Source organism: Ciona robusta, chromosome 7 (assembly GCF_009617815.1).
Source record: "Ciona robusta chromosome 7, ASM961781v2".
Taxonomy (NCBI): domain Eukaryota; kingdom Metazoa; phylum Chordata; class Ascidiacea; order Phlebobranchia; family Cionidae; genus Ciona; species Ciona robusta.
This window is the reverse complement of record NC_143241.1, coordinates 2,769,402-2,838,499: the sequence shown is the minus strand read 5'-3', so window position 1 is coordinate 2,838,499 and position 69,098 is coordinate 2,769,402. Positions and strand designations below refer to the sequence as shown.

General features: G+C 35.5%; 10 protein-coding genes and 1 long non-coding RNA gene across 13 annotated transcripts in view; 6 read left to right on the top strand and 5 right to left on the bottom strand.

The window, feature by feature from the left end:
• Positions 1–3,625, top strand: part of LOC149733751 (ectonucleotide pyrophosphatase/phosphodiesterase family member 7-like) — a 7,991-nt gene extending 4,366 nt beyond the window's left edge. Inside the window, exons 4-9 of the mRNA XM_089880368.1 lie at positions 810–998; positions 1,257–1,402; positions 2,107–2,273; positions 2,751–2,872; positions 3,128–3,226; positions 3,291–3,625. Of these exons, the coding sequence (XP_089736494.1) occupies positions 810–998; positions 1,257–1,402; positions 2,107–2,273; positions 2,751–2,872; positions 3,128–3,226; positions 3,291–3,569 (1,002 nt within the window). The 3' untranslated portion in view covers positions 3,570–3,625. The remainder of the gene's footprint in view (positions 1–809; positions 999–1,256; positions 1,403–2,106; positions 2,274–2,750; positions 2,873–3,127; positions 3,227–3,290) is intronic.
• Positions 3,626–5,464: 1,839 nt separating this feature from the next.
• LOC149733750 (cullin-1-like) lies at positions 5,465–18,548 on the top strand. The gene is made up of 19 exons (XM_089880367.1): positions 5,465–5,906; positions 6,407–6,506; positions 6,720–6,769; positions 7,102–7,297; positions 7,680–7,847; positions 8,409–8,550; positions 10,046–10,206; positions 10,573–10,735; positions 11,238–11,368; positions 11,822–12,009; positions 12,493–12,565; positions 13,158–13,289; positions 13,697–13,814; positions 14,433–14,509; positions 15,077–15,208; positions 15,839–15,946; positions 16,339–16,445; positions 16,882–16,987; positions 17,611–18,548. The coding sequence occupies exons 1-19, from the start codon at positions 5,899–5,901 to the stop codon at positions 17,803–17,805; spliced, it is 2,355 nt and encodes a 784-aa protein (XP_089736493.1). The 5' UTR covers positions 5,465–5,898; the 3' UTR covers positions 17,806–18,548.
• Positions 18,549–22,957: 4,409 nt separating this feature from the next.
• Positions 22,958–25,303, bottom strand: LOC149733749 (uncharacterized). Its single transcript, XM_089881134.1, has one exon. It carries the CDS (start codon positions 24,692–24,694, stop codon positions 23,276–23,278), a length of 1,419 nt encoding a protein of 472 aa, XP_089737260.1. The 5' UTR covers positions 24,695–25,303; the 3' UTR covers positions 22,958–23,275.
• Positions 25,304–26,656: 1,353 nt separating this feature from the next.
• On the top strand, positions 26,657–30,624 carry LOC149733748 (tetratricopeptide repeat protein 19, mitochondrial-like). Of its 2 annotated transcripts, none has more exons than XM_089881141.1 (8): positions 26,657–26,849; positions 26,906–26,982; positions 27,057–27,172; positions 27,555–27,707; positions 28,284–28,500; positions 28,987–29,135; positions 29,653–29,821; positions 30,410–30,624. In XM_089881141.1, the coding sequence occupies exons 1-8, from the start codon at positions 26,767–26,769 to the stop codon at positions 30,544–30,546; spliced, it is 1,101 nt and encodes a 366-aa protein (XP_089737267.1). In that variant the 5' UTR covers positions 26,657–26,766; the 3' UTR covers positions 30,547–30,624. The 2 variants fall into 2 exon arrangements, with proteins under 2 accessions (XP_089737267.1, XP_089737268.1); XM_089881142.1 differs by having other exon boundaries at positions 26,658–26,849; positions 27,060–27,172.
• On the bottom strand, positions 30,324–40,290 carry LOC149733747 (ATP-dependent DNA helicase DDX11-like). Its single transcript, XM_089881126.1, has 20 exons — positions 39,986–40,290; positions 39,744–39,844; positions 39,269–39,469; positions 39,110–39,197; positions 38,680–38,798; positions 38,195–38,383; positions 37,794–37,860; positions 36,813–36,978; positions 36,247–36,406; positions 35,579–35,753; positions 35,287–35,378; positions 34,689–34,830; positions 34,260–34,456; positions 33,615–33,842; positions 33,096–33,245; positions 32,525–32,618; positions 31,767–31,921; positions 31,072–31,169; positions 30,708–30,843; positions 30,324–30,648 (listed from the first exon to the last, which is right to left on the bottom strand). The coding sequence occupies exons 1-20, from the start codon at positions 40,134–40,136 to the stop codon at positions 30,619–30,621; spliced, it is 2,739 nt and encodes a 912-aa protein (XP_089737252.1). The 5' UTR covers positions 40,137–40,290; the 3' UTR covers positions 30,324–30,618.
• Positions 40,291–40,438: 148 nt separating this feature from the next.
• On the top strand, positions 40,439–42,071 carry LOC149733746 (palmitoyltransferase ZDHHC6-like). Its single transcript, XM_089881139.1, has one exon. The coding sequence runs from the start codon at positions 40,591–40,593 to the stop codon at positions 41,749–41,751; it is 1,161 nt and encodes a 386-aa protein (XP_089737265.1). The 5' UTR covers positions 40,439–40,590; the 3' UTR covers positions 41,752–42,071.
• Positions 42,072–42,518: 447 nt separating this feature from the next.
• On the top strand, positions 42,519–54,984 carry LOC149733745 (chondroitin polymerizing factor 2, non-catalytic subunit-like). Its single transcript, XM_089881127.1, has 18 exons — positions 42,519–42,925; positions 43,114–43,182; positions 43,247–43,463; positions 43,797–43,974; positions 44,156–44,312; positions 44,800–44,967; positions 45,883–46,068; positions 46,658–46,808; positions 47,612–47,712; positions 48,587–48,751; positions 50,592–50,705; positions 51,381–51,506; positions 51,705–51,779; positions 52,223–52,343; positions 52,552–52,610; positions 53,135–53,287; positions 53,445–53,554; positions 54,047–54,984. Exons 1-18 carry the CDS (start codon positions 42,749–42,751, stop codon positions 54,174–54,176), a joined length of 2,457 nt encoding a protein of 818 aa, XP_089737253.1. The 5' UTR covers positions 42,519–42,748; the 3' UTR covers positions 54,177–54,984.
• Positions 54,921–58,698, bottom strand: LOC149733744 (uncharacterized). The gene is made up of 6 exons (XM_089881145.1): positions 58,385–58,698; positions 56,989–57,170; positions 56,748–56,866; positions 56,307–56,408; positions 55,883–55,998; positions 54,921–55,297 (listed from the first exon to the last, which is right to left on the bottom strand). The coding sequence occupies exons 1-6, from the start codon at positions 58,430–58,432 to the stop codon at positions 55,127–55,129; spliced, it is 738 nt and encodes a 245-aa protein (XP_089737271.1). The 5' UTR covers positions 58,433–58,698; the 3' UTR covers positions 54,921–55,126.
• LOC149733741 (uncharacterized) lies at positions 54,921–67,742 on the bottom strand. Of its 2 annotated transcripts, XR_016385318.1 has the most exons (7): positions 67,539–67,742; positions 66,986–67,167; positions 66,747–66,865; positions 66,278–66,379; positions 65,760–65,875; positions 65,073–65,304; positions 54,921–55,066 (listed from the first exon to the last, which is right to left on the bottom strand). XR_016385318.1 is itself a non-coding variant. In XM_089881147.1 (6 exons), exons 1-6 carry the CDS (start codon positions 67,539–67,541, stop codon positions 65,134–65,136), a joined length of 693 nt encoding a protein of 230 aa, XP_089737273.1. In that variant the 5' UTR covers positions 67,542–67,741; the 3' UTR covers positions 64,887–65,133. The 2 variants fall into 2 exon arrangements, 1 of the variants encoding a protein (XP_089737273.1); XM_089881147.1 differs by lacking the exon at positions 54,921–55,066 and having other exon boundaries at positions 64,887–65,304; positions 67,539–67,741.
• Positions 60,171–63,393, bottom strand: LOC149733743 (uncharacterized). Its single transcript, XM_089881146.1, has 6 exons — positions 63,096–63,393; positions 62,279–62,460; positions 62,040–62,158; positions 61,573–61,674; positions 61,054–61,169; positions 60,171–60,589 (listed from the first exon to the last, which is right to left on the bottom strand). The coding sequence occupies exons 1-6, from the start codon at positions 63,141–63,143 to the stop codon at positions 60,419–60,421; spliced, it is 738 nt and encodes a 245-aa protein (XP_089737272.1). The 5' UTR covers positions 63,144–63,393; the 3' UTR covers positions 60,171–60,418.
• LOC149733742 (uncharacterized) lies at positions 63,757–64,950 on the top strand. The gene is made up of 2 exons (XR_016385321.1): positions 63,757–63,967; positions 64,204–64,950. It is a non-coding gene; the product is annotated as an uncharacterized LOC149733742 (long non-coding RNA).
• Positions 67,743–69,098: the final 1,356 nt, after the last annotated feature.

Genomic DNA, 69,098 nt, shown 5'->3' with positions numbered 1-69,098 from the left:
CAACAAAAAGTCCTTGTTACAGCAGTGGTTTTACGTCACTCAAACTATTATACACCTTTCAGTTTTGGGGTTCGACTTCGCAAGTCGTTTTAACGTAAAAGCTTCATACGTTCATAACTTTAGAATTATTGATAATTAGGTGTTTTATTATTATTGGAAAACAAGGCGCAAAAGAACGACTGGCAATAAGCTAAACCATAGATATTCTAATACGTATTATGGAGTATCGATGGTTAAACAGCTAGGAAAGATGAATAGCGGCTGCTCAAAGGTTTACCATTCATGTACAAAAAATATGAAACACTCTTTCGATGCCTGGTTTTTTGATCAAACCAATTCACTCGCGTTCTGCGCTCTGGCGCCAGCTTGCGACGCAAAGTGTTTGCACTAGAAATACAAAGACAATTGCACAATTTCAGCATTAAGTATTGGTTTCATTACCACACTTGCTAAAAAAACAGAACAGTTTATTTATTGATAGTTTCATGTTCCTTAAAGAGGGTTGTTTATAGTTAAACACACAACTATATATTCGATATTTTCTGCTAATGAAGTCCAACTTACCCCACTGCTAAAGATATTAGATATAGATCACTGTATTAATTGGTCCGTTTTTAACGTTTTTCAAAAGGACTTGACATTTCGACGTGTCATTTAATTTATTTCGGTAAAAGGTTCGACACCATTTTCCAGGTGTGTTTTAAATCGTTACATTTAGTGTGTGTTGTTTTGTTTGAGCCTATCTAATACACAGTTAATGCATTGATTAAGACGTGATTTAGCAAACTAATCGAAGTTTTTTTTAACAGGGCCTACGTAGCGGAGGTTACATGTTTCCTGGAAGTTATGCAAGCATTGGCGGTGTAACTGCCACAAAACGTATTTTGGAAACTTCTGATTCACCGTTTGAAGAATCGGACTGGAGAGTGAGAATAGACGAGACAATGAAGTGGTTCAATGATGATGGTCTTGATATGATTGCCTTGTACTTTGAACAAGTAAATATAAATACCCAAAATTCGAAACATTGAACTTACCTAGATAGACTTATTTAGCTTAGCACATAACATCCAAACATCCTAATCGTGTTTTAAAAAATTAACAACGGTCTATGGGTGTCGGGAGAACACGGTTTTATAAATCTTTGAATGTTCTTTGTTTACTACCAAACGGAACGAGGTAATAGAGTGAAAAGATGTCCCATCTTCCCCCACCCTACTATATATACAATAATCCCATAATGTTTGAATTTTTAGCCTGACGTTTACAGCCATAGATACGGACCAGACAGCCCCGGAATTGCTAACAAAATAATGCCGTTGCTAAATCGAACAATTATGTACTTGATTGAAAAAGTTGAAGAAGCTGGCCTAACTGATGATCTGAACATCATTATTACAAGGTGATTTCTAAACTATGTTTCATAGCCCAATAGTGAGTTGTAGAGATATAGTGGGGTGGGAAAAGATGGGACACTTTTAGCAAATAATTTTTAAATATCCTGATCGTGTTTTAAACAATTAAGAACGGTCTACGTGAGCCGTGACCATACGGTTTAATAATTCGTTGAATGTTCTTTGTTTACTACCAAATGAGACGAGAAAAATGGAATGAAAAGGCGCCCCATCTTCCCCCACCCTACTATATCAGTATTGCTTTACGTCTACACTCAGCCTACAGAGCTATATTTTACTGCACAGCATACTTATTTGGTCATGAAAACATAAATATTTCGTTAGGAAATAAAAAAAGTTTTTATTTGGTAGTAAAAAAAGTATATTTACAGAATTTTATAACCTACATATTTAAAATTCTAAAGGAGGATTGTTAAATGTTTAAAACTCGACCAAGAAATATCGAAATGAGATGTATAAGCCAACGGTATCCCACCTTACTCTCTATAGTACAGTATATAACAACCGATACGAAAATATATAAAAAAAAACAATATTACATAGCTGGTCAAAACGACTCTGGAATATCAGGACACTCTTGAGGAATTTTGTATTAACTTTTATTGGTCTAACTCTGTAATGGACACTAAAAAAAACAAAAAAAATTCCACCTTTATATCAAAACTATTTACACGTTTCAATATTTTTGCAGTGACCATGGTTTTACCGAAATTGACAAGACAGTAGGTCGTGAAGATGCGATATCACTTGCCCAGTATGTAAACCAATCTTTTATTGACTTCCAATTCGCCTACTCGGCTATTGCACTAGTGGAACCAAAGCCAGGTTACGAGGAATACGTACGCGACGAACTGCAAAGTAAGATGGTCTTGTTTGTGCCTGATAAATATAAATCCATTTACAGACTGTAGCATACATTAATTCTGGTATTCCTACTTTTGAGTTCTGTAATTAAATTTAAAATCCAACACCGTTTTAGAAGTATAGTAGTGTGGGGTAAAATGGGACAGATTTAAAAAAAACTTCTTGCGGGCTCAATTCCTGCCCTACAGATTACTGTAATTAATTATTAAAAATCGGTTTTAAAATATGAGAGAATATGTACTGAAGTTTTCCAATTTCATCCACCCCACTACATGGGTTGATATTTTTGGGATGCTTAGCCTAGTCTTGGTAGTAAAAAAAGATGTTTACAGAACTATATTATCGCAGCTTTGCAACAGTTAAACATCGTTGCTACCTGTTTAAAACACGACTAGAAAATATGTGATTTATGTGTTAACGCTTTCCAATTTTACCTTACATTACTATAATACTTGCCGTCTTTTAAAACAGAGGGTAACCCACACATGCAAGTCTTTCTAAAACAAGATCTTCCTGAGAGGTTGCATTACACACACAATGATCGTATTCCGTCTATTGTTATTAAAGTTGATCCTGGTTATGCTGCGTATCAGGTTATTTTAATACTATATGGTGTTATAGAGTGGGGCCGGGGAAAGTGGGACACCTTTTCATCATTTTTTTCTCGTTCCACTTGGTGGTAAACAAAGAACCCTCAAAGAATTAAAAAACTACGACTCTCAGACCATTGTCAATTGTTTAAAACACGGTTAGAATTTCTGGATATTATGTGCTAAAGGTGTCCTATCTTTACCCACCCTACCATAACTTATTTTTATTTAAATGCTTGTTTCTGTTACCTAAAATAGATATTCCCTGGTATTCATGTAAACGCTGGCGAGCATGGCTACGACAACAACTTGGAGAGCATGCGGGCATCTTATTACAGCATTGGGCCATCCTTTAAGGTAATCACTACACACCAAATATTCTTTCTGGCCATATTAGTCATGCAACTTTTGGGGCTTTCAGAAAAACTACTCATTTTCCGGGTTCGAAACAGTAAACATGTATCCGCTAATGTGTCACCTGCTGGGTCTTGAGCCAGCTCCAAACAACGGCTCATTATCCGTCCTTATGGAAACCTTGGTATCCGAGAGTGAAACGACAACTTTGAAAGACCGTGAAACAACTGGCAGCAGTACAACTATTCCTTTGTTAGAACAAACGACCACTGGAAGTGCGTCAAAACTGAACGGAGCAAACCTTATGCTTGTATTCATGTGGCTGCTAATCGCAAGTGTTTTGTAAACATATTGTGCATAGCCGTCCGCTGTATTATTTGATCGCACATATAAACATTTAACGGGTGAAACATTTAACGGCCTATAGGGTGCGGGAAGACGGGACACCTTTAGCACACAATATCTAAGTATCCTGATCGTATTTTTTAAAAATTAACCATGGTCTATAAAGGTTGTGAGGATACGGTTTTATAATTCTTTGAATTTTTAGAATAAAAAGGTGTTTCATCTTCCCCACGCAACTATTTACGGTTTTAAGTTTCAATTAACCGCTTTACTTGTTCTGAAAAGACATATTATTGGCGGAAGATATAAGATGTTGTCTATTCTCTATAAAAATATGGTTATAATGTAACTTTACGCTCATATTTGTACTGCAGTCGGACTTTAGCATGCTTTGTATATAATTCTTATCCTGTTATATGCAGATTGTCTGTAGTAAGGTGGGGAAAGATGGGACACCTTTTCATTCTATTTTCTCGTCCCATTTGGTAGTAAACAAAGAATGTTTAGGGAATTATTAAAACGTATCCTTATGATTGATGTAGGTCGTTGTTAATTGTTTAAAATACCATCAAGATACTTAGAAATTAGGTGTTAAAAGTGTCTCGTCTTCCCCACCTTACTGTATATTAATCCAACATCTACTTTCACAACAACAACTAACTTGTACCAGATCGGTTGTTAGTACGAAATTTTGTGATCAAATATATTATACAAATGCGATTTGTCAAACTTATTTTATAATATAAGTATTAAGGAATAAAATGCGAGAAAATTTAAACAGCAATCTGTTACTCGCTGAACTTTTTCTTTTTAATCCAACATACTTTTCGTTGTCCGGAACCCGTCAAGGGATGCGTGATTTACGGGAAACCGTTAATCCCCCTTGTTAGCCCTGCACAAAACAAACTGTTTAGAAAGGTAACAACATTTATATGGGTTCTGTTTTCTGACTGCTCGTAGACAGTTCGTGGAAATTGAATCACTTAATTTTCAGTATGAAGAATTTAAGTCAAGAACTTGTAGTTACAGATGACCGTTAAAACCATTGACGGAGGACTTATTTCTTTAACTAGTTAACAATACCATAGTTTAATAATGTATTATTATTAAACTATGGTAATACCATAGAATACTAATTTACAAATTTTAATCTGAAATTAGTATATTTGTCCACTAAAAAAAAGGCTGTTACATTTACTAATCCAACGTACCAAAGACACGATTCTTTATATTAGTAAACTGTCACTAAATCGTGACAATAACAATGGGGCCAATTCATTGCCCTTTTATCTGTAAGTTAGTATTCTATGATAATACTGAGGCAGGTTTCATTCATTTCATTCATTCAGGTTAGGCTTATTTTTACAAAGGTTCGGGGAGAATGACTATAGCTTACATGTAGTCGCACGGTGTCAGCAAAGAGAACAAAGAATTTCATGACATCTTTTGTGAAAGAATCAGAGGTTCGTTTTTTTATCAACGACTAAAGTGATAATTTTGTTCGTTATTTTTGTATGGTTATGTTATTATAGTTTACATTGTATTATACCAAGTAGTGTAGTCATGGCTTTGATATCTACAGTCTTATAGGACCCTCCGTTATTCATATATTAGGACGTGTCCTTTGTTGCAAATTTAATGAACAGCAGTTAATAAGAAGTTTTAAGTCTTTGAAAGATTCTGCAAAAAGTGATACAATTTGTATATAGCTGCATGAACCTGCTTTACGTTGTAAAATTTCAGATTATTGTTTTGTGTGCTGGTCAATATTTTTACTTTATTTATAGTCTTTATTTTTATTGTTATAGCAGTTTTAATTTAATATTTGAAAAAAAATCGCGGTGCTAGTAAAGAATCTTCCCCCACCTTATTTTCTAACCCCTATAACCACTAACCCCCTAACCATCAACACCTAACCACTAACACTTTGTGACTTTACCAGCCTATTCTGCTATGTACCGGAAAATTCTTCACTAGTGCCAAAATCATTTGCATTGTTGCATATGTATATAAATGATTTATTGTAACTTTGCGTATATTGTAATTTAAACCTTTTTTGCATTATTCAACCAATATGTAACATTCTTTTGGTGTTATTTTAACAGAAGTGTTTAAAAGTTCTCTTTAGTAAAATACTTTTATTGACTAATGTTAAAAACACTTGGTCAAGTGTATTACAAAACGTCAAGATTGCCAAGCGGAAAAGGAAGCCGGACAGCAGTGCCTCGTCCCAATCTAGCAGCTCAAAATTAGCGTCCGCTAGCGCTTCCACCACTGGGGGTCGCAATACAACCACCACATCGGTTAGTTCAGCTGAAAGCAGTTCCAAAATGTCCCGGTGAGACACATGGTTGTATTGTTAGCAAATTTTATAGTATCAGTTCAAAATTCCCCCTGTATCACGGTAAAAATCAAGAAATATATCAATACAGGGAAATCTGGTGTTTATTCGTTGATCTATGGGGTGCTGGGTAGTTTTCACTTTTCACTATCACCCATTTCACAGTGATTCCAGCTTCTATGTAGGGTTTGTGGCAGTACCATGCTTTACCGAAGTTACCCATAGAAACACATCTGATAAAAACTATTGTTGCACAAACAAAGTCACATATTATTAAAACTCAAACTACTATATAAATTGTTTGATGTATCTGTTTCTGATTTTCGGAATGTTCATTACTTCTGTATTTGTATAAATGTACCTTTTTGGCTCGACAGTGACCAACAAGGTGCATTGGTAGCAACTGACCCTTTACTAGTAATACCATGTTAATATGTTCACTTGTACTAATAATTTAACTTATATCATTTTACCTATATCATTACATTCATGTCCAGTCGTTCCTCAATGCAACACAACGGGGGAGGAAACCCACACGCACGTAGATATATTGGACTTGATCAAATATGGGAGGATTTACAAAAAGGCATCAGTCAGGTATGTGAATATCTTATTCTGTCAAACTGAATTTCCAGAAGCACCTGTATATTAATGTTGTGTTTTCCCATACTTTAGTATGGACTTTTTAAAACACAACAAAATTATATATATATATATATATATACATAAAATATATATAGCCTATGTTTTTTTAACATGATGATTTTTGTTCAGCTTGTGCTTGAAGTTCAGCTTGTGCTTGCTTTTCAGGTATATGCAAGACAAAGTATGGAGAAGAAGAGATATATGGAACTCTATACGTATCCTTTTATATTAGTTTCTTTTTTTATGGACACCAGGACTTCTATCAATATAACAACCTGGATTAGCATTTACTATAGTTAGTTTGATAATGAAATAATTAAAGGTCCTAACCATAGGCCTGCTTGTGGTATCTTTTTGTTGGTCACCGGGCACCAATTAAGACACCCTACTTTGTGTGGTGATAAATCAATTAATTCTTAGGAATAATAAAATTGAACAAATTTTATCTAATTCTTAGAAACTTACTTTTTGCCATTTTTACTGATTATAAAATTGGCAGTCAATCAATATCCATGCGTCGTCCATTTCTTTAACATAATAAACCCAGCCATGTTTACAACTACTGTACATCTGTGGATCAGAGTGTGTCAGCAAGACAAGCTCCCAACTCATCCACCCCACCAGGGAGGGTCTCCACAACAAAGAAAGACAGCAAAGCAATGACAGGAGCACAGTTTGTTGGCTTCGAGCTTTATAAAAAGCTCAAGCAGAATCTTCAAATGTACCTCGCCGATAAATTGAAGGTGATAAAATGCAGTATTTTTTAGAAAAAAATGCAGTATACTAATTCAGAAGCCCTGTTTGTATCCTATTTTTAAAATGTAGGTTCATTAAAATCCATTTCAAAATTCAAAACTTGAATTATAACGTTCCAAACCAAATACAAGTGATCCACCAAAATGCATTTTGCGACCGCCGAAAGCAAAAAGAGTTAAACTACAGTCGCTACTCGCTACACTAAGCTATGAATTTGTTGAAAAAAATTACCACATTTTTTTAGGTTTTTGTATTTTTTAATTTTCAGAATTTCTGTAACTATATATTTCATAAAAAGGAACTATATCTATATTTCCTAAAAAGTTAAAAAAGGACCATGTAAAAATATAACAAATTCTGGGTCCTTAGGCTGGAGAAAACCTTTTAAATGAAGATGTTCTACTTTTCTACACAAATCAATGGGAAGATTATCGTTTTAGTAGCCGTGTTTTAAACGGGGTGTTCGGTTATCTAAATCGCCACTGGGTGAAACGTGAATGTGATGAAGGGAGAAAGGAAATTTATGAAATATATTCGGTAAGGATTTCTAATGTGTAAATTAACAGATTCCTAATTTTATTCCTCTGAAAACGATAAAAAACAGATTTATTTAAAATAACAAAATACATGTTATTTGTTGAAGGGCAAGTATTCTCTAATGCTATGCTTTTGTTAAAAACTTAAATGTTGTGACTATGAATGTGCTTTTTATATTTTTAAATCTTGGTTTACATAGCTCTGTGAAGATTTTTTTACATCGTTTGAGGAGTATTCAAATTTTGTAATCTGTTAAATAAGAATTAACATGTTTTTTTATCTCCAATCAATGTCTTTACACTTCACAGTGATTTATTTTGATCTACAGTGGCGCAGCCAGGGGTGAGTTAGGGCATTGCGACCCCCCCTTGTAACTCCCCCCCCCCCAAAAAAAAAAATTAAAAAATAATTTTTTTGGACAATTTTTTGATTAAACCACCCCCCCCCCCTTTTTTTTTATGGCTGCGCCACTGTATATAGATATATATTTATTCAATTGGTGTCACAGATTTGAACTTAAGAAATTACCCACTGACCATTTAAATGTGTTTGTCCATAAAGCTTGCTCTGGTTATTTGGAGAGAGAATTTGTTCAAACCTCTTAACAAGCAAGTCACCTCTGCTGTGCTTAACTTAATTGAGAAGGAAAGAAATGGAGAGACCATAAACACATCCCTTATAAGTGGAGTGCTAAGGTCTTATGGTAAGGAAAACTTTATCATGCTTTGTTTTGTAATATAACTTAACAAGTGCTTTTTTTGTAATGATTATCTTTATGTATATATTATATATGTAAAGTGTATTTGTCATGTGTTTTCTGCATAGCATGACAATCTTAAATTAGAAAGTTTTTCAATGGAAACTTATATGGTAAACTAAACTTGTTTGGTGTCATTCCTGTTTGGAATTTAGGATCAAACCACAACTATTCAGTTAGTCGGTAAATCAGACTCCCGGAATCCTATGCAAACCTTTACTTTAGACTGAGTTCAGAGCGATGATCAAGCAAAGACTCTTTTTTGCCAGGTTATCATAAAGAGTGAGAATCACCAAAGATATCAGAATTATTCACATTTCATTTCGTTAAATAATACAGGACTATATATATTATACAGATGAATTTATGTTTTGCTTTTTGCAATACTACGTTATGTAAACCACATTATTTTTCTACCTACTCAAAGTCTTTATATATAAAGCTTTCATTGAGTAGTCAGATACAGTTAATTAGGACAGTTTCACATAAAAAAGTTTTAGATTTTGTCAAATTTCAGTTGAAATTGGTATCGGGCTGCCCCTTGATATCAGGATCATGAGACCGCGGTCATCAATTGCTAGATCTTCGTCCGATACAGAAGCAAGCAACGCACGTGATGATAATATACTATTAACATCCAGGCAGTCTCAAGGTGATCAATTAAAATCAGTTAGGCAGAGATCATTTATGGTAAACAGTTGTATCTATTGACAGGTTGTTAACACTGGTATATTCAAATATTCTTGCAGATTGTGTGATCATGCTTTAATAATACAGAAGTCAGGTCGCAATTTTATGTCGTTGAATCTGTAAAATAGCATTAAATTTTTTGATTTTAAATGTTATCTAGTTCAGTGGTTCTCAACTGCTGGACCGCTGTCGGTCCCAAAATAGTATTTATAGAATTTTATATCTCAATTGCAAAATGCAAGATGTTAAAGTCTGTACACTGAAGAAATGAAAACATCAAATTTTAAAATTAAAAAACTTTTTTAAACTGATTGAACTGCTAAGCCGCGAAAAACATTAAACTGCTAAGCCGCGAAATTTCTTTTTTTTAAAAATAAAAACTTTTTTAAACTGATTTAGAACTTGGTCAGTTTCTAAATTTCCAGCACTGTGACATAACATGGAGTTCATTGTCTACTTTGGACGTTATCATACGGGATTAGTTACATTTTGGGTTGATTTTTGGAAGTCCACCGCTTCGCAAAATTTGTTTCAAAATTTTCCATACACAAGCTAAAAGGTTGAAAACACAATTCTAGCCTGTTTTTATCTCATTAAAGTACCGATCTGTTTTAACCTTTACAATGCATTTGTTGGTTATAAGTTTGTAGTGAAACTGCAGAATGTAAACTGATTTAAAAGTTGATTTTTAAATGCATCTAACATAACTCTTTACTACAGGAACTTCTAAAATTCATATTTTCCTATCTAGTTGCATTGGGCTTAAGCGAAAATGAACCAAATCGAACGCAGTCACTTTCTGTTTACAAAGAAGCGTTTGAGAGTAATTTCCTCGCTGACACGGAGAGATATTTCACCTCGGAAAGCCAAGAATTTCTTGCTGCAAATCCTGTCACCGAATACATGAAAAAGGTAGCGTGTTTTAAACTGAGATCACAACTTTTAACGCAACATGATTTTAATAAGGCTGTAGGCATGTAGATGTAGGTTATGTAGTTTTAGTGCCCGCTCCCTAAGTAGTCCGGATGTAGTTGTTATTTGTTTTTTTACAATGGCATCTGGCTTTCAGTCTGTTGCAGATATAACTGTAAATACCTTCTAGCTTGATTGTTGACTTTTTCTGTATTTTTTTTATAAAACTAGAATTTATTTTATTACTCTTATTAAAAATATATATATTCTATATATATATACATATATATATAATTATATATATAATATTTATATAACTTTTATGGCAAAAAGATTCCTTCAAAACATAAAACACTGTTCGTGCAGGCTGAGGCGAGGCTCCAAGAAGAGGAGAGAAGGGTCCAACTCTACCTCCACGAATCAACTCATGATCAGCTCGCGAGGAAATGCGAGCAAGTCCTCATCGAGCAACATCTTGAGCAGTTTCACGCCGAGTTTCAAAGTTTGTTAAACGACGATAAAAATGAAGGTAAATGGGATTTTTTGGGGGTAAATATAAGGGAAAGCTCTGAATAGATGGATAAATAAAATTATTAAATAACATCACAAATTTTCACCAGTTTAAGATATAGAAGAGAAATTGTTTTAATATTGCCGATATTTGTAGCAGCATCCTGTGTATTATTTGGAGTGAGGGCAAAAAATGGTAGGGGGGCTGAGATATAGGCGTGTATTACCCATTACCCATTTTGGAATACTCTCGGTTTCCCTACATGCGGTAGTGCAGCACAATTTTTATGCCTTTTGGCTCCAATAGACCCATATTTTTCTTTTTTATGCCTATGTTACTGCATACAAGTATTTAAAAACCATTCTAATCGTTAAACTGTGCATCTAGCACTGTTCAATTTTGAAGAGGGGCAAATATGATCAGCGGACCTGAGATTTAGGGGCGAATCGGCCGTTACTCATCCTGGAATACTATAATCAGCATAAAGTTACCCCTATACACTTTAATCCTGAACCTACAGATCTTGGCCGAATGTTCAAACTGGTTTCTAAGATTAAAGACGGTCTTGGGGAATTAAAAACCTTACTTGAAGCTCATATTCATAATCAGGGTGATGTTGCAATTAAACAATGCGCAGATACAGCGGTTAATGTAAGTAAATTACATGAAGATGAAGTGAACATTTTTTGTATTTAATGTTTTTTTTACTTTCATGTTAAGTTAACAGAATTTGCTTTTGTAGCTTTTTTTTTCAAATTTAAAATGAAATTTCTGTACAAAGCAGTAAAATTTGCCATGTTTAATTTAAACCCTTTAGCCACATAGGAGAGTCAGAAGTTACCAAACTAGATTTAGATTGCAAACATAGCCAATCCTATATTGCTGTATAAAATTTTATTCAGAAACACAAAGGGTTTTGTTCTTTAAAACAGGTATTACATAGTTGAATTTTCATTTAAACTACTGTCCTTTAAAAATATTCCATGTTATTCATTTTTAAAACATTTCCTTTCGTTTAGGCTTAAAATTAGGTATGAATTTGAGCATTTAATTTGAATTTAAAACCATAAACATTGCATTAACCATTGTTCAATCACTTCCCAGGACCCGAAGCTTTATGTGCAAACAATACTTGACGTGCACAAAAAATACAACGCGCTTGTGCAGACGTCGTTCGACAACGACTCTGGCTTTGTGGCCGCTCTTGACATAGCATGCGGTCGATTTATTAACAAGAATGCTGTCACCACATCAGCCAAGTCTTCATCTAAATCTCCAGAGCTATTAGCACGGTGAATTTAAATTCTACTGTTTATTTTCCTATAATTTTTATTATAATTTTGTTGTAGTTCATACTTATTGGCAGAATTTTCAGTTTAAGTGGTAGCACGGTAATTTTTAAATTCTACCGTTTTCTGTCTTATATTTGTAATTTTGATGTAGTCAGTCCTTTTTTTTGGAAAACTTTCAGTTTAAGTGGTAGCTTTGATTTGTGTTGCAAAATTTAGACTGTTTAAAGACAATGATAGAAAAATCCTTTACAATTCCATTAGTATTGAGTATTGACTGCAATATTCCATTTCTTGTTTTAGATCCTTTTATTTTAGTTCAAAAACCATACAATATTAATGCTTATAACCTATATCAGAAAATAATTTAAAACATCTGTAATTAAGTTAATTTTGTCAGGAGAATTGGAATACATTTACATTGTATTTTTTTAGGTAGAGATTTATATGCAGAATCTTTATTATCTCATTTTCATTTTTTTTTAGATATTGCGACACACTTCTAAAAAGTGCAAAGGTTTCAGAAGATGCTGAATTGGAGGCAACGTTAAAGGAAGTGGTGAGCTCCCCGCCTTACTTTATTTATATTTAACTGTTATATATGTCTTAACCCTTTGAACGCGCAATTCGCCCGTTGGCTTGGTCCTACCACAAGTTACTTAATAGTCCGTAGTGCGGTTATTTCTTATCGTACGGCCCCAAATATGCAATAATCTAAGATTTGTTATGACGTCATCAATTTTATGATGACGTCATCAAAAAAATAAAAGTATGAATTTGAAGATAATTTCATACTGCACAAACTTCCTAAAGAAAGTTTTGGTCTGGCTGCTATGCTTTGCTTGCAAAATCCAATTCAGTGAGGCGTTAATCTATACTTTTGTCGCCTGTCATATTTTAATCGAAAGAATGCAAAAATAGTTTTCAACTTGTTTATCATTTTTAGATGACTTTAACATTTTTTTGTTTTATTTTTCATTTTTTTATTCTATATGGTGACATCCTATGATGAGTACGTCAGGGATTCTAAGGATTTATTCCCTATTCGCCCGATTTTACCAACAGCTAGGCATTTTTAGACTAACAACCTCGTAAAATTGGGTATTTTGTCATTCCCACTCTATCTGACCACATTGACTTTTATCTTTCAGTTGACAGTGTTCCGATATATCGAAGACAAAGATGTGTTTCAGACTTTTTATTCAAAGATGTTAGCCCGACGTCTCGTGCAACATACTTCTGCAAGTGACGACGCAGAAGCTCAGATGATATCGAGATTAAAAGTAAAACATAGTTTTGATTTTATTCAACAAACTAAAATAAAGATTTTTTTTCAGTTTACAGTACTAAAATATTTGTGCATTTAAATGCATTGAATCTGCTCAGTGGCCTTACTGTATTGTGTATTTTAATTTTTATGTCAAAGTGAATATAATAGGTTGTGGACTTTTGGGTATGATGGATACTGTTAGCGCACAATATTCTTATTTCCGAATCGTGTTTTAACAACTGTATTGCTTCTTTAGAATCGTGAGAAATCGTTTATGTTCGGTAAATGTTCTGTGTTTTCTACCAAATGGAACGATAAAACAGAATAAAAGCATAAATTGTCTCATCCCTATGTACTAATGTTGTCTCAGCTGTTTTAAATTTATTGACACTAAATCTATAACTTCTGCTATATTTTCAGCAAACGTGTGGTTTTGAATACACGTCCAAGTTGCAACGAATGTTTCAAGACGTGGACGTAAGCAAGAATTTAAACGAGCGTTTCCGAACTCACATAGCTGCCTCTACACCACTGGATTGTAAGTTCAGAAAAGAAAATTGTTAACTTCAAATTACACAAAGCGTTTGTTTTATTGCATACATTCTTTTGGTACCTACTGTACCATTTTGGTCCCAGATTTAAAATGGCATACCAAAAAATCAAAATTTGTGTATTGATGGATATGCACAAATGTGATCTAAAGGTACAAAACAGCCAAATTTGTTTTATTTCAGTGTTTTTAACAAGAAGAAGAATCTATTTCTATCAATACACAAATTTTCATGTTTTACTGTTATCCCCCTTTAAACATTTTTTTGTGAAATGGAAAAACTTTGTATAATGTAAAAATTAAAATTTAAACATTGAAGTTTTAACTATGGAATACAAAGTTTGATTTAGATTTTTATTCTCTACAAAAAGGTTAATATTCTTTTTCACCAAGTAAGAAGTAATTAACCATTTTATGTCCAACTACTTTGCTGCATCGCCTACATGCATAACTTTTATACCCTGTGATGCATTACCCAATAGCAGACAAAAAGTTTTATAAAATATAAGTTTTTACCAAAAGAGCCATTACAAGTATAATATTACATCTGTTAGTAGCAACGGAAGCAGAATACCTTTTATATTTTCCGTTGTATAATTTTTGCAGTGGATTTCTCAATACAAGTTTTGAGTTCGGGTTCTTGGCCATTTCAGCAATCTGTTACTTTCAGGCTCCCTGTTGAGGTACTTAAGTGTTTAAGTGTTTTCTTTTAAACTATATTTCCTACTCTTAGTGTAAAGTTAGTAGAAACACTTAAGAGTTACAACATGTTTGTTTTATCAACATTAATGGTATTTGGATCAGAAATGTACTAACTGTGTTATATATCACAATTTATAATGACCAATATGGTATGGAATATAGTGAAGTAATTGTTATTACATTCATCGGTGTTTGTGTTTCAGCAATGCTCTAACACTGTTATTGCTTTATAAATGACTAAATATCCCAGATAACTTTCATTTCTAAAATCACCCTGTTGAAAACTTGGCAATACACAAGCTGCATAATGTGTACAAATACAAACTTGGTGTTACTTGGAAGAATGGCCAAACTTTGATCTAAATCATAGCCATAGGTCCCATGGCATGCATTGCTGTAAGACCTCAACCATATAGAATAAAACAATCTACAATTGCAAACTTGCCTTACTTGTTTATTAAAACTAGAAAATATACCCGCATGCCACAAAAAAGATGCCATATCTGCAATACCAGCATGTTGTTTTCTTTGATGAATTTTGTTTTTAGTTGGAAAGGAGTTACCAGCGTTTCACCACATTTTACTCGCAAGCTCATAACGGACGTAAACTTTCATGGCTCTACCAGATGTCTAAGGGAGAAATCGTAACCAACTGTTTTAAAAACAGATACACATTCCAGGTAAAATACCAATAAGCAGATATATTAGTTCTGTCATGTTTTGAGCTACCATACAAGCAATGAAATATATAAACTATTAAAGCTCGTCGCTGCTATCATTTTTGGATGTATGTGTTTTTGAGCAAGACACTTAGCGGCAATTACTTTAACCCAGTGGTCACTAATGGGTTGTCCAAACTGTAATCCATTCATAAAATATCACAAGATCTCTCCCAAAAGTAATCGCCCGCATAGTTACTTGGTAACTCAAAGGCGGGCACGAAGTTGAATCAAAGGCTATTGAGTTAGACATGCAATGTGTTAGATGTGCAATGCTGGCACCTTTGTAGCCTTATGTGCTTGGGCAAGAAACTTAGCCGTCATTGTTCCAACATAATGGTCACAAATGGTTTGTCTGAACTATCAGCCATACAGAAAAAATGCAAAAAAAAACTAATCACTCAACTAAATCATAGCCAGAACTAGATCTATAAAATATTAAAATAGAACACCAATGATATAACAACTGTCATTTCCCTGCCACATAAGGATACTGGCCTGGGATAGATGAGTTACATTGGTTTTTGGTTGGCATTCTCCTTGTGTCTGAGCTCATATAAAGCTTAACATTCAACCATATTCTGAATACAGGCATCCACGTTTCAAATGGCGATTCTGTTACAATACAACTCAGCCACATCATACACTGTGCAGCAACTCGCGGAAAATACTCAACTGAAAATGGAAATCTTGTTGCAAGTAAAAAATCATAGTTTAGGCATTTATAAAAACAGTGTTTCTCAATATTTCATGGTTTGTGGCTCATTTTTAAGGGCGTTTGAAGTAACCTGCTTCATTTATAAAATGAGTGTATTTGTTGTCAGCCTAGTAATTGTTTTCAAAATTAACATGGGCAGAGGTCTGCTTATGAGATGACACCCTTGGGGTCTATGGTTAAGAAACGTACCTTAGTTAGTGTCTTCTTGTTTAGCTAACAGATAGGAATTAAGGCATTGAAGCATTTACAAATAACCCATATATTTGTTTCTATTTCTATGTTTATAGCTTATTCTAGGTAAACAAATGCAGCAAATGTGAATTTGAGCTTGTTTTTTTTGTGATTTTATAAAATTATTGTCATTTTTTTCCAGGTTTTAATCCACCTGCTTAAGTGTAAGATCCTGCAGTGCAAAGATGAGCCCGATGCTAACAACCTCAAACCACATAATGAAATAGAGCTTTTCCTTGGTTACAGAAGGTAATACCTATATGACTGAGGTTTTGCATGTGTTCTGTTCTGTTATAAATTGTTTCATTTTATATCATCTCATAAAGCCTGGAGCGTTAGCACAATTGGTTAGCGTGCCTGCCTCGAACCCAATGGTAATGGGTTCAAGGTCCGTCGCTGCTACCATTGTGGACAGATGTGTGCTTGGGCAAGACAGTTAACGGCAGTTGCTGTAACCCAGTGGTCGATAATTGGGTTGTCGGAATTATCAGCCACACGTAAAAAAAATCCAAAAAAATAATCACCCACAAAGTAACATGCTTTATAACTCGTAAGCTGGCACGAGGTGTATGAACCCGTGTGATAACGACTGTCGTTTTCGGCCACGCGAGGATAAAGTAAGTTACATTCATTCATAAGTCAAAAGTTATGTGCCGCACTTATATAATCATTTTACTCCGTACAGTAAGAAACTACGTGTAAACATAAACAAACCTGTGAAAACTGAACAAAAACAAGAGCAAGAAGTAACCCATAAGCATATTGAAGAAGACAGAAAAATGTTAATTCAGGTGAGACTTATTATTCCATTCTATGTTTAATAATATGGTTGTGTTGATCTGATACTGTTGCTAATTTAATTTTGAGAGTTATAAATAGACCTTGAAATTCATTGTGAATTTTTGTAAATGTTAAATTTTGACGTCGCTAGTTGTACTCTGGAATAGTAATGCTACCTGTCATATGTAAATGGTTTGTGGTGATATTTTTATTTGTCATTTATATTCAAAGTATTGAGAAGATGTGTAATACATTATTCATACATCTACGGGTAACGGGTCAATTGTGGCCTAAATCCTAGGGCCCATGGCGTGCCACGCTGCGGGACCTCACCCACATAGAATAGAATACATTATTAGGGTGTTAAAAATCAACTTGTAATAATGAGTTTTCTGGCATAATACAGTGGTTGAAAGGGTACGTTTAGTGCCACCATTGTTGGCCTATGTGTTCATGGGCAAGACACTTGTATAACAGCAATTGATCTAATCTGGTGGCCCCTAATGAGTTGTCCAGATTTTATAAAAATAAAGTAACCTTGCACAATGACAATAAAACAGAACACCTATGTTATAACCACTGTTGTTGTCCCACACTGCAAGGATAAATAAGTTCCATTCATTCCTTTATGCAGGCGGCGATTGTCCGAATCATGAAGATGAGGAAACAACAGAAACATCAACAGTTGCTCTCGGAAGTTCTCTCACAACTATCCTCCCGTTTCAAGCCAAGAGTGCCGATAATTAAGAAGTGTATTGACACTCTAATAGAGAAGGAATACTTAGAACGTGTGGAAGGGGAAAAAGACATGTACCAGTACCTAGCCTGAGTCTCCGGGCCACATTTTTTGCAGAGCTATTTATTTGTTAAGGTTCCTGGGATCTGTAAGCTAGTTAGTTCTATTTGTCTAAAAAGTGACGCACCAAAGGTCTTGGAAAAGTTTTTTTTTTTTGCTGCATGTTTTTAATTCAAAATTTATTACAGCTTCATGACAAGCCTAACGCAAAATGTTTAGAACTTGAATTACTTAATTTAAATGACGCCAGGGTAATTTTGATAAGAAAATGGCTACAGTTGTGTCCTGCGAATGCAGTTTTTGTTTTGGGAACTTGTAGTAGGTGGGTGCTGGGTAACCACAAACACATAATTCTGCACTAAATAAAAATTGCATTAACTTATTTCAGTTTTGTGAAAAACTTTTGGGGGTATCAAAATTTGAAAAGCTGCATTGCCTGCCAGTTTTGGTACAAATATATTATCTGTTTTCATGCTAAGACCGCGATCTAGAGAGTGTAGCGCTTTCTGGAGACACACGCGTACAAGTTATATCATTGCATTTTTGTCTTTGAACGTGTTATTATGTAGCCTGCAAAATATAAACAAAGACATATCCGTACCTATTCAATGTAGGTAAGTTCCTGAACGTTGATTCGTTCGCTCTTACATTGCGTTCTATTCACTTCTGCTACATTCTTCTTTTTGATTTCACTTACTCCCTGTTGTTTTTACGTAAAGGTAATTACCCACACGCCGCCCTTTATACGTTGCTTAAATACAGTTTCGTTTACTGCGTATGCGTTTTTTATGATTCGAATCTCTCGTTTTATAATTGTTAGTAAGTGATGTCCGGCGCCGTGGTAAAGTGGTTAGCGCGCCTGCCTGTAACTCAGAGGTAATGGGTTCAAGGCTCGTCGCTGCTACCATTGTGGGCGTATGTGTTCTTGAGCAAGACACTTAACTACAATTGCTTCAACCCAGTGGTCACTAATGGGTTGTCCAAATTATCAACCATACATAAAAAAATCACCCACAAAGTAACGTACATGGTAACTCGTAAGCTGGCACGTGATGTAAACCCGTGTGGTAACGACTGTCGTTTTCCGGCCACGCGAGGATAAAGTAAGTTACATTCATTTATAAACTTAAAAGTGCTAAACAAAATTTAATTCGAATATTTCAGTAAAGGCGAAATAAAACAAATTCCATTAGTTTGCGAGGTTGGGAAATTGTATACTATGTTTTACGCGCGTGGTGGCAGCAATGGGCATTCAATCTCTGATACAAAGTCAGTGTGCGGATAGGGAAATGCGTTTATTTTGCGACTAGATAAAATAGGTCGTCGAAGTTTTATGAAAAACCCTAAATTCGAAAGGATTTATATTTTATTGCGTGGCTAATTAGCGGCACAAACTTTATAATGTTTAGAATAAAAATTCCAAAGACGCAATGTTTTTAAATCATGGTTTAGCAGCTAAAAGTCACATTCTGCTGCCTGTAGAACTAGCAGAAGTCGGTACTCTTGCGTGGGTCAAGCTGCAGAATTAGACCTACTGGCGTGCGAAAGGCATGCGGGCCGATTGCTCTTTCACAGAGCACTTAATTACCGATAGAGAGGTTGACACCGAAGAAATATTAATCGACGCGAGCAGTCATGCTGCCAGAAATCCAAACCGTTTCACCTCTTGATGTGTATAATCAGATACAACTCCGTGACACACGAGTACTTGGAAAGAGTTTAAAACCCAACAGTAAACGCCACATATTTCCTGACTCAAGAGGTCTATTAATCTTTACTGACAGTTTGTAACAACAATAGCAAAGGTGGCTCCTGAAATTCAATTTCTTTGGCGTTTCAGGATTCCTAACAGATGGTTCAGCATGTGAGCTTGCGTTGGTTACGTCACTAAGTTTAGCACTTTCGGTGCGTCCACAGCAAACAGACTCAAAGCCACTTTCGGTCGAAAGGGCATTTATGGAGCTTAGGTGACGCTTACTTGCGTGCTTAATTACAGCAGGCGGTAGTTAACGAAGTGGCACACTTTGCTTAATGGCTTCTATACTAACACATAGATACGGCCGTGTTTGCTACAAAATAACCTGGCAATTTCTTTGGGGATCGGTGCGGTTTTAAGCCTTATGCGGGTACGTTCAATTCTTTTTAAAGGAAGAATATGAACCTGTCGACGTGGGTGGTCGAACCTGTAAAGGTTACTTAAGGTCATTGCCCTGCCACGCGCGTGAGCGTATGCTAAACCACTGTCGAGAAATTTCTCATACGTACTGTCCCGTGGACACGCAGTGTACGTGTGGTCTCATGCGTCCAGCCAAGCGGAGCGATATATCGATGTAGCAATCTCTATGTTATTGTTAGCAAAGCGCCGAGAACGGTGGTGGTTGCTCGTAAATGGAGTAAGTTCGAGCCGATTCCGTCAGCGATGATTGGAAATAAATAAGCAATAAAAGTGCGCCTCATACCCCTGTCTTTTCCAAATTACGAAAAATAATTATCAAATTACGAAATAACAAACAAAAAAACGAAAACAGTTCCCAATTAGTGGAATGTTAAAACGGTAGCGGTTAACAAGTTAACCCTAGCCCGGGTCGCTTAATTTGCGTGTGCTTGTTGTTATTATCTGTCAGCACTTTGCAAAGCGTGATCGAAACGCTAAACATAAGTTTTCAGAAACAGTTTCTGTCTTTTATACACTTCAATGCGGTACAGGTCAAATACATGTAATGACGTGAAGCGAAATTCTGTACTGTGATGTCCAGAAATTTATTTTTTTATTCCTAAGCAAGTGTGATGTATTTTTAAATGCTATTTGATGTTTAAAATAAACACACTGGCGATTTAAATGCTTGATAAATTGCTATAAACCTCGGGAAAACAAAAAAAACAAAAAAAAGATTTCTGTCGAACAATATGACAGATAAATTGAATTGTTTTTGAACGGTAATTCAACTTGAGAACAAAACGCAAAACATTGGGCGTGTTCAAATGGAAGTACAGGTGTTGAATCTAATTATGCGCATATGTCGATGTTTTGTAAACAGTAAGCCAGCTGCGACGGCACGATTTGGTTTATGTGCAATGCAGTGAGCCGCACCAGAATATCCAACCTTCAACGGAAATCACATTCCAACATTACCACAATGCCATTCGTGCCTGAATTTAGCGAATAATGGGAAATTTACTATTCTAAAGTCGCCAATGTTTAGTTAGACTAGAAATAAATTGAACAGATCGGAAAAGCAGCGTCTGGATCACGTAACTTAAGACTGGAAGGGGTTACATTAGATATTTTATAAAGGGAAATTAAGACGTGATTTATTAAGACCATGTACCAGTGACGCTGGTTGGACACCTTCCTATCACGCGCAGTACTTAATGTAAATGAACCTTGTTACCGAAGGTCGATTGCAAATGAACTTCAATTTCCACTTCTGATATATTAGCTGTTTAGCTCAAGTGGCTGCGGCCTTGAATTAAATATTGCGTCGCAGGTCACTTCAACTGCAGTGTGCTGGGGTCAGCACGGATTTAAGAAGAGACAGAATTCACAGCTAACGGTGCGAACAGCCTTGTGGCTTGTGTTTAAAATTCCACGGATCGTTATGACTTTAACGTCCGTCAATGGAAACGGCTTGTTTGCATTGAAATCCGACCGGCGTTAAGCGTTTGCCGTGAACTTGGCTTGCAGCTGGCTTCAACACGGTGCCAGCTACGCCCAGCAAATCACTTGACCTCATCCAGATCACAATGACCCCTAGATTCTCATCCTCGGCTGGTTAGAGCTACATTCTGCATGCCAAACAAATCAAAGATGTCAGATTAGTTAAGTAGGAGTTGACCTGGGACGTTTTGTACAATCAGTCACGTGATGAAAATTACCCGGCTTACTGGTTTGCGTGACAGAGAGCGGCAAATTTTAGAATTAAAATTAAACCATGGATAAACCTATTTTAGCTGTTTTGTCTCAATTGTAGATTTAATACATCACGTCGGATATACAGATAATATTAAGTTTCCTGGCTCGGAGTTTCTCATAGGTATATAATATCTACAAACAATTCTGTAGAATTAAGCTATAAACAAGGCAATTTACGTGTTTTAGATGCGAGACAAGATCAGAAAGTATAACCATGGTGACATGAGATACTTAATCCGAATTCTTTTTGCAATAAAAGGGAAGGCATATGGGAAGATAAGAGCTCTGTATACATCCAGCCCTGGTTTGTATAGTTAAAGCAACAGAATCGTCAATTACTCAGCAATTCCTGTGCGATAAACATACCGAGGGTCGGGCCCATGTGATTAGAGTAAGTAAAACCGTAGCGGCGCCACCTCACTGTATAGACAGTTGCCCTGGTTTGGAGCGTTGTCGTACAAACTAAGCAAGCTGTCCTGTTTATGTAACCACCAGACTGGTACCACGTTAGCCCAATCTGGCAGTTGTTTTGTGCAGCTTGAAAGATTACAAATGCCTCCACGCTCCGCTTGTCAATCACGGCCCGGGTGGTCCGTACGATTTCGTGACGTCATCTTTCGCGCTACTTCCAGGCAAGGTGACTAATATCGAGTGACGTCAGCAATGCATCTTTACCGAGGGCCGAGCGTTAATGACCGCCGACAGATGTAACGGCAAAAAAAGACGGTTATTCGTTTCAACCGGTGCACAACTACATAACAAACATCATGCTTGAGCATACACGCCGGTGTTCTGCTTGGGGAGGTTTACGTACTTATCTAATGAGATCGGTTCGCGAGAACAAGAATAGAACGCAAGGACAATGAAAACATACCAGGCATATTCACGATTGTTCTTACTGTGCCACCAACCAGGCACCCACCCCTTATGTACGCGTTACAAGAAGGCCGCCGATTCATATCTCATAATTTCAAAAGCCGTATCTTGTCTTTGGGCGTAGCTACAACGACGGGGACGCCCAGAGCATTTCTATTTTAGGTAGTGAAAATGGCGCTCTTAAAATTGCCCGGAATCGTTGCGAAACTGCTCTCCAGTTTAGGGTTACCGGTTGTGGGAGTACTTCGCACAATTTCATAATTTGAGGTTCTTATACGACGTAAAGGCAACGTTTCACCGGCAGCATTCTTCCCGCAAAATACCGGTTGTAAATTTCGATAAAGTTCCCCTGACTTAAACCTATATATCGGCCTGTATATATCTTAGCACAGTCGATTTAAATATATCATATTTTATTACCAAATGTGAAACTTTAAGTAAAGAATGAACGTACGAAAGCACAACTCCTGGTGTCATTTACCATTTTGACGAAATGCACGGTAAAATAAAAAAGTAACCGTTTGACAACAAGCAACAAAAAAAGTTTAAACTGGTGTTTAGAAAATCCTATTTACTGACTTATTTAAATTTTGTAAAGAGGTATTGCTAAATACTGAAGTCGTTCAATAGAACGTTTTAGATTGAAGAAAAGCAACAAATAAGAAATATATTAAAACATAATGAATCTCAATGGCAAAGAAATGGAGCAAAAAGTTAATAAAACACGAAACTTAAAATCATGATTATAATAAAGACGCAATGTTTGTTTAAAGTTAATTTAGTGGCGAATGACGTTGGGTGCACGACCGCTGCTAATTGAGTGGCAGTATGTATGGTCTGTTTGTGCGCTGGGGGGACGCATAGTTCATTTATATTTGAACGAATTTTAAGGCATATAGGTGCTTCTTCCCCGTCGCAAATGCACCCACTGAAGTGTTTCGAGCGTTGCCCTAGCTCTTTAATGGCCGCTAAACACGCCGGCGAGCACGACACACCGTTAATTAAGTGCGAACATCGCAGCAAAAACGTCCTCTGGGCAGCGGAGCAATTTCGATCGGCTTCGCAACGTGCGCGGGATTCCGAGCACCCGATCGCCGTCGAATTTCCCTTGAACAGTTGGGGTCGACACGCCTGTGCATTTTGTTGATATTGGACGCACATCTTTTCCCTTGCGGACACGTGTCTTTCCGTAACCATGTTTATACTTTCATTTGCCGCTGAGGACCCAGATCTATGGGGAACATTATACGAATCCCTCTCCTGGCAATCACAGCCGCCGAGAAGAGGACTATACACGCTGTTATTCAACATTAGCAGAGCTTTCAGGCATTTAATGGAACAGCCCACGGTTTCTTGATAGGGAACTGCAGAATAAATGTTTTTCCACTCTTTGCCCATCCAGTTGTGTAGGAATTTGAACTGCTTCATATACTTCGGTCTTCGACTGCGCCGATTCGGTCTTTTTCGTCCTTGATGTCTCCGTTTTGTTTTTCCGCCGGTATAGTCGTACGAATAATCACGCGCGAATCTTGCCTTGTTTCGTTTACGTGTTCGTGATGATCTTCTGTTTGCATTCGACCGCTTTTCGCGTGTCGATGACGCAGCAGGTGTGTGACGCACGTCACTTACGTCACGAGTACGTTTTGTGCGGTCAGAAATAAACCAACTCGGAGGTACAAGCAGAACATTACCTGCTGCACACGAAGAAACGTAATTCCAATACTTCCACCTACAGTTAGTATCCCTCTCGCACAACTTAAACGCATCGGTACACGGTATTTTCCAATCACCGTTACCCACCAGCATTGGCATAAGTCGCTTGACTACAGTGTCTTTAGTGACAGATGGAAGCTGTTCCCACGCCGCCCACCATTCGGGGCTCTTCAGAGCTTTCCTGATGCTACCGCGGATATCCCCAGTTGTTTTCATTTCCTCGATCCATGCGCGCCAATGATCCGGCCATGCCTCGAATGCTTGTCCCTGTTTACGACCGGCAGAAAATTCTTCGTACACCGGGTATCCATCATACGATTGCCGTCGATCTTTATTCCTGAGCGCCTGCGCAATGTGCAAGCCCAACAATTCAAGTATACAGCACACAGAAAACGTTGATAGTAAATCCTGTGGTCGCATTGCAAATACAGCTAAAGCCGAAAAGAAAAGATTTTTATTGCCTTTAAATCACTGTCTGTATTTTGTTAAATGACTCCGAAAGCCAAGGGCTTCTGCTATTTAAAGCAAGCTGGTGTTGACGCCACTTAGCAAATACCACAAGCGCGTGTCGCAGAACAACACATACACGGAATTTCGTCAGTTCAGCTGAATGGGTATTTAATCACCAACGGAGCGTTAACTGCATCTAACTATCAACATACACCTTTTTCATTGGAGAATTACAATAGTTAATTAAGATATACCTTTCTATACCTACATATTTTAACTCTGTCGCAATATTTACATTTCTACAGACAAACTCAATTCCCCCAAAATGCATCTCAATTAGAAATATTCATATTTGTTATTATGCAATTACCAACTGCCTAAATATCTGGTTCTCACTTATGCCATCTCTATAGCAGTGAAGCGGACACGATATGGCGATCTGTTTTTCTAGGGTCGCCTGAGCGAAACTATCTCGGGTGCCGCCGATTCTTCCAGTAAGTGCCCGGCCGCAGTTTTATCGTTATATCGGACTAATTTGTTGCCGGCCGATTTTATTCGCTCTCCTGCTCACCTGGAAAGCCGAACATACTGATAAGAGCCGCTAGTAGCCGGCTCATGTATGGACCCTAGTCAAGGCGGTGAAATCAAGCTGATTTATTGACGGGCGTAGCCCCTGCGAGGTTCGAAAATGGCCACCCGATGATCACGGTCAACATGCAGCCTTCTGCATGAGCGGGCAGGCCACCCACAGTGGGGTTGTTTTTACGCCGAGATGGTCGATAAGATGTAATCGGAAAAGGAAAATTTGTTTTCAAGCTTGTTTTGAGGTTAAGGATCGAAATCCAATTATACGTCACCTCTACCGTTTTATTTTCCGCAGAGAAAAGATCGCGAGGTGGTGATGGGAAAGGAGCATCGGTCTTTGCGCTTGAAAGTGCGCCGAATGATGCCTGGGTGTTAAAGCCACAATCAAATAAAGGAGCGACTGCGTTCAAACAATCTGAATCAAAACGGCACGCAGAAAAGTCGTAGATAACTCTGATTCGATACCTGGGACTACTTTTCACGGGTTGTATTGCAGGCTAATCGTTTAATCCGGCCTACCGTGAAACCCCATCACTCAATGCACCGTGGGGTCGCTTTGATTGATGCGCGTGCTCTTTACCGTGTACAAAGCACGGAATAACGCAAGCCCAAGTAAACGAGATACGACTGCGGCCGCGCGAATGGTCCTATTGTCTTAGCAGCTACCTTAGCTAAGGTGGTCTGTTCATTGATGCAAAAACCATATGAAAGCTCGCCAGGAAAACTCCGCTACCGCAACCACAGTTATTTCGATCAATGCGTTCAAACAACATACCTAATTGCCCCTATCACGAACAACGCAAACAAACATTTATTTGAGAAACCAATACCCGCACATTTAGTTTCAGCGTTGTGTTTCCGATGGAACAGGTAATCCGTCATTGCGACGTGATAAGTTTACCAGTAAACATGGCGCCGTTTCTAGTTTTTCCGCGGTGACTAGTGGTCTTTTAAAATGTGCGATAACTAAGTACTGAATGAGCCATAAAGAACCGAACCCCGGTTCTCCTTTTACGCTTCACCATGCAACGTAATGAGCATCGGCAAGGCGATTGATACAGCGCCCCTCAACTGCATGCTGATTAGATTAACGTGCATCGCTTCAAACGTAATTTAATGCGCACAGAAGCAAAACTTTGCTAAATTAACAGCGGTCTTCAGAACTCCATCGTTTAACATTTTACACGCTTATTACATGCAAAGTATTTTGTCTGAGAAGACGCTATCGTATTGCGGCTTGGTTAAATGGCCACTAAATCGCAAAATATATGTTCTTTTGAATTGGCGTGTTATTTGCGAAGTCTGTTTAATAAACCACCAAAAACATACTGTTTAAAAAGTCACGACTTCTATGAAAATAAACCACCGGGTGATTCCCCTAAAAACAAGTTTCACGTTTTAGAATATTTCTGCTCAGTTTTTCAACAATATTATGTTTATATGAGGATAAAACTGACATGTTTGGGTTATCTACGACATACTTTACAGTGCGAGGAGCCTCTGTTAAATTAATGCGCGATGTTGTCACTCACAGTAAGAAGTAAGCAAGTCCTTATAATTTTGCTCAATTCTATAAAAATATTTCTTGGTTTCTAGAAATGCTTTGCGTCACCAACATTTCAGCAAAAGGTATCACTACAAAAGAAAAAAGACAGAGCCGCACTTTTATTTAAGTAAGCATCTAAACTAAGTGGAAGTAGATGTTTATTACACAGCATATTTAAACTAAGCAACATATTTGTTTTAGCAGCGCTTTCTCCCGTCTTGCTTTCATTCAGTTTGTTTTCTACCTCAAATGACTCACAGAAGAACAAAGAAAAAGATAAAAACAAAGATATACAGAACCTGGTTAGACAAGGAAAGGTAAAACCTATGTATTTTTCATTCTAACACTGCACTAATGGTAAAATGTTCAGACCAGTATGCAGAGTATGGCAAGTGAACACGTGATTTAGTTTTCAAACGTTTGGTTATGCACGTCATAATTTGTTCCACGCACGCCGATTGTTTAAACATTAAACGAAATCTGTATATTAATGAAGATTTCCTCATGTGGATTGAATGATAGCAATCAAGTAATAACAACTTACCTGCACAAGATGTCAGGAGCTGCAACTACTCATGTAGCAAAATATTTCTTAGTTCCAAGTACACAGAATAACTTTTATGTACATGATGATACGTTAGATACTCATATGTACAGTTATCTTGTACTTTAACTTGTTTCAACATTCTTTTTTGGTAGAAAATGCTGGCACAAAACTACCATCCAAAGAAAGCGGAAATGCTTTATATACAAGCACTTCATCTTGCTTTGGAAAGAAAGGACAGAAAAGTGATTGCTTACATCCAAGATTTACTGGCAAACTTGGCACTTCATACAAATGAATATGATAAAGTAATGTAAACATATAATGTGAGATATTGAAATAAAACCACCATAGTAATGTATAGCAGCGCTCTTCAACCGGTGTTCACGGTGCACCCTAGGGTGCACCAAAATATGCCTGGGGTGCACCGGTGCAAAAGGGTATACAAGGGTGCATCACAAACTTTAGAAATTTTCAGCAATAATATTCAGTTTTGAACATTTTTAACAAATTTAGCCATTTTCCTCCAGTTTTTTTTATAAATTCTATATCTTGCATCACTGGAAATTGCGAAACTAGTCTTCTCTTTAACCATAAACCATCTGTTCCTAATGATTTTGATTGGCTGTGCTTTTCGACTAAACAGGAACTTATTCTCGTACGCATTTCTCCTTGATGACTTCATTAGTTTTACTTTACAGCAATCGGGGGTGCATGAGTTCGCCGCAACAATTTAGGGGTTCACCAACCCAAAAAAGGTTGAAGAGCACTGATGTATAGCACTGCCTAATTGTGGCAGGTATATATTTCAGATCTAGAATTTACTACCCCTTAACACATATGTGATATGTATACATATATAGATAAATACCTTTGCATTTTAGGCTGAGCCTCTGTTTCGAAATGTGCTTCAAAATTTGATAGCTACAGGCAAGGAACCGAACGATCCAGCAATCCTTGAAATTTCCCTCAAACTTGCGAGTATATATGCCAGTCAAGGAAAGAGAGAACTAGCAATCACAGGTTACACATGGTGTGCGGATACATGCAGAACCAACCTCAAGAAAATGGAGGAAGATGGGGCTGGAATGGGAGATGAAGGTATCAAAATTAACAGTTTAATAGTTTCAAATTACAATTATATGTTCAGTTGTCTACAGTAGTTTTTAAAGGTTTCCTAGTTTTCTTGCATGGTATTGCCCTATGTATGAAAGAATACATAACATAACTTTACTGTTATATCCCATGTCCACAGTGTTTTTTTCTACTTTTCTTTGTTTCTGTTACTATATATTCGAATACACAGTATTATAACTTGCTGTGATGCAGTGGTTATAGGAACTTATAGCGCTCACCTTTAGACCAGAGGATACACGTTTTACCCTTCCTGATTCAGCAGTTATAAGCTTCCACAGTCCTTTCTTTTAGGTTGTCTGAATTGTCTACCATAAATAAATAAATAGTCCTATCAAAAATCAACTTAGTAGGCAGGATGTGTACAAAACAGAACACCCTGCTATAACAACTGTTGTTATTCCATTGCAGAACGCTAAATAGCATTCATTTAATTAATAATTTTGTTTCCAGAGTTTGAAAACAGTGTTGCCTTGCTTGGTATGATACTAGATTCTTATGGTCGGTATTTATTTGACCATGGAAACCATCAGGAAGCACTGGTTTGTACAATGGAAGCAAAATCATTATGTGAAAGACTTTATGGAAAAACTGACTTGAGGGTGAGAATGGAAATAATAAATTAGTGCAACAATAGTTAATGGATAGTTTAAATAAATGTAACTTACTTTATCTTCGCATCCAAAAAACAACAGTCGTAATGCGGAAGTTCATACACCTTGCGCCAGCTTACGAGTTGCCATGTATGTTACTTTGGGTGATTAGTTTTTTGGATTTTTTTATGTGCGGCTAATTTGGACAACCCATTAGTGACCACTGGGTTGAAGCAATTGCCGTTAAGTGTTGCCCAAGGACACATACGCCCACAACAGTAGAACCGATGAACCCATTACCTCTGAGTTCAAGGCATGCGCTAACCAACTGTGCTACAGCGCCATATACCGTATGGGACTTGTATAAACTACATTACTCTATCGTTTAATAAATGTAATAAGCATTTTCCATACAATTCTTATGCATAGTTGGTTTTAAAAATGTGTTTTTTTACCAATAATTCTCATCTTAAGTTGAATATAGTCTTTGTAATGAAACAAATAAATAAATCAATATTTTTTCCAGACCCTGATTATCTACAATGATATTGGATCAGTGAAGAGCAGGATGGGAAAACATGAGGAAGCTTTTGAATACGTGAAGATGGCAGTTGATGCAGCAGAAAACAGCGGTGCAGATCCAAGTGAAAAGGCTGTGTTTTATACAAACCTATCAATGGTTTGTATGAGGAAAGGTAGGTAGCAACTTGAATGAATGAATGTAACTTAGTTTATCCTCGCGTTGCTGGAAAACGACAGTCGCTATCACACGGGTTTAACACCTTGTGCCAGCTTACGAGTTACCATGTATGTTACTTTGTGGGTGATTATTTTTCGGGGGGGGGATTTTTTTTATGTATGACTGGTAATTTAGACAACCCATTAGTGACCACTGAGTTGGAGCAATTGCCGTTAAGTGTCTTGCCCAAGGACACATACGCCCACAATGGTAGCAGCGTCGAACCTTGAACCCATTACCTATGGGTTACAGGCAGGCGCGATAACCACTATGCCACGGCGCCGGTCGTTTGTGAGTAACAAATGAATGAATGACTTTTTTATCCTTGCTTGGCCAGAAAACAAGCCTTGCTTGGCCAGAAAACAAGCGGTGTTAAATGATATTTTTATTCGATATATGTGAGGTCTCTATGTCGAAGACCTGGGATTTAGGTGGAGTGTAGAAGCCACTATACAGTGTGCAATAGCAAGTATACATATTTTATTTTTAGCTACAAAAGTCAAAAATACATTAAAAAAAACAAGTATTTTTTTTCATTGTGAAGGTAAACCAGCAGAGGCTGAAGAAGCTTACAAGAAAGCCTTAGTGGAAGTTTCAAAAACAAAAGATGATGCATTGAAGAAATATGTTGGGTCCTTAGCCAATATACTAGTGCCAGACCAACCACATAGTGTTAAATAAATTGCACAGTTGCGAATAATTTCGGGATTTTCTAAAGTTGTGCTTTTTTTATTTTTCAACAATGAGCCAAATTCAGGATTTCGTCTTTTTGTTGTGGAAAAACTGAAAAAATAGTTCGTTATGGAGTCATTGAATATATGGATAAAGATTGGCTGTTTTACCTGTTTGATTGAAGCAAAGGCACTTCCAAATTTCTCATGGCTGGAAAGATGGTTTGAAATCCATTTAGGTAGCTTGTTAGCCACTGAAGGTTTACTGTACCTCTTATCCAATAGAATTATGGATGCATAGTCATTTCTAAAAATACGGGGTAACATTTTCCCTTTATACAGTAATTTATTTAAAATCAAATGGCATCATCAAAAAAGCATTTAATGTTTTACATTAAACCAAACTACAGCATTCTGCAAAGTTCCAAATAAATTTAAAGCAAAACTCCTTTAAAAGTTATAGAAAAAAAATTAATGCAAATTTATTTTTACTGAAATAACACTGTTCGCATTGTAATAAAGTAAATACAAATACCTGTGACGTATGGCACGACCAATTGACTGATTCACTGCTTTCATGCAAAGATTTTCATAATGAACTTGCCCAGCAGTTCTACCATCCGTATGACATTTCTATGTGATCAAATATTTAAATAAAATGAAAAAGTAAAACATGATATAACCTAAACAGCTTAAAGACGCTACAATTGTAAGAAGCATGTCCTTCGGCTAAAAAATTAAACGGCTATTGTTTTAATTTAGCAGCTAAAGTTTATTACAAATTGCTAGTTACAATTTTCTGTTTTGTTTCCCGTTTTTAAACGCAAAGTTATTTTAAGTTAAAAAATGTTGAGTAATAAGTTTTATTTTTAGGAAAAGTATGCTTGAGGAGAGCTTAGTATTAAAGCCACAGCTGGTGCATTGGCAAGAAAATAGCTTTCATGGTTTAGATTGTACGATTGAAAGAAGTAACTCTAAACCTTAAACTAAGACACAATGTAGTCATTATAGCTTTAATATCAACCAGTTTGTTGTAATTTTTACTCTAAATGCGTAAAATTATCAGAATATAGTTTCTAATTAAATAACAAAAACAAATGCCTCCCCCCCCAAAAAAATTAAACTCTACTTACCCCGAAATCAACAGAAAAACTAAAAAACTGTTTTTTAAACACAAAGTTATCTTATTGTAAAGTTAAAAAATGTTAAGTAATAAGTTTTACTTCTCACCATGTTTCGATCCAGAAAATTCATCTTTTCCCTCAGCTCCGGAGATTGTGAGTTTGGATACGGAAGTCCAACCATCACAACACATCTTCCAAGATCATCTGAGAAGTTGATCCCTTCGCTCATCTTTCCTCCAACCACACTTAATAATAATCCTCCTAAAAATATATATGGCGCCGTGGCAAAGTGGTTATCGCGCCTGTCTGCAACCAATAGGTAATGGGTTCAAGGCTCGCCACTGCTACCATCATGGGCGTATGTGTCTTTGGGCAAGACACTAAACAGCAATTTCTCTAACTCAGTAGTCACTAATGGGTTGTCCAAATTATCAGCCATATATAAAAAAAATAAAAAATATAATTACCCACAAAGTAACATACATGGTAACTTGTAAGCTGGCACGAAGTGTATGAAACAGAACACCCTTGTTATAACGACTGTCGTTTTCCAGCCACGCGGGGATAAAGTAAGTTATATTCATTCATAAAACGAAAAAATAAATACTTGCTACCATTCAGAGTGTAAATTGATCCAACCCAGTGGTCAGTTTTGTATTTTTCAAACAAAAAGAAAATAAATTACAAAATATTCCACAAAGATCCATACAGAGCAAACCTGCATTATTTGGGAGCAAAAGAAAGCAGAATTTTAAAGCCCTTATTTTAAAACTAAACATAAGTTTTTTATTGCCAGAAGAAAAAAAATGATGGAGAAACTGGTCAATGCTTAGGCTTACTGTTTTTTCGATAAATAGTTTTTACCATTCTGCTTTCCAGGACCCACATTCTTGACACATCTTGTGTATTCAGTAAGTAATTTGTCAACTTCATTTGCTTTCTTTGGTTCCCGGAATATCTGTGGCAAAGAATCACTTAAACAAGTTTTATACCGCAGAAACAACATTTAAAATATTCTATGCTCCATTCTCAAATTCTGTATGGGTGAGGTTCTACAACCTGACCGACTATGGAACCTGTAAACGATTTTTTTAAATAAAATTTTTACTGGAAATTAGGCCAGAGTTGGTCCATTATTTATTTACACATACCATAAGAGGTATGAAAACAAATAATCTAGATATAATGAATTACAAGCAATATTTTGCTTCACATATACAAACAAATTAAAAACCTTACATTACATTTTATAGTAAGCGAAATTTCCCAAAACAACTAAAAATCTTACATTACATTTTATAGTAAGAAAAATTTACTAAAAAAACTACAAAACATCTAAGATGCCAGAGCTTATGGACAATACCTTCCCATGCAAGTATTAAATAATATTGTAAAAAATATAAAAACATAAAAACTAAACTAAAGACAGTCTTACCTTTTTCTTCGTTTCCAGCCTTGATAAGATACCAGCATCCTGCCAACGTTGAACAACAAATCGTTCGTAATCGTAAGAGGGAAAGAAACAAACCACACCTCCAGGTATTATGTTGCTGATGTTTAACAGAAGACGACCGGTTTCATCAATCTAGAAATAATTATTATTGAAGGTAAAAAAAGAGGGTAAAATTATTGACGGTTTATATGTGGATTATGTCTTATAGAAAAGTATGCTTGGGAGCTTAGTATTAAAGCCACAGCTGGTGCATTGGCAAGAAAACAGCTTTTACGGTTTAGATTGTACGATTGAAAGAAGCAACTCTAAACCTTAAACTAAGACACAATGTAGTCATTATAGCTTTAATATTAACCAGTTTGTTGTAATTTTTACTCCAAATGAAATTGAAATTATCAGAATATTAGTTTGTAATTAAACAACAAAAACTAATAGCCCCTCAAAAAAATCAAACCCTACTTCCCCAAAAATCAACAGAAAAATTAAAAAATTGTTACTCACCAATTTAAAATTGCTCCGTTTTTGGAACGTAAATTCAAACTCGACCCCTGAAGGACCACTAGAGAGAGCTAGAGGAAGCAGTTGACGTTTCCCATCAATAACATGACCACAGGAAAACTCAACGATGCGTGACCGATGTTTTTCGCATTCAGCTTTTGCAAGAAGTTGGTCAATGAAGCATGACGACGGTTGCATTGTACCACCAGCAACTATGAGTGCTCTGCACTCCTGTTATATGTTTGTTTGTACATTCAAATGATATATATAAAGGTCGATCGGTCTGTGGGTATATTAGATGGCATTTTGCCAAATTTTACAACTAAACAGTGACGTAATGAGGGTAATGAGTCAATTCTGGCCTTAAGAGGCCCTTTCACACCCCCCTCCACAATAGGATTTCTATATAGACAGGATAATGTCAAACACTCTGACATTAGGCATGTAGTTTGCCTAAAACCCAGAGGACTAAAACTTCTGGCATATGCAGTGCATTTTTTAGCATAAAAATAAGGAGACTTTCAGAAGTAAATAATTTTGGAGTAGTAAATTACTAAACAACCAGAAAATTGTACTATTTCTAAACTTTTATGAGCTTACAAGCCTAAATTAATAAACCAGTCGTCAACAAAACATTTTCATACTTACTTCTAAAATTTGTTGAAAATGTGACGCCGGATTAAGCAACAAATATTTTACTGCCGGTCCTGAGTCATCATGAGTCATCACAACACGGCCATCTTGGTTTGCGGATGACAGAGCAGCGAATAAAGACTCGATATGCATGAGTGGAGATGACATCGAAACATTTTCATTTGGTTTAGGGCTGGGGACGCTGGGTACAACTATAAAAAATATTTAAATTTTTAACAATTTTTGGTAAAATTAGGTCCACAAGGCGCTTACTATTGCCTCATTGCAGTAATACAGCTTAATTGACCAAGTAACTGTATAGGATTCACATTTAAGATTTACTTGATAAATAAAAAATACACACATAATGAAAATACCTACAAAAGCGACTTTTTATATAAAGACTTTCAAAACCAACGATTTAAATTAAATCCAGTAGTTTACCTGGATTTTTAATATCTTTTAAGAAAGTTGTCATGGATGATTCTTTCTTGGTAATAATCGGCACAACACCCTCGGTTTCAAACTTTTCCACAAATCCACTGAGTTTTCTCGATATTTTGCTTCTTTCACAATAACGCAGCAACTAAAAAATTAGAAAGTTATTAATTATCATTAAAAATCATGAAAATCAATAAAAGAAATAAAAACAGAATGTGTAATCAAGATAAAAACACTGGTAAAAACAATCATAAAGAGGCAAAACACAAATGATAATCCACCGTCACCGTGGCAATGTGGTTAGCGCCCCTGCCTCTAACCCAGAGGTAATGGGTCAAGGCTCGCTGCTACCATTGTCGGGGGCCGGGGCATGTGTCCTTGAGCAAGACACTTAACGGCAATTGCTCCAACCCAGTGGTTGCTCAATGGTCGTCAGAATTATCAGCCATACGTTATTAAAAAAATCCCAAAATAGAAATAGTCTTCCACAAGTAACATACATGGTAACTCGTAAGCAAGGAAAAAGTAAGTTACATTCAATCAAACAAGTTTTTGCGTATACCCTAAATTCTAGTTACATAGAAAGTTTAAAGAAGCTTACCTTGAAGAAATTGATGTTGTCTATTTTACTTTTAAATAAAAAATCATTAACTGTCAACAGTTGTGAACTTTTTTGATGATTTTCCTTTATTTCTGTGTGACAACAGTGAAAAGGTTAGCAAGGGAGCCAACGTGAAATAGGTTCAGCTGCAACTAAAACTAAAAATTTAATATTGTGTTTAAGTTTATGCATGTAGTTCTGATTGATAACATTATTCATCACTTTTTTTTCAAATTACAGTTTACAATCTCGTTTAAACAAATTGAGAAGACATTTATTTCAAAGTATTTACCTTTTTGTAACTTACCACTTTCTAAACTCATTCCCTTTAGAAGCACCATCATGTTATTCAAAACATACAAGAGTTGTTTTACGTAAAACAAGTTCCTGGCTTTTAAACGGGTGTTAAACTTTTTGGCATATCGACTCAACTGTCCATGAGCCTTGCTTAGTTGTTTAGCAGTTACCTTTAAATAAAGATCGCAATTATGAATATAATATACTTGCATTAAAGAAACAGGTATGACACTGATATCATAAGTATTGGCACGCCTGTTTACACATTAAAATAGGTTTTACTCTGCTGTTAGGTGTCTAAAAACATTAATTAATGAGGTTTCTGAAGTTTTTTAGGTGTAATTTAGGCTGCCTGATTGCATTTAATAATGGCGACCTAAATACAAATCTACCAGAACCGATTTACATTTATCTTATGCCATTTGGTTTGTTGTGGTATGAGGTAGTTTATTACTCAAATATTTATATTGGTGAATTTGATTCTACACAATATGCGTAAAACTCGAAAAAAATAACAATAAAAAATAAAACGTGCTCAAGAACAAGACAACATTCTTTGCGAAATAAATGTTACTTATTTTTTTTAAATTGTTAAATTTTGTATGTTTAAAAAATACTTTTATTACATTGAAATTGCAATATTTTAAATTAGAAGTTAGTTACCAAGCAACTGTGCATTGAGTTAAGTGCTTCAACCAAGTTATGAGCTTCATCTATTATAACAACAGAGTCCTTCAGTTTGATTCCAGAAGCTTGGCGTGTAGCTTTGTGTAGCAGGGTTTGGTAAGGTAGGACGACTAATTGCGATAATGTTACTGCATGTCTAGAAAAATGAAAAAATTTGTGGGACAAGAATAGAAAATGTTTTAAACATTACAAAAATGGTAACTTTTATCTTAAATTAACTTTTATCTCTTAACAGTGACAATGTTTTTTTTTATTTTTTTATCTTTGTATCAAATTTAAAAAAAAATTAGGTTATGTGTATTTAGGTTATGTATATGTAAAACAAGTTTACTTATAAAATATTTACAGAAGCGTTATGGCAAAACCCAACAGAAAGGTGCATGGTAACTGGTAGGTTAAAGTAAAATCGCATAATTGAAACAATAAAAACCAATACAACTCAAGCAAATGTGACCTTTTGGGCATTTTTCTTAACTGTTATTCCATTTTAGATGAAAGCACTCTTAATTTCGAATCCCAATAATACGTTCAAAACACCTTACCTGGATGCATAGTAAGGACATGCTTCGAGGGACTTCCCCTCTTTAATTACTTCCTCAATGTCATGAATTTTCCCAACAATTGTGTTGGTGAGTTGCGCAATACCATCGTGGTTGGTGTAATAACAACAAGTTGACTTGCTCACTTTTTTATGTCGCTTTGGTTTATCTGATTATGGCAATGAATGAATGAATAAAACTTACTTTATCTTGTGTGGCCGGAAAACGACAGTCCTTATAACAAATACTTTGTGGATGATTATTTTTTAGGGGGGAACTTTTTAATTTTTTTTCATATATGGCTGATAATTTAGACAACCCATTAGTGACCACTAGGTTGGAGCAATTGCCGTTACGTGTCTTGCCAAAGCACACATACACCCCTAATGGTAGCGGCAACGAACCTTAAACCCATTACCTCTGGATTACAGGCAGGCGCGCTAACCACTCTGCTAGGCGCCGGACATATGCATTTAGGCAATGGTTTTAAAACTTTTTTCGAAATTTTCGGGGTTTCACACACAGTTACATGGTATTCAATCAAGTTGTGACGTATGTATGACCAGAAAACAAAAAGTCAAACACCACCATCTTGTTCCCATTTATCCCTAAATGTAAACTTGCTTTAAATTCCGGCGCCGTGGCGTAGCGCCTGCCTGTAACCATTAGGTAATGGGTTCAAGGCTCGTCGCTGCTACCATTGTGGGCGTATGTGTCTTTGGGCAAGACACTTAACGACAATTGCTCCAAACCAGTGGCCACTAATGGGTTGTCCAAATTATCAGCTATACATAAAAAAATCCCAAAAAAATAATCACCCACAAAGTAACATACATGGTAACTCATAAGCTGGCACGAGGTGTTAAACCCGTGTGATAACGACTGTTGTTTTCTGGCCACGCGAGGATAAAGTAAGTTACATTCATTCATTCCCATTGTATGTGAATACAACAGCCTACCACAATGAATGAAACCTAAAACTACCTTCGTCATCTTCTTTCTTGGACTTTGGTTTTGAGTTTTTCTGCATTTCTAAACATCTTTCATTCATCTATGCAAAACAATAGTTAATTTATGCAGTAAATTTAAAACTACATCATTCTGGACTATAACACAGAAAATGCATGCATAATTCATAATTCAATTGAGCCAAAACAAAATGATAGGAAAACTGTAATTCTTAGTTCTTTTTTTTTTGTTACCTACTTGTACTTATAACACAGTATATATGGAAGCTTCATACAAATTAAAGTACCATAAAAAAAGTTATCAGGAAAAACAATAGGCTTCTGAAGTACTGATCATGTTTATTGGCTGCTAATAATAAAATGTGTAACTAAAATGGGTATAAAATAAATTAGTAACACTTAAACCTGTATACTTACCAGGTTAACAGATTTCAGTTTTCTGATAGAATCATTTATACATAGATTATTCCTTGACCCCAGACTTGCCATTGTGATTTGAAAATCCCCTTTATCTGCATCACAATGGACATTGTTACCGAATGGTGACTTCTGTAATTCCTTCACGAACTGAGACAGCTGAGAATGAGTTCGACTGCAGAAGAAAATCTAAAAAATAAAATATTTCAATACTGCACGAGTAAAAAAGTCTTTCGAACGCTGTTTCTTTGTAGAGTAAAATTTTAGCCTCCAATTCAGTTCTGATTTTCAAACTCAGTTCGGATTTACATCAAGAGTTTTCGTGGTGCAAATGTCAATGTTGTAGCTGTAGCATTCAGTTATCTAATGGAGCTATCCAGTCCTTTAACTATATAATAGTTGCTCTTTTGTTACTCTGATATCATTGGGATGTTTTCTATTAGTTAGGAGTAAAGACAAAAGAGGTTGAAAAATCCTTTCCTTACCCTTGTAAGATGATCTTCCTCTTCTTCTCCCGCATCCGGAACTTCCCGATCCTCATCACTGTTGTAATCATCGAGAGCAAGCGACAAGTCATCCACAGTCAAGTCATCTTCGGATGTTCCTGAAAATATATAAAGGCGTAATCGCTGCGCATAAATCCCAAACCTTAAATAAAAATGCAAACTAAAATGAAAATGTGTAAAAGACTAAAAGAATAAAGATACATATGTGACTTGTTTTATGTTTGCTATTTTGAAAACAAAAGCCTTGCTTTAAATGTAAGTTTCAAATTTTTCACACTGTACAAATATTGTGTTTACTAGTAAAGTACTTGTGGAACTTGCTTAACATTTAAGAAAAAGTGACTTTGCAATTAAAAAAACATTAAAAGTTTAAATTAATAACAAATATCAGCTATTAAGCTTCCATTACCGCCTGTTGTTCCATTTTTATCAAAGTTTTCAATATCCATTTTTGCCTGCTTCAAAAGCCTTACTGTTTCATCAAAACCAGCTTTTCGCTAAAATTAACAAAAACAAGAGTTTAATCTAAACAAATAGCCAAAAAAAACATTTTTTTAAATATGCTAACTTTTTTTCGATAGGGGTTTGCTTTTATTTCCGCTCTTTCTTCTGACATCTTCATGCTTCTAATTTTCTTCAGTTTTAATTTTCGTTTTTTTCTTCGTTCCATTTCGTCTGATGCAGCTTGTTGCTCTTTACTTTTACTCTTCTTTTCAGCATACTCTTGAATCCAGTCAAAGTCACAAGTTTCTTTGGACTTTTCGGTTGTCTGGAAAACAAAATAGATGTGATATTTAACACACGTGTTTTGTTTTATAAACTTTATGCCTGAGTTACCACATAAGTAAATTCTGTAACCAAGAGTCAATTTGAGATTTTTAATTTGCATTGTCTTGCCCGAAAACACAATAGGCTATAACGGTAGCAGCAACAAGCCTTGAACCTGTACCTCTAGAATGGAGGTAGTAATGCTACCCATTGTAACGCTATAAAATGTTGTACTACTGTGTTCACTTTATTGTATTTAAACTATTTCAAATTACAAGTTTATTGGTGATTTCTTGACATCTTTTTTCTTCTCTTTCTTCATGGTCTTTCAACCAAGTAAGCGAACCACAGATGAGAGATAAAGATTTTCCAGTACCTTTAAATAAACAAAATAATTAATAATAGGCTTATTAATAATAATATACTAATTTAAACACTAAAATGAGAAAAAAATTAGATACACAAATAAAATATTTGAGAATTTTATAAAAAGTAATAGTAGACGTTCCTAAAATACCTGTCGGGCTTTCAAAAATTCCAATCTTTTTGTCTTCAATCGCTTGGTAAAGTGATTTCATAAAATCAACTTGAATGGAATAGGGCTCAAACGGAAAAGCAAACTTTGACGGAGCTGCCAATCTGTAGCTTTCTTGAGCATGCTGTTCCATTAGGAAACGAGGTGCGCTTATACTTTAGTTTAAAAAACATGCACTAATGCAAATTTATCATTGTGCGGTTCGCGCCAAAACAGATTTCCTTCGCGGGAATTCCCCCTTTAATGCTTGCAAGTGTTTTTGTTTCTTGAGCAATTTTGTAAAACATACAAAATGGAAGCATCTATAGAAAACTGTTTTAGAGTTTACTTCGTAAACCATATTACTGCGAAATTCCTTCATGTATTTACCCATCCCCTGTAATACCGTGGTGTTATTGCCTCCAGTGGAAAGACGAGCAAACAATATTTACGCACTGTCACCAGATATTACTAATTTACCAGCATAGTAATTAGCAATTTAGCACTCATAAAAATGTTTCTTATAAAATGTGTTAATATGTTTTACATAGGCTACTTAATAGTGTTTACTAAACCTTTTTTTATTTTATCTAGATCAACAGATCACAATGGGCTCCTTATACGAACTTAAAAGATTATTACATTTCGGACCTATAATTGCACTGTGTGTCATCTTTATATGTTATACCATGTCAATTATAGATAGTATGTTATGGTTACTTCCTACACACAATGGCATTGCTGGAAAATTGAATGTGCTTGTCCTTACAATATGGCTGGCTCTTATTCTTGGCAACTTTTTTCGAGCAATTCTTGGAGGACCTGGCTATGTTCCAAAAAATTGGGTGCCAGAAGATAAAAATGATACAAAATACCTTCAGTTTTGCCAAGTTTGCCAAGGGTATAAACCACCACGTGCTCACCACTGCAGAAAATGTGAACGCTGTGTTTTAAAGATGGATCATCATTGCCCATGGATTAACAACTGCTGTGGACATTTTAATCACACTAACTTTGTTTTGTTTGTGTTTTTCGCTCCAGTTGGCTGCATGCACGCACTTATTGTTATGGTAGCAACAGTATGGTCCCAGGTTTTTCGAAGGGCAGAGTATCTGCAGATTGCAGTACGACCTGTTAACTTTTCCATTAATGCTTTCCTTATGAATCTGTTTGCCAGTGGCTTGGCATTTGGTACGATTGTTGCTGTTGGTATATTGTTCTATTACCAAATGAAAAATGTTATAACAAACTCCACCGGGATTGAGCAGTGGATCATAGAAAAGGCAGAGGACCGGCGAAGAACGGAGGAGGAAGGAACCTTCAAGTATCCCTACAACTTGGGAAAACTAAAAAACATTCTTGAAGTTTTGAACTTCAGTTTTAGACCTTATGGAGATGGTTATGTTTGGCCAGTGGCAAAAGGCTGCCATCAATTTACTTTAACTATTGAGCAAATTAAACAGAAACATGAAAAGCGCTCGAGAATGGTCCCTTTTGACATCATCAAATCATACTCTGGGTGGTGGTTCCCTTGCACCCTAGGCATATGTACTTGTGCAAGAGTACCCTGCTCAGACGAGCCTCGAATTGCTGTCTGTCCTGGAGACCGAGTTATTGTTTCTCGTGGTCAGAAGTATTGGCTTTATGGAAACAAAGTACTGAAAGATGAAGGAAAACGGATTCGCGGTTGGTTTCCACGGAAATGTGGATTACGCGTGCCTGAACAAAACAGACGCTGTGAAAATAATGGTACCCCTGTCAATTCTTAACACAGAACATCTACACTTTTTTGTGTTAAGTTTATAAATGTGAATATATGATATTTCGATTACTTATATGCGCAAATCCTCTTAATCGTGAATTGTATTGGGCCTTTTATTTGTGTAGTAAGTTTTATGCGTGTATGTTCTTTTGGTTCAAATCGACCTTTTATCAAAAGCCATTAATATCTTTCATCAAAAACCAAAGTACTTGCAGTTCTTAACTATCTAAAATACAGTATTTAGTTAGTGTGTTGTTGACTTTGTTGTATAGTGGTACTTCATTTTATGATTACACACACAGGGAAAAATAAATATATACAGAAATATATATTCCGGTAAAACAGAAATGCTAATAGAGGAGTGGTTTGTTTTATATCTAGATACAGAGCCTTGTTAAATCGGGTAAATTGGATAAGGGTATTTATAAAACGAATATATTAAACTTAGTTTAACTTCCTACTTAATTGTGAGTATGTATGGAAATGTAAAATAAAGCGACAGAACTAACCCGATTAGCCGCTACGTCTTCGATAATGCCACGAGTCCGGGCAGTATACTAGTGATTAAAGTAAGAGAAGTCTTAAAAAAAGAGTTTCGTCAAATTGCCGGTGTGTGCTATGCGGTAACTTCTTCACACGGCACATTACCAGGATTCTTTTTTCTTTCGGCCTTCCACTCCGAGAGTATCTCGAAATCAGTGTTGACTATAATCTCAGAATCCACTTGCTTTGAAACTTGCCCGGCCACTTCGTTTGGTAAAAGATCTACGGTTGTGTGTTGTACAGTATTGTAAGGTCCTATATGCAGATTAACTAAGTTATTCATTAGTGAATAGAAAAAAGAACCTCTTCTGTGATCCCACGTATGCGTCATATTTCAGCTCATAATCGAGGAAACGTATGCTTTGCATTTAGTTTATATAAGCTTTAGAACTGTGTGCAACATTTGTGGCCGTTGAAGGTATATTTCCGTTGGAAATATTGTGATTGCATTGGCGAAGAAAATGGTCATGAGACGTCTTAAATTCATCAGCAATGTACGACCATTCCTTCCAGTTATTATCGGATTATCACTCGGGTTTAGCATAAGCATCGTTCGAATGCCAATATTAAACGAAGACTGCGTATTTGTCTCTGAAGAGCATATTGATAGGAAACTTAATTCCATTCCTGGAGCAAAGGTTTGTTAACTAGGCATACCAATGACATTGTGAAAAATCTGATTTAATACAAAAGATTCTGATTTAATAGGGGAGTAGTTTTGTGAAGCTTTAAATCATATAAAACACACTTTAAAAGAGTATGAAAATACATACATTGCAAAGATTAATCTGTATTTTACTAATTTATTATTTTTCTTTATATCAAGTTTCACCCGGAAAATGGATTACCGAATTCCGATTTTAAAACTATGAGCAAGGAAGAAGCTGAAGCATATGTAAGTTAGCCTCTAACTTTTATTTCTACTGTAGATTAGTGGCTTAATTTGTTCCATTTTTTAGAGGAAAGATCGGGAATACGCCCCAGCAGTTTACGATTCCTTAGAAGATTTTGAGCCACGTATAATCACTGATCCAGAACTGAAACCAAAAGTTGATGTCAATTTGGAAGCAAATAAGAAAAAGATTGTCCGAACACGTTACATCAGTACCGAACTTGGAATAAGAGAAAAACTTGTGTCAGCTGTCATTACTTCATCGGACACTTATCTTAGTATGGGTAAGTACTAAGTACAGTTATTTCTATTAAATATTTCGGGGCAAAGTGCACTGTGGCAAACTGGTTAGCCCGCCTGCCTCTAACCCAGAGGTAATTGGTTCAAAGCTCGTCGGTGCTACCATTGTTGGCGTATGTGCCCTTAAGCAAAATCCCCCAAAAATAATCACCCACAAAGTAACGTATACTTGGTAACTCGTAAGCTGGCACGAGGTGTATGCCACAGATCACCAGTGTTTTAACGACTGTCGTTTTCCGGCCATGCAAGGATAAAGTAAATTACATTCATTCATACTGTGGTTCTTAGTTATGTGACAATTTTCCCTTCTTTTTCAGCTGTAGCAATGAATAAGACCTTCAGCCACCACATGCAGAAAGTGATTTTCTTTAACGGAGAGAGCGTAGCAAATGACAAAGCACCAACAGCTCCAGGAATGACACTCGTCACTCACCCCGATGACAACCCAGTTCGGATCTTGTCTCTTACATTGAAATACTTACATTTAAAGTTCAAGTAAATAATGATTTTCAATCCGATGCCAATAACAATTTTATATTACTTTAATAACCATTTAAAGTCACTTAAACATTTTTTCAGTTATCATGTATTAAAACGTGCTTTTACTTTTTTATCTTTTAAAAATAGGGTTTTGCTCCCACTTTAATTTTCAAATGTTAACCCATTTTTGGTACAGATCAGAGTTTGATTGGTTCTTTATTACCACGGACAGCACGTACGCACAAGCAGACCGTGTTAACCACATTGTTGACCATATCAGCATAAACCGACGACTCTACCTTGGAAAACCAATGTCCTACAATGACAAACTTGGCGTGGTCAACTACTGTAGTGTACGTAGTGACGTTAATTGTTATTGGTTAAATAGGCGGCATGTTTAGTTTTGGGGTGTATGAGAAGCTGTGTGTTTTAATAGCATTGTAGTGTCTAGTGTGCTGAAGTTTTTCTGGCATTCTAATGGTTGTTTATCTTTGTAACTTGTCTAAGCTTTTAAATACGGTGGCACTTTAAGGGGTAAATAAACAGGAAGTGTTTGTTTGGATCACTGTTGCAAAAGGATATAGTCTAAGAATCTATTATTTCGACAACTATGATAAGAAACAGACAAACGTACTCCAAAAACATAATACTATTAGTGAAAAAGTCTTGTCATACTTTGGTGACAAATACTGATTGTATTCAGAATAAAAATAAGGTAAACAGTAAATATGATCATAATTTTGAAGACAAATACTGTTATATTTCTAAGACTATTACTGACCATAAAATCACCTTCTGTTCTATAAAGTGACAAATTTTAATCCCAATTTGCTCTTACAGATAAAAAGTGGATTTATCATTTCTCGTCTTCTCCTCCTTGACCTCGCGATGCAGCTTGATGCTTGTTCTGAGGATGGATCTCAAGCATCTTTATCTCCCGACAAATGGCTCGGACGATGTATCAAACGAGCCACAAGTGGCGCTGTGGAGTGTGTAGACGAAGAAGAGGTAAAAAAAATATTAGTTTTAATTTTTTTTTAACATTGTAGTTTGGTTTATTTATGTATGTACTTGTTAGTTTTTACACCATAATATTATTGGCAATTTTTGTAAAATTGATAAATTTTAACATAATATAATTCAGTTTAAAATGTTTGTTGTTAGCACATGTTATTATTTTATATAAACACATTTTCTTTATGTTGTTAACATTATTCAGTATACTTGTATTCATATTTCAAATATAAAACTATTAAAACAGCATTATATACAAAATTAATATAATAAAAACATATACTTGGCATAGATTGGTATGCAAACACATTATACATGACTTTAACTTTATAAGTCAATGAGTTCTCATTATATCATGTGTTTGTATAATTCACATTTATGAATCAAATAACCTAAAACCTTCACTGTTCAGTTCACTCCACCCTGTAGTAAAACAGAGATCTTCAGTTTTGTTTCATTGTTGTAACTGATCAAATATTTGCTGGACAAATATAACCCACTTACCACCGTTTACCTGTTTGATGCGAAATAATGTTTTCCGAATCTGTGGTTTATTATCTTGTTATCTAAATCATGAAAAATTCTTACTTTGAAACCAATTTTTTTGTATGGAATTTGTTTGTAATGTGGCAAAAGCATTAGACACTTTATAGAAATTAGGTAAATTTTTATGGTAAAAAACATTGAAAATCATTATTTCGAAACAATTTAGGATAATATTCAGTAAGGAATTCGTCAGTAATATGGAAGTAAGCACTGACAGTAGACACTTTATAGACATTCAGTGCTTTTTTCTGGTATAAATAAACAATTGACACTAATAGGTAAAGATGGAATTAAAGTTTTGTTTTCTTTTGTACACAACTTCCTTAACGATTCCTAATGTAGCTTTTTTAATTTTTACAACAGGCTATCTTCTACCATACATTTAACATGGAGAACAGCAACCTTAACTTTGAGGTGGAAACCACACCCGAGTTTGAAGAAGCTGTTACCGTGTCAGGGGTGAATTCGCCTCAAATGATGTTCCAACTGCACAAGAAATATTCACAGCTTGAGATTGACAAAGCTTATAAAGAAATTGGGGAAATACAGGTTAAGATAATGTACTTATGTCTAATGGGAAATTAAAGACTGCCATTAACCCAGAGGTAATTGGTTCAAAGCTGGTCGCTCCTACCATTGTTGGCGTATGTGTCCTTAAGCAAAAACCCCCCCAAAAAAATCACCCACAAAGTAACATATACTTGGTAACTCGTAAGCTGGCGCAGGGTGTATGACACAGAACACAAGTGGAAATTGAAGACTTAAACATTGTGTTTTGCATAACATTGGCATTGTAATGATTATAGTGAGCAAATTGGTCAAAAACTCGTTAGGGTATAAGGATTTTGATTATTGGGTCTATATCAAAGAGCCTGTCCATACATTAATGAATATTCCATAGTGTGAAAACTTACACCATATTACTTGCTGTAATATTTAACTGCGATACGCGTCACAAATTCTCCTTTTTCTCGCTTGTAATAATGGTAATCCATAGGCGACCACAGAAATTTTTATATTATAAACAGTATAACATGTTTTATTATAAAATATCATTATAAATACACATTATCACAAAAAAGCATGTTTAAAAATTAAAATACAATACATCTGCCCTAACAAAAATTTTAAATTTTAGGATGAAATTAAATCTTTGGTGCCCAAACTGCCAGAAGGTGAGCGGGAATTATCTTGGCCAATCGGAATTAATCCTTCATTTAAACCGACCAATCGGTGGGATATTATTGTTTGGGATTATTTCACGGAGGATTACACTTTAACTTGCCCTGGTAAGAAGTCATCACCAATGTTATTTTATGCGACATTTTTATTTTGTATTCTTTGTGAGTGAGGTCCTTGTTAAGGACCTGAGATTTAGGCCAGATTTGGCTCATTACCCCAACACCTGGGAAGCCGATTTAAGTCCTTTATTCCACCAGTACCGCTCCGTCTCACGGCAGATGTTGGATTAAGTCTGCAACTCATGCCATCGACTCTTGACATTAACTTTGCAAAACAGCATCGCAGTCTACACATAATTTTAGCACCATTTTTTATCCTCGTGTGCTTACCCACTTTCAGCTTTTTGTGTATGATTTTTTGCTTTAATATTGCTTATAATTTGGACAACCCATTAATGACCGCTGGGTTAATTGTCTTGCCCAAAAACACATACGGGGATACGGCAATCAGTCTTAAGTACCGCCGTCGAGCATCAAACCGGGGACACTTTGGTTCCAATGCCGGCGTCTAAACCACTAAGCCACGGCGCCGGACTTTTATATTACATGGTGCCACACTATACGGTGCTAAAACTCATTAGTAACCACTGGGTTGCAACAATGTCTGCTAAGTGTTTTGCTTAACAAAATATGCTTATCAAGTTATCAGTACTCTAACTTTTGGTAAGGATATCCATTCGTGCAAGCATTTAACTAACCACTGAAGCAGGGCGCTACTTAATGTTGTTAATTTTTTAGCACCGCGTGTTTTAGAATTTTTTTTTTTCTATGAACAAAGTTAGTTATTTACTATAGGCCTAACTGTTTAATAATCTTATTTTAAAATAATATGAGACTTTTTCCATCAACAGGGGAAGTACCAAAGTGCGATTTAACTGGTGTAGACAAACTAGACATTCAGAATATTCTACAGATTGCATTGGATCGACTGAATGAGAAATATAACCCACAGGTTTGTATCTACCTTTATATTTACTTATAAACTCTATATAACTTATAAACTATAACTTATAAACTCTATATATAAAAAATATAACCCACAAGTTTGTATCTACCTTTATATTTACTTATATGAAAACTGCTTGAAAATGCCCTAGTAATTATACAAAAATATCTTACAAAATATCTTACAAAAATATCTTACAAAGTTTAGATACATTACAAAAATATCTCATATACAAAAAAATACAAAAATATCATATACAAAAATATCACATACAAAAATATCATATACAAAAATATCTCACAAAGTTTAGATACATTTGCACAGCCTTTTTAGTAAGGTTACCTGCTCTTAAAACCAGAGGAAGAAATTTTATGATTCACAAACAACTCACAAATATATCTTTGGGTTTCCTAGCACTATCATTACAATTAAAACTTTTGTGTAATTTTCCGTACCATGACAGTCATTTTAACAAATAAATGTCATTAACATTTCTTAATTTCATCAAATGGTAAAAAATATTATATGACTCTCACAGAAATACAGTTAAAATATATAGCATTTGGCTCTCTTAACCTAAAACGGTCCTGTTTAAACCCTGTAAAATACTAAGAATATTATAACTCGACTGCAAGCATGTGTGTATGAATACTCCATGTGTGCCTGGTGTATAAAAAGACACCCATGGTATTATAACTTAACAGCTAGCTTCAGCCATGGCCACATAGTACTTATTTTTGTAGCAATAATATAACGATAACAACACGCAATAACAGCACGGTGACATATATAACCTATAACCATTTAAAATACTAAGAAGTTATCTTACATTAAGTGATCATTTTTTCTTCTCTTCTTTTATCTGTGTCCTCTCCTCCAGGGTTTGATCCTTGAGAAGAGGAAGTTAATCAACGGGTACCGAAGATTTGATCCTCAGAGAGGAATGGAGTACATTCTTGATCTTCTTCTAACCGTCATCATCGAAAACGAAAATCAAGAAATTGAGCTGAGTCATCGTGTTAATATGCTCCGTCCGCTGAGTCAGGTTAGAATTATTACATCATAATTGACAGATTTTGGGATTTCAGATTAAACTTGCGATCTGAGATTTGAATATGGTCTATATAGCATGGGCGCCGTTTTATATGGTGCAGACGAGGCCGGTCTACTCTGGATATTATGCAAACGGTGCAGCACCTGCTGCGTATAACTGCATTTTATTAATAAAACCCGTTTAAAATTAAAGAACTAGTCGTTTTAAGCCCGCAAATAGCTAAAGAACTATATATTCAAACGTACTGAGTTATTACGCCATCGATTGGCGTAACAACGATCATTTCCCGTAATGTTTTTCTCAACCACGCGTCCACGCATAACGCTTTGTTACGACATAGTAGCGAATCACACGTTGATTATTTGCGTCATATTATTATTTGATGCGTCGATTATTGACGTCATAATACGGTTTGACGCGTTCATTTTTAACAATTCAAGAGAAAGCAAACTGAATAGGCCACGTTTACGGTGGAGACTGTTTATTAAAACTTTAACGAAAAGTGAACATACGTTAGTTTTATACTTAAAACAGCTTGCTATGAGTATATGGCTAGCGCCTTTGCAAATACGGTTATACAACGACTGTATTAAAATAAAACAAATAACACATACATTGGTCTGTATTAAACACATTATAAAGCTTTAACTTAACGGTTTAATCTTTTGGCGTGGCGGATGTCCTTGGATTCAATTAAGTACTTTAACAGCCATCTGCAGACATAGGTGCTTGCTACATATTTTGGAACAAACTTTAGCTGCTCGTAAAATTAATCCGTCATCGAAAGTAACGATTGACAGGCAAAGCCTAAGTTGCGAATCGCTTAAAAACGATCTACAAACAGTTTTAATGCTTTAAAAAACCCTCAAACAGTAGATCTGTACAAAATTAAGACCTATGTAATAATCAACAGCATTGATGTTTCTTGAGGCGTCATTAATGTTCGTGTGCGTACCGTAGGAACAACGTCCTTCAAGAACAGTGAACGAGTTTGACTGTGTGATTTTTCCAGTTTCATACCCGCATGAACGATAGGCAGCAGCTTTGGCAAACTTTAATAGTCGCCGTTATTGTTACTGCTGTCATGGAAAGTATAGCTTAATCGTGTTTTGGCACGAGTGAAAAAAACTCGCGTATACCGTATTTCCCTAATTTCTGCAAAACGAATGACGTCATCATAAACGTGGCCTCTTCTGCAATTTAAAAAAATCGGCGCCTATGCTATATAGTATAGCATATTCATATATAGTAGGGTGGGGGAAGATGGGACACCTTTGACACATAATAACCAAATATCCTGATCGTGTTTTAAACAATTGACAACGATCTATGGGAGCCGTGAGGATAAAGTTTTATAAAAAATCATTGAATGTTTGTTTACCAACAAATTGGACGAGAAAATAGATTGAAAAGGTGTCCCATCTTCCCCCACTCTACTATATAGAAAGTTTAGTAGAAGGCCAATATGACTATGGTTTAACGTTTAGGGAGTCAGGACTGTACAGTTTAATTCAAGGACAAATAGATTTTAATGTGGGTCTTGTGTTATTAATTCACCTAGTATTTCTGTCTGTTTTATCTTAATTAAGTACAAACAGTAATATTTTCAATAGTTTTAAATTATACCTAAAAATATATGATATATATTATACATCAATGCATGCAGTTCTGTTTGTTGGGATAAATGGCCAACTCTGGCATAAATCCCAGGTCCATTCATTGTAGCGTAGGACCTCACCAATATAGATTAAAGCATGCATCAGATAACTTAAGTTCATGCTTTTTTAAATATAAAGAATATTACTAACCAAGTAACAATATATTGTTTTAGGTTGAAATTATTCCAATGCCTTATGTGACTGAATCAGCCAAAGTTCATATAATTCTTCCTCTCACCAAACAAGAACGAGTTTATTTTGAAGCTTTCATGGATAAATATGCCAAGGTAGATTTGCAAAGAATATTTATCTATATCATTGCCCTTTGATGATATAATTAGTAATTATCTTGGATAGGCTATGGTTCCAAGGCGTGCATACAAGAGGGGTCACAGCAGGGGTTAGAACACCCCCCTTTGAATACAATTTTTTTTAACTTAAAACAAAAAAGTAATTTTTTTTTTGTAAAATAAGCACCTCTTAAAAATAAGTAAAAAAGTCATATTATTGTAGTTTCAAACCAAACTTACGCAATCCTTTTATGTGCGTTATTATTTATGGCAGTCAGGGTATGTTTTCATTGAGCACGTTACGTTTTATATGCCGCCATTTTCTAAGCAAAAACTTGCAGAACCCCTTTTTTAAATCCCAGGATACTCCCCTCCTTTTGTTTATTAAACTAAGATTAGGCTACATTTTAACCAAGTAAACCATTTTTCTTATCAGAAAAGTTTAAAATACATATAATTTTTTTGTCTCCAAACCTTAACGAATGGACAAGCTGTTCTACCAATCTCCAATAACAAAAAAAGTCCTATTAATTTTTTTATGAAAAATGTCTAAATAGGCTATGAATTTTGTCTCTAACGCCTAACTCTAACGAGTAATCAAAGTGTTCTAGAAATCTCCCAGATGTTTAATCTCAGCCAAAATGTTTCAAAATCAAAAAAATGTATTTTTAGGTTTGTTTAAACAATGATGAAAATGTTGCTTTAAACATCGTGTTCGTGTACGACCCTGAAACTGCCCAACGTATTCATCAAGATGATATATTTGCTGAGCAGAAACAACTTTTGCAAAGTTACGAGGTAAAAACGGTTTAAAAACTGGTAACAATGTAATTCACCCCAATAATGTTAAAGTTAAGAATGCCTTTGGGTCAAAATTAGCTTTGGTGTATTTAGTTTTATTCAAAGTGTTTTTTTTTGCGTCGCATTTTTGGTATTTTTACTTTACTGGTATTTTTTACTCTGAAACTAAAGTAAAACCAGTTACATATGTTTTAGGCGCGTTATAAGAAAGATGGGAAAGAAGGAAAATTGATTCCTTGGGTTAGCATTAAAACTGAAGTTCCTTCACAGGTGAGAGGTGTATGTATGTATCAGTATGTATGTACTAGCTAATTACAGTTAACAATATTTCACATATAATATGGTAAAGGTGGCTGTACAGTGTACACAGTATCCGGTATTCGTCCGTTTTGTCTGTTTTGTCCGGATTTCGCTGCCACATGCGGAACTCGGTAATGTGTTTGCATATGACATCGCATGCGAATTCACACGCCGGATACTGTGTACAGCCACCTTTATGTGGGATTGTTGTGGGGTACTGGGGTGAAATGTTAGCAGATAATAAGATAATATCCCATATTTCCCTATTGTGAAGTGGAGAGGATAAGATTATACAATTCTGAAATATCCTTTGTCTACTACCAAATGGGATGATAAAAGGAAATAAAACAAGAACCATTTTAGTACAATCGAATCTAAAAATCTAAAATTTACACTTCTTTATTTTAACACAGTTAAAAACAATGGATATTGTTGCAAAGAAATATCCAACAGAAAGTTTGTTCCTTTTAACAAGTGTGGCAGCTAACATGAATACAAATTTTCTTAACCGATGTAGAATGAATGCCATTCCAGGTATGAATAACGATTACTAGACAGTAGACACACATGTATTTTGCAATAAAATCATCTCAAGTTTTACAATGTCGCAAAAAAAGTTTATTTTTTTGTAAAAAATTGTAGGCTAATAAACGATGGGGAAAACACAAAAAAATAGCAAAAATATTAATTGTAATATTTTAAATGTAATGACTAATATTTTGTTTCTTGTACATTTTTTTAGGTTGGCAAGTATTTTTCCCGATCCCCTTCTCACAGTACCACCCACAAATCATTTTCCAGGTTGGTCAAATATTTTATTTATAAATGAAATTTTATTTCATGAAATAAACACATTATACTAGCCCAACTAGAGGACTCTGATATTGTAGTAATGGGCCAAATCTGGCCTAAATTCCAGGACCTCACCGATACAAAAATTGGACTGAAATGCCTTAACTATTAAAAATTTAAAAAAAAAAAATTTGTTGGCCTTTTTTTTACTTTACACCTATATACCCCTCTAAAAACAGCATATTTTACAAAGAATTTAGTTGAACTTAGCTTTTTTTCAAGAAAACATACCAAGGCGTTAACATATATATATTCCCTTTTTTACAACATTTTTAATGTTTAATTTAAAAAAAAAAATTGGGGTCAGTAAGCCCTTTTTTTACTTTACATCCATTTATACCTTTAAAAACAGCATGTTTTACAAGGCAATTAGTCGTACTTGGTTCTTTTTTTCGAGTAAACATTCGAAGGCATTAACATATATATTCCCTCTTTTTACAACATTTTTAAAGTTCCATTTTTTTTCAAAACAGAATGGTCAAGTACCTGAACAGATTGACATTAAGCCTTCCAACGGACATTTTGATTTGTATTCATTTGATGAAGTTTGTTTCTACAACTCTGACTACATGGCTTCGAGAACAAAAATGGCCGCCACTGTCAGTGCCGAAGACAGCAAAGAGTCTGTAAGTCCTTTAATTCCTAATTTTTTATGTGGTACTGGCACAAAAATAAATGTGCAAAATTTTATATTTTGCCAAAGCTTTAGTGTGTGAAAGCAAATACAATTTCAATGCAAAATATTTTATGGGTCGCTTAGTAATCAAAGTTTTTAACCGACAGTTAAGTGACCTGGTTGACACGTTAGAGGTGTACGACGTCATGATTAAGTATTCACAACTCCATGTGTTTCGTGCGGTAGAACCACAACTCACACGAAGATATGTGCACAGGTATTCTATTTTTACTTTATTATGAATGTAACTTACTTTATTCTTGCGTGGCCGGAAAATTACAGTCGTTTTAACCTATGGCGTAGGTGTTTTATTTCATACACCCTGTGCCAGCTTACAAGTGACCATGTATGTTACTTTGTGAGTGATTATTTGTTTTGAGGTTTTTTATGTATGGCTGTTAATTTGGACAACCCATGAGTGACCAATGGGTTGGAGCAATTTTCGTTAAAACACCCACAATAGTAGCAACGGTGAGCCTTAAATCCATTACCTCTGGGTTACAGGCAGGCGCGCAAACCACTTTGCCACAATGCCAGATAATGTCCATTATTTATCCTTAAAAACTGAAGTTGACAAAAGCAGTGTCCTATTTCCTACCCTACACCTATTGTTCATTCTACGCTTACTTTTTAAAATAAGTTGTATGCTAGAGCCATATCATTAAGGTTGTCGAATAAAAATCCTTTATAAAAAATCACTCTTACCTAGGAATTGCAACAAGAGAAATGGCCAGGAAATCTATGACCGCTGTGAGCGTAGTAATGCTGAAGGCCTCGCATCTAGAACACAATTAGCCATGGAGCTCTTTCCAGAAAACAAAGAACCCAGCAAAACTTGAACAAACTGGTTCAATCAAGTTTTAAATCAAATTTTGCCACGAACTTACTATCCGAAGTTATTTTTAGAAAATATACTTGTTTGTGCTATTTTTATACCATACTCTTTTAAGTTATTTTACAAAAAATCGATATCCTTATAAGCTGCAATTCAGAATATCAGTTGTTTCTTTTTACTTGCGTCGTTTTTAGCTCTTCTCCTTCAAGTAGCCTTATTATACACACAATATTTTATGTGTATGTTTACCGCCAGTCATTGGAAAAATTTTCAATTAAAAAATTTGGTGCTGTTTTCATAACAAATTAAATAATTTAAAAAAAAATTGGTGCCTTTTTTTAACAAATTGAAAAATAATTGATCAGCACTAAGCTCATATAAAACCAACTTTTTCATCCTTTTATTTTTTGTCACTTTTCACTGTTCACCATTCTCACTATTAATACAGCTGTAGCTCACTGTTCACCATTCTCACTATTAATACAGCTGTAGCAATCATCTCTTCTGTATGTCCGTTCTAGTTGGTGTATTTTTATTCACGAATCTCACATTGCAATCTTAAATGAACGTATATCATAAACTAAATACCCAATCTCTTTTAACACATATTTACATCTGTGTTTTTCATTGTGTTTCAAGCTGACTATTGTAACTTCCGTCTGATACTATTTTATTTTACCCATTCACTAAAAAGTGATTTTTCGCTGTTTAACTTTTCAACTTCCATTGAGCCGACAATGCAGTAAAATATATTTTGTGAGTGTACTATATTATCGCAGTAACGAGATGCAATTAAACTTCACACTATTTTACGATTTCAGCTACATGTACACCAATTAGTAGATATGTAATGTTTAAACCGATTAGTCAATATAGGTAGTGTTAGAGTATATGGTTTTTTCTAAAATATAGAAGAGTGCAACTTTAGCTTTCGAAACTGACTCAATGCCTTACTTATGCTTTTTTCACTGAGATTTCAACGTTGCAAAATCCCGTGATTGTCTCCACGCCCTCTTTTCCTGCTCTTTCATTGGCTGCTTTGGCAATCTCATGACCAGTGGCATCATCCATATTGTTAACTTCTGTGCGGACTGTATACTGGAACTTGGGCGCCATCATGAATCTCTGTAATAGGAACATTGTTACAATAACTGTAATAACTGTATGGCTGATGAGAATTAATGTACCATCCACTTTAAATGCAAAATCAGTTGGGTGTTTAGAATATTTACCTTCCCTACTGTACAGGTTCTGTTCTTAAGATAATTAGAGCTTTAATATGCTTAATTAAATGGTATTTATTTAATTTTGACATTGTATCGTCTGTAAGGTGTAACGGTCACGCCTTTTATCCAAAACATTATTTCTTTCTTTTTTATCAATAAGCGTGTTTTAACAACTGTTGTTTTACCGTTACTACCCATATTTTTGCTTTGTCAAATCTCTTGTTCTTCATCATGACCAAAGAGACAAAATAAATTTCATACATCCCTACTTTATTGGCGGGAACCATACCTTCGCTGTACAAATACAGCTCCTAACGATTGTATTATGTTTGGTGCAGAATCATATGATGTAAGGTAATCAAAAGCAGTATAAATAATAGTTATTATAACTGAAAACAATAATGCTTTTGATTGATGGTAGTGTGTCTAAATATTAATGCCTTCCCTGCATGTATAAAAGTTTGGTGTCAAAGTTTTCAGGTACCTTATAAAAGTGGCTGTCACCAATGTTTGAAGTTTCAATCTTTCCATGCAAAAAGTCAGCACCTGTCCATTCCTTCCAGTTCGATTCTAAATCATCTTCGCTTATTCCCTGACCAACTAAATTCAACCACAAGGTGATTAGTTAACAGTAATGGTGGTAACTCTTTATTAGCAGTATTGCAGCAGACTTTAAATGCAATGCTGTATTTAGCAGGTATGGGGTCAAATTTGGCGCAAATTACAGGTGGGCATCACCTTTAATAGAATAGTTGCATTTTATTTTTTTGTCCAAGGCTTGCATGAAACTATAAATCATAAACTGATCAGTTTAAAGAATCCCCCTGATTGGCTGGACAGAGTTTTAGTATATCGGTTATTAAATACCTATAGGCTACATTTTTTGTTGATATGCCCCTTTACTCTACCTTTAACTGCTGTTATAAAGAACCTTGAGGAATCAGAAGGCGGCATTTTATCATCAGCCACCAATGCACTTCCTTTGTAACTTCCGATTTCTTTGTAACCAGCTGGAAAATAAATGCAAGTTGATAGACTACTATTGTGAAGTATGCTGCTATCATTGTGGGTGAGTGCATCCTTGGGAAAAAAGTTTTACTCTCATATCACTTTACTTAAGACAGTCGACACTAAAGGGTTGTCTAATTTTAAGCCAATACTGAAAAATATAATTGAAAATCCCCAACAACATTTAGTTCCATATGCAGTAAATCTTAAACAGGTATGAGGACATGAGGTATATAAAATTAGGTACCATTGTAAAAACAACTATTGTTGTCCCGTTCAAAAATAAAAAAAATATTTAAACTATAATTTATTCCTTTATTGATAGGCTATTTTGTACAGACCTGGGCATGCAACAAGCTTATGTTGTTGAACTTCTACCATGTAATTTTTCCACCATTCGTCAGGATTTAAGAATGTTACTTTGGGAGAACGAGCGATTGCAAAGTTTATCCATGGGAACCTGTATAGTGTATATGTACAGTTGTTTATTTAGCATTGAAAATTAATGTAACTGCAAAAATTCTAAAAAACAACTTATCTCATAGAAGAACCAACTTGTATTGTGTAATAAATATATCTTACTTTGCATTAGGATCCTTATTACTATGTAGATGTGTGGACACGAATTCATCTGATTTTTTAACATGGTCACCTCCTTTGCACCAAACGTCTTTAAACAATGAATCATCTATTGGTGGTTTTTCAAAGTAATTGAACAAATACACTCGATCTGGCAAAGGTGCAACTGTGGAACTGGCTCTTGCCTGAAAAGATAAATTATCTCTATTAATATTTACAATCATGTGCAAAGAAGAATTACCAGTATTGGAGTGTCCTTTTTATTACACCTTGTGACTGTTTATCTGTTACCAAGCATGCACATGCAGTAAAATGATAAATAAATTTTGGAGGATGTTAATTTGAAATCAATCAATGACCATTAAATGGATGCAATTGTCCATAAGTTTCCTAACCAAGGACACATACTCTAGTAGCAAAAGCTCCACATCAATTAGGAATTGATCAAACTATGACAGTATGACAACTCTGTTGACTTTGCTCAGATTAAGATATTTAAAAGGTATTTTTTACATGGAGCTATACAGAGAAGACGGAAAAATTTTTCTGCTAGGAGGCGATGACAAATTCGTTTCTCTATTTTATGGGGAGCAGTTAGTTTCACGGTTTATACACATAAGATATAAACCCCTAACACTAACCCCTAACCCCTAACTCCTAACCCCAAACTCGTCAAACAAAAAAAACTTGAAAAAAATATAAAAAAAAGTATTCCACTGTGCGGGACTCGAACCCGGTAAAAATGAAACAAAGAGAGTTTACGACCGCACGCAAACCGCTACACCACAGACTCGACGACAGTAAACACAACGAAAGAGCGTATATAACCGACCTAATGTGGGAAATATGTTCTTACTAGTGTTTTATGTATTTAGAAAGCTATTTTTATTATTTAATTAATTTGTTTTACACTTATTAACACTTTGTAGTGCTGTTTTGTTCGTTTTTCCGTATTTTTTAATTTAAATAATTACCGCCTCTAGCGGAAAAAATTTTCTGTCTTCTTTGTATAGTCCCATGTGTATTTTTTAGCTTTATAAGTTTGTACGTATGGTTTACCAAATATGTTTGGTCAGCAATAGTGTATTTCAGCAAAGTTTAAATGGTTTTTGACGTTACCAACTTGGTAATGAATGTTTTTTTTACAGTTTTAAATTATTATGCTCTGTTGGCGCAATGGTATTCACTTCATTTGCTATTGCGGGCAATCAATGACGTCATAAATAGTACGACGGACAATTTCAAAGCCACAAGTTTTCAGACAAAGGTCTTGTAACAGAACAGAATATTTTAGAGTTATACCTAACATTTGCAAAATATACGTTACTATTTCTTTGATATTACGTATTTGACCAAATAAAACTAGAAGCTTGTTATAAGCCTACAATATTGAACTTACCATGGTTTGCAGAATTCTTCCGGTGTTTTTAGAAACTGCTTGAATCATTTATGCAATTTCAGGAGTGACAAGGATTTCCGATTCGTTACTTAACGTCGATTGAAAGCAGCACTAAACCACAACAAACTGAACCAAAATGCCGAGTTTACTTTTACCGCGTCACTTTTATATGAGAGAAAAAGGCTTGTAGCGTGTACCCTCTTTATTGCCCAAGGTGCTTCGTGCTTGGACGCGAGGCATTAATTTGTGGAATAATCGCTGTTATGCTCCGTGCACATTTTAACATCTTTTTGTTTCAAAGCTATAACAGTTAACAACAGTCTGCGGGAGTCGTGAGTATACGATTTTATGATTCTTTGAATGTTCTTTGTTTAAAGGACAAGAAAATAAAAATGTGTCCCATCTCCCCCCCCTCCCACTATATGATCTTTGCTATTATCAAGCAAACTACAAAAAAAAACAAACAGGCAAATACTGATACAACAGGGTAATCAATATTGTTACTTATTCATTTGGTTCGTATAAAATCAGGTACACCCAGTATAGTAGGGTGAGGGGAGATGGGACACCTTTTCATTCTATTTTCTCGTCCCATTTGGTAGTAAACAAAGAACATTTAAAGAATTATTAAACCGTATGCTCATGAATCCGAAAAACCGTTGTTAATTGTTTAAAACACGATCAGGATATTTGGATATTATGTGCTAAAGGCGTCCCATCTGTATTCCCCCACTCTACTATATAGTAACAAATGCGTCCGGCCAGTACAATCTAATCAAGAGAATACCAGTCTTTCAGTCTGGTTAACCAACCAGCCAACACGTGGTGTTACGTGGCTAACACCACGTGATCGCGTGCCAAGAATGCGGTAAGAGACGCCATACTTAATCAGGCGCGGGCAATCATCCACGGTCTCTACAATAATTGCTAGGATTGTTACACCATTATGAAAGGGCGCAAAAGTGTCAGGATACGCGGGATATTCTTATGAAGCAATGTAACTTATATTCTCGCGTGACGGAGCAGGCCACTCGTTAGAACGCATCTCTTAATTTATTAAAAATGTGCCCAAACCACTTAGTAATTAATTGCTCTTATATACAGCACAGAAGAAAATTTCGTGAATGACCAATGGATTTTAAAGCTAAACGAAACAGAGTTCGAAAGAATGTGAACTATAATAAAACATCGTGATCAGATGTAGTGAAATTTCCACGATAGCAAAAGGTTCAAATCGTATTAATAAGGTCAAGATATATAGTAGGGTGGGGAAGATGGAACACCAGAAGCACATAATATCCCAATATCCTGATCGCATTTTAAACAAATAACAACGGTCTATGGGAGTCGTGAGGATACGGTTTAATAATCCTTTGAATATTCCTGGTATACTACTAAATCGAACGAGAAAATAGAATGAAAAGATGTCTCATTTCTCCCCACCTTACCTTAGTACGTATCATGCGAGTCATACGCATCAATCGAATCTGGTATAGTCAGCTATTATATGGGTTACTTTAAACACCATAATTATGGGCGCATACCGTCGTTAAAACAATGTATGAATTGTTGCAACTAGTGAGATAATTCCTGATTTAAAATAAAGGAATATCATAAACTTAACACCCAATCTTTTTTCACACATATTTACATCCGTGTTTTTCATTGTGTTTCAAGCTGACTATTGTAACTTCCGTCTGATACTATTTTATTTTACTCATTTACTAATAAGTGATCTTTCGCTGTTTAACTTCTCAACTTCTATTGAGCCGACAATGCAGTAAAATATATTTTGTGAATGTACTATATTATCGCAGTAACGAGATGCAATTAAACTTCACATTATTTTACGACTTCAGCTACATCAGTTAGTAGATACAAGTAATGTTTAGACCAATTAGTCGATATAGGTAGTGTTAGTTTTGTGCCGCATATGAGGTAGTGATAATTCTGTGGCAAGTATGAATATAAGTTTTTTTTTCTAGAATATAGAAGAGTGCAACTTTAGCTTTTGAAACTGACTTTATGTCTTACTCATTCTTTTTTCACTGAAATTTCAACGTTGCAAAATCCCGTGATTGTCTCCACGCCTTCTTTTCCTGCTCTTTCATTGGCTGCTTTGGCAATCTCATGACCGGTGGCATCATCCATATTGTTAACTTCTGTGCGGACTGTATACTGGAACTTGGGCGCCATCATGAATCTCTGTATTTAAAACATTTATTACAATACTATAGATCCACCCATCGTCATATGTTTAGACAGAAGTCACAGAACCGACTGTTGTTTCTTAAACTTTACCAAATAACGGTAAGGCTGATAAGAAATATTGTACCAGCCACTTTAAATGCAAAACCAGTTGGGTGTTTAGAATATTGACCTGCCGTCCTGCCCTATTGTGTTGGCGGGAACGATACCTTTGCTGCACAAATACAGCTCTTAAATATTGTACATTATGCCTGGTGTATAATAATATAAATGTAAGAAGATATAAGATTAAGAAGTCCTAACCATTGTATTATGTTTGGTGTAGAATCATATGATGTAGGAAGTTTATTTGGAGAGAGGGCAGCTTAACCATGGATTTTTTACACTGCATTAATTAAAAGTCATTATTGTGACTAATCATTAATGCCTTCCCTGCTGTATAAAAGTATGTTTTCAGGTACCTTATAAAAGTGGCTGTCACCAATGTTTGAAGTTTCAATCTTTCCATGCAAAAAGTCAGCACCTGTCCATTCCTTCCAGTTCGATTCCAAATCATTTTCGCTTATTCCCCGACCAACTAAATTCAACCATAGGGTGCTAAGTAAATAATGGACATTTAATGCAATGCTAGCTTTAGAAGGTATGGGGCCAAATTTTGCATAAATTCCAGGTACCTTGGTGCGCATTTCCAAAGTACGTGTCCCATACAGAACATACTTTATCTCTTGTTCAAGGCTTACATAAAACAAACTATAGACAAATCAATCCAAAGAAGCCTCTGCATTGGCTGGATAGAGTTTTAGATGGGTATGGGTTATTTAATATTTATACATCTCTTGACATGAATGATTAGAGTATTAGACAGAAACTTGTGCACAGCTTTTTTCAACTTTGGTGGTACGTTTAGATCACATTCGAGCATCTTTATTTTCTATTCATATACAAATTTATTTTTTGTTGATATGCCCCTATAACTCTACCTTTAACTGCTGTTATAAAGAACCTTGATGAATCAGAAGGTGGCATTTTATCATCAGCCACCAATGCATTTCCCTTGTAACTACCGATTTCTTTGTAACCAGCTGGAAAATAAATGCAAGTTGATGGACTACTATTGTGAAGTATGCTGCTATCATTGTGGGTGAGCGCATCCTTGGGAAAAAAGTTTTACTCTCATATCACTTTACTTAAGACAGCAACACTAAAGGGTTGTCTAAGTTTTAATCAATACTGAAAAAAAAATAATTCAAAACACAATCACCATAAAGGCAAGAGGCGTATAAAATTAGCACCCTTGTAAAAAAACTCTTGTTGTCCCACTACAAAATAAAGTTTATTCAAATTGTACTTTTATAACTTTATTTATAGGCTATTTTTGTGATAGGTAAGCCCTAGACTGGACATTCATACATGGTGGTTCCACATTAAACAAATTGTCGCTACAGACCTGGGCATGCAACAAGCTTATGTTGTTGAACTTCTACCATGTAATTTTTCCACCAATCGTCGGGATTTAAGAATGTTACTTTGGGAGAACGAGCGATTGCAAAGTTTATCCATGGGAACCTGTATAGTGTATATGTACAGTGGTTTATTTAGCATTGAAAATTAATGTAACTGCAAAATTCTAAAAAACAACTTATCTCATAGAAGAGCCAACTTGTTGTGTTAAAAAATATATCTTACTTTGCATTAGGGTCCTTATTACTATGCAGATGTGTGGACACGAATTCATCTGATTTTTTAAGATAGACAGCTCCTTTGCTCCAAACGTCTTTAAACAATGAATCATCTATTGGTGGTTTTTCAAAGTAATTGAACAAATACACTCGATCTGGCAAAGGTGCAACTGTGGAACTGGCTCTTGCCTGAAAAGATAAATTATCTCTATTAATATTTATACTCATGTGCAAAGAAGAATTACCAGTATTTGAGTGTCCTTATAAATTTTGAAGGATGATATTTTGAAACCAATCAATGACCATTAAATGGATGCAATTGTCCATAAGTTTCCTAACCAAGGACACATACTCTAGTAGCAAAAGCTCCACATCAGTAAGGAATTGATCAAACTATGACAGTATGACAACTCTGTTGACTTTGCTCAGATTAAGATATTTAAAAGGTATTTTTTAGCTTTATAAGTTTGTACGTATGGTTTACCAAATATGTTTGGTCAGCAATAGTGTATTTCAGCAAAGTTTAAATGGTTTTTGACGTTACCAACTTGGTAATAAATGTTTTTTTTACAGTTTCAAATTATTATGCTCTGTTGGCGCAATGGTAATCACTTCATTTGCCATTGCGGGCAATCAATGACGTCATAAATAGTACGACGGACAATTTTAAAACCGCAAGATTTCAGACAAAGGTCTTGTAACAAAACAGAATATTTTAGAGTTATACCTAACATTTGCAACATATACGTTACTATTTCTCTACTATTACGTATTTAAGCAAATAAAATTCGTAGTATGCTAAAATCCAACAATATTGAACTCACCATGGTTTGCAGAATTCTTCCTGTGTTTTTAGAAACTGCTTGAATCATTTATGCAATTTCAGGAGTGACAAGGATTTCCGATTCGTTACTTAACGTCGATTGAAAGCAGCACTAAACCACAACAAACTGAACCAAAATGCCGAGTTTACTTTTACCGCGTCACTTTTATATGAGAGAAAAAGGCTTGTAGCGTGTACCCTCTTTATTGCCCAAGGTGCTTCGTGCTTGGTCGCGAGGCATTAATTTGTGGAATAATCGCTGTTATGCTCCGTGCACATTTTAACATCTTTTTGTTTCAAAGCTATAACAGTTAACAACAGTCTGCGGGAGTCGTGAGTATAAGATTTCAGATTCTTTGAATGTTCTTTGTTTACTATACTAAAAAGGACAGGAAAATAAAAATGTGTCCCATCTCCCCCCTCCCATTATATGATCTTTGCTATTATCAAGCAAACTACAAAAAAAAAACAGGCAAATACTGATACAACAGGGTAATCAATATTGTTACTTATTTATTTGGTTCGTATAAAATCAGGTACACCCAGTATAGTAGGGTGAGGGGAGATGGGACACCTTTTCATTCTATTTTCTCGTCCCATTTGGTAGTAAACAAAGAACATTTAAAGAATTATTAAACCGTATGCTCATGGATCCGAAAAACCGTTGTTAATTGTTTAAAACACGATCAGGATATTTGGATATTATGTGCTAAAGGCGTCCCATCTGTATTCCCCCACTCTACTATATAGTAACAAATGCGTCCGGCCAGTACAATCTAATCAAGAGAATGCCAGTCTTTCAGTCTGGTTAACCAACCAGCCAACACGTGGTGTTACGTGGCTAACACCACGTGATCGCGTGCCAAGAATGCGGTAAGAGACGCCATACTTAATCAGGCGCGGGCAATCACCCACGGGCTCTACAATAATTACTAGGATTGTTACACCATTATGAGAGGGCGCAAAAGTTTCAGGATACGCGGGATATTCTTATGAAGCAATGTAACTTATATTCTCGCGTGACGGAGCAGGCCACTCGTTAGAACGTATCTCTTAATTTATTAAAAATGTGCCCAAACCACTTAGTAATTAATTGCTCTTATATACAGCACAGAAGAAAATTTCGTGAATGACCAATGGATTTTAAAGCTAAACGAAACAGAGTTCGAAAGAATGTGAACTATAATAAGACATCGTGATCGGATGTAGTGAAATTTCCACGATAGCAAAAGGTTCAAATCGTATTAATAAGGTCAAGATATATAGTAGGGTGGGGAAGATGGAACACCAGAAGCACATAATATCCCAATATCCTGATCGCATTTTAAACAAATAACAACGGTCTATGGGAGTCGTGAGGATACGGTTTAATAATCCTTTGAATATTCCTGGTATACTACTAAATCGAACGAGAAAATAGAATGAAAAGATGTCTCATTTCTCCCCACCTTACCTTAGTACGTATCATGCGAGTCATACGCATCAATCTAATCTGGTATAGTCAGCTATTATATGGGTTACTTTAAACACCATAATTATGGGCGCATACCGTCGTTAAAACAATGTATGAATTGTTGCAACTAGTGAGATAATTCCTGATTTAAAATAAAGGAATATCATAAACTTAACACCCAATCTTTTTTCACACATATTTACATCTGTGTTTTTCATTGTGTTTCAAGCTGACTATTGTTAACTTCCGTCTGATACTATTTTATTTTACCCATTCACTAAAAAGTGATCTTTCGCTGTTTAACTTTTCAACTTCCATTGAGCCGACAATGCAGTAAAATATATTTTGTGAGTGTACTATATTATCGCAGTAACGAGATGCAATTAAACTTCACACTATTTTACGACTTCAGCTACATCAGTTAGTAGATACAAGTAATGTTTAGACCAATTAGTCGATATAGGTAGTGTTAGTTTTGTGCCACATATGAGGTAGTGATAATTCTGTGGCAAGTATGAATATAAGTTTTTTTTCTAGAATATAGAAGAGTGCAACTTTAGCTTTCAAAACTGACTTAATGTCTTACTCATGCTTTTTTCACTGAAATTTCAACGTTGCAAAATCCTGTGATTGTCTCCACGCCCTCTTTTCCTGCTCTTTCATTGGCTGCTTTGGCAATCTCATGACCAGTGGCATCATCCATATTGTTAACTTCTGTGCGGACTGTATACTGGAACTTGGGCGCCATCATGAATCTCTGTATTTAGAACATTTATTACAATATTATAGATCCACCCAACGTCATTTGTTTAGACAGAACCAACTGTTGTTTCTTAAACTTTACCAAATAACGGTAGGGCTGATAAGAAATATTGTACCAGCCACTTTAAATGCAAAACCAGTTGGGTGTTTAGAATATTGACCTGCCGTCCTGCCCTATTGTGTTGGCGAGAACGATACCTTTGCTGCACAAATACAGCTCTTAAATATTGTACATTATGCCTGGTGTATAATAATATAAATGTAAGAAGATATAAGATTAAGAAGTCCTAACCATTGTATTATGTTTGGTGTAGAATCATATGATGTAGGAAGTTTATTTGGCGAGAGGGCAGCTTAACCATGGATTTTTTACACTGCATTAATTAAAAGTCATTATTGTGACTAATCATTAATGCCTTCTCTGCTGTATAAAAGTATGTTTTCAGGTACCTTATAAAAGTGGCTGTCACCAATGTTTGAAGTTTCAATCTTTCCATGCAAAAAGTCAGCACCTGTCCATTCCTTCCAGTTCGATTCCAAATCATTTTCGCTTATTCCCTGACCAACTAAATTCAACCATAGGGTGATAAGTAAAAATGGACATTTAATGCAATGCTAGCTTTAGAAGGTATGGGGCCAAATTTTGCATAAATTCCAGGTACCTTGGTGCGCATTTCCAAAGTACGTGTCCCATACAGAACATACTTTATCTCTTGTTCAAGGCTTACATAAAACAAACTATAGACAAATCAATCCAAAGAAGCCTCTGCATTGGCTGGATAGAGTTTTAGATGGGTATGGGTTATTTAATATTTATACATCTCTTGACATGAATGATTAGAGTATTAGACAGAAACTTGTGCACAGCTTTTTTCAATTTTGGTGGTTCGTTTAGATCACATTCGAGCATCTTTATTCTCTATTCATATACAAATTTATTTTTTGTTGATATGCCACTATAACTCTACCTTTAACTGCCGTTATAAAGAACCTTGAAGAATCAGAAGGTGGCATTTTATCATCAGCCACCAATGCATTTCCTTTGTAACTACCGATTTCTTTGTAACCAGCTGGAAAATAAATGCAAGTTGATGGACTACTATTGTGAAGTATGCTGCTATCATTGTGGGTGAGCGCATCCTTTTAAAAAAAAAGTTTTACTCTCATATCACTTTACTTAAGACAGCAACACTAAAGGGTTGTCTAAGTTTTAATCAATACTGAAAAAAAAATAATTCAAAACACAATCTCCATAAAGGCAAGAGGCGTATAAAATTAGCACCCTTGTAAAAAAACTCTTGTTGTCCCACTACAAAATAAAGTTTATTCAAATTGTACTTTTATAACTTTATTTATAGGCTATTTTTGTGATAGGTAAGCTCTAGACTGGACATTCATACATGGTGGTTCCACATTAAACAAATTGTCGCTACAGACCTGGGCATGCAACAAGCTTATGTTGTTGAACTTCTACCATGTAATTTTTCCACCAATCGTCGGGATTTAAGAATGTTACTTTGGGAGAACGAGCGATTGCAAAGTTTATCCATGGAAACCTGTATAGTGTATATGTACAGTTGTTTATTTAGCATTGAAAATTAATGTAACTGCAAAATTCTAAAAAACAACTTATCTCATAGAAGAGCCAACTTGTTGTGTTAAAAAATATATCTTACTTTGCATTAGGGTCCTTATTACTATGCAGATGTGTGGACACAAATTCATCTGATTTTTTAAGATAGACAGCTCCTTTGCTCCAAACGTCTTTAAACAATGAATCATCTATTGGTGGTTTTTCAAAGTAATTGAACAAATACACTCGATCTGGCAAAGGTGCAACTGTGGAACTGGCTCTTGCCTGGAAAGATAAATTATCTCCATTAATATTTACACTAATGGTCAACTAAAACTAAGAGTTATAACATTTGCTTTAATAAATAGTTTTTTTTTTCAGCAATGGTGAACAAATCTTGAATGGTTTTTGACGTTACCTTGGTAATAAATATGGTTTTACTTTATTATGCTGTGTAGACAGTGATTAGATTCACTTGCGTTGTGACATTCGCATGGCGCTTAGATTCACTTGTGACATTCGCATGGCGCTTCAATGTAGTGGCGTAAACAGTACGATGGTCAAAATTGCTAGTACTCTTAGTAACTCCACTATTACGTAATTATTACCCAACTGAAAATACGTAGCATGCTTTAGGCCTACAATATTAAACTTACCATGGTTTGCAGAATTCTTCCTGTATTTTAAAAAACTGCTTGAATCAAAATGCAATTTTAGGAGTGACAAGGATTTCCGATTCGTTACTTAACGTCGATTGAAAGCAGCACTAAACCACAACAAACTGAACCAAAATGCCGAGTTTGATTTTGCCGCGTCACTTTTATACGAGAGAAAAGGTTTGTAGCGTGTACTGTCCTATTGCCCAAGGTGCTTCGTGCTTGGACGCGAGGCATTAAATTGTGCGACAATCGCTATTTTGCTCCGTGTACATTTAAACCATTTTTTGGTTACAAAGCTATATGAAACATTCACTATATAGTACTGTGAGGTAAAATAGATGATAGAACAACTTCAGCACATAATATCTAAATATCCTGGTCGTGTTATAAAAAGAGTAACAAAGGAAACATTCGCTATATAGTACTGTGGGGATAGATGGAACGGGACACCGTTAGTACATACTATGCAAATATTGTGATCACGTATTTTTAACAAATAACAACGGTTCATGGGAGTCGTAAAGATACGATTTTACAGTAATTTTAATTTTCTTTGTTTACTATCAAAAATTACGAGGAAATAGAACAAAAAAGTGTCCCATCTTTACCAACTCTACTATATAATGAAATGGTGTCCCATCTACCCCCAATCTATAATTTTTTGTTGCTGGAACGGTTACTCTATAGAACAGTGATAAAAATCAACACACCTTTAACTATCGCGGGTTTGTGCTAACGCTTTTACAGCAAATATTTTATCACTACTATCGGGGCCTGGATACGCCCAAAATCCATTTGTCCTGTCTTAACTGTACATTGCTCACCATTTATCCGACTTTCCGAAGGTAGGAAAGCTATCTGATTGCGTATCGTCATTTGTATGCGACAGGTTATATAAAAAGGAAAATTGTAAACTATAGTATTAAAATGATAAATTAATTTCCTTACAAGATTATCGACAGTGCATACTCAGACCGAATGTTTTTCTACTTTGGTAAAATTAAATGCGCCAAAATTCACAGGATTATTGTTTGATGGGTGTAGTAGGGTGGGGGAAATGGGACATCTATTCATTCTATTCTGTCGTCGCATTTGGTAGTAAACAAAAAACATTCAAAGAGTTATAAAACTGTATCCTTACAACTTCCATAGAACTTTGTTACTTGTTTAAAAAACGACAAGGATATATAGTATATGCTAAAGGTGTCCCATCTTTCCCCATTCTACTATATACATTATTACCATGTAGCGTTGTGGCTGCTACGGATACATGAGTAATGATATTGTACAATAGCTTGTTGGCAGAGACTGTTCGGTGTTGGGCATTTTGGGCCCGGCGCCGTGGCGTAGTGGTTAGCGCGCCTGCCTGTAACCATTAGGTAATGGGTTCAAGGCTCGTCGCTGCTACCATTGTGGGCGTATGTGTCCTTGGGCAAGACACTTAACGACAACTGCTTCAACCTAGTGGTCACTAATGGGTTGTCCAAATTATCAGCCATACGTAAAAAAATGAAAAAATCTAAAAAAAATAATCACCCACAAAGTAACATACATGGC

What these genes read in the sequence shown, in the direction of transcription:
- LOC149733750 (XM_089880367.1), top strand. An exon ending in GCGCAGATACAGCGGTTAAT is followed by an intron (nt 11,369 to 11,821) that starts GTAAGTAAATTA and finishes ATCACTTCCCAG; the next exon opens with GACCCGAAGCTTTATGTGCA. An exon ending in AGGCAACGTTAAAGGAAGTG is followed by an intron (nt 12,566 to 13,157) that starts GTGAGCTCCCCG and finishes TTTATCTTTCAG; the next exon opens with TTGACAGTGTTCCGATATAT.
- LOC149733749 (XM_089881134.1), bottom strand. Translation starts at nt 24,694, where the DNA reads ATGCGACCACAGGATTTACTATCAACGTTTTCTGTGTGCTGTATACTT.
- LOC149733748 (XM_089881141.1), top strand. Translation starts at nt 26,767, where the DNA reads ATGTTTGGGTTATCTACGACATACTTTACAGTGCGAGGAGCCTCTGTT. An exon ending in AGAGCCGCACTTTTATTTAA is followed by an intron (nt 26,983 to 27,056) that starts GTAAGCATCTAA and finishes TATTTGTTTTAG; the next exon opens with CAGCGCTTTCTCCCGTCTTG. An exon ending in AATGGTTTGTATGAGGAAAG is followed by an intron (nt 29,822 to 30,409) that starts GTAGGTAGCAAC and finishes TTCATTGTGAAG; the next exon opens with GTAAACCAGCAGAGGCTGAA.
- LOC149733747 (XM_089881126.1), bottom strand. Translation starts at nt 40,136, where the DNA reads ATGGAACAGCATGCTCAAGAAAGCTACAGATTGGCAGCTCCGTCAAAG. An exon ending in AAGTGGTAAGTTACAAAAAG is followed by an intron (nt 35,379 to 35,578) that starts GTAAATACTTTG and finishes GTTGTCACACAG; the next exon opens with AAATAAAGGAAAATCATCAA. An exon ending in ATTTTCAACAAATTTTAGAA is followed by an intron (nt 33,843 to 34,259) that starts GTAAGTATGAAA and finishes AACATATAACAG; the next exon opens with GAGTGCAGAGCACTCATAGT.
- LOC149733746 (XM_089881139.1), top strand. Translation starts at nt 40,591, where the DNA reads ATGGGCTCCTTATACGAACTTAAAAGATTATTACATTTCGGACCTATA.
- LOC149733745 (XM_089881127.1), top strand. Translation starts at nt 42,749, where the DNA reads ATGGTCATGAGACGTCTTAAATTCATCAGCAATGTACGACCATTCCTT. An exon ending in AGTGTGTAGACGAAGAAGAG is followed by an intron (nt 44,968 to 45,882) that starts GTAAAAAAAATA and finishes TTTTTACAACAG; the next exon opens with GCTATCTTCTACCATACATT. An exon ending in AAGAAATTGGGGAAATACAG is followed by an intron (nt 46,069 to 46,657) that starts GTTAAGATAATG and finishes TTTAAATTTTAG; the next exon opens with GATGAAATTAAATCTTTGGT.
- LOC149733744 (XM_089881145.1), bottom strand. Translation starts at nt 58,432, where the DNA reads ATGATTCAAGCAGTTTCTAAAAACACCGGAAGAATTCTGCAAACCATG. An exon ending in GAAGAATTCTGCAAACCATG is followed by an intron (nt 57,171 to 58,384) that starts GTAAGTTCAATA and finishes TTATCTTTTCAG; the next exon opens with GCAAGAGCCAGTTCCACAGT. An exon ending in CTTTATAACAGCAGTTAAAG is followed by an intron (nt 55,999 to 56,306) that starts GTAGAGTAAAGG and finishes GGTTGAATTTAG; the next exon opens with TTGGTCAGGGAATAAGCGAA.
- LOC149733743 (XM_089881146.1), bottom strand. Translation starts at nt 63,143, where the DNA reads ATGATTCAAGCAGTTTCTAAAAACACAGGAAGAATTCTGCAAACCATG. An exon ending in CTTTATAACAGCAGTTAAAG is followed by an intron (nt 61,170 to 61,572) that starts GTAGAGTTATAG and finishes GGTTGAATTTAG; the next exon opens with TTGGTCGGGGAATAAGCGAA. An exon ending in GTGACAGCCACTTTTATAAG is followed by an intron (nt 60,590 to 61,053) that starts GTACCTGAAAAC and finishes TTTTAAATACAG; the next exon opens with AGATTCATGATGGCGCCCAA.
- LOC149733741 (XM_089881147.1), bottom strand. An exon ending in AATAAGGACCCTAATGCAAA is followed by an intron (nt 66,866 to 66,985) that starts GTAAGATATATT and finishes TACACTATACAG; the next exon opens with GTTTCCATGGATAAACTTTG. An exon ending in GTGACAGCCACTTTTATAAG is followed by an intron (nt 65,305 to 65,759) that starts GTACCTGAAAAC and finishes TTCTAAATACAG; the next exon opens with AGATTCATGATGGCGCCCAA.